Source organism: Dendrobates tinctorius, unplaced genomic scaffold (assembly GCF_039654945.1).
Source record: "Dendrobates tinctorius isolate UK_male_01 unplaced genomic scaffold, ASM3965494v1 ptg000158l, whole genome shotgun sequence".
Classification (NCBI taxonomy): Eukaryota; Metazoa; Chordata; class Amphibia; order Anura; family Dendrobatidae; genus Dendrobates; species Dendrobates tinctorius.
The window spans coordinates 3,355,805-3,414,060 of NW_027361825.1; the positions used below are offsets into that span (position 1 = coordinate 3,355,805).

Genomic DNA, 58,256 nt, shown 5'->3' on the forward strand with positions numbered 1-58,256 from the left:
ACCCTGGCCTGTGGTCTGATGAGACCAATATAACTTTATTTGGTTCAGATGGTGTCAAGTGTGTGTGGAGACAACCAGGTGAGGAGTACAAAGACAACTGTGTCCTGCCTACAGTCAAGCATGGTGGTGGGAGTGTCATGGTTTGGGGCTGCATGAGTGTTGCCGACTGGGAAGCTACAGTTCATTGAGGGAACCATGAATACCAACATGTACTGTGACATACTGGAACAGAGCATAATCCCCTTCCTTCTTAGACTGGACTGCAGGGCAGTATTAGAACATGATAATGAACCCAAACACCTCCAAGACCACTACTGCCTTGTAAAGAAACTGCAGGTAGAGGTGCTGAACTGGCCGAGCATGTCTCGGACCTAAACTATCACTTCACATACAGTGAAGCCTCTTGAGACCACCACCCAGACGCGTTGGAAAACAGTCTTCTATAGGGACTGCTCTCAAAGAAGAGACCGCTGTACGTAAGGTGGAGGTGGTTTAAATTGAAGACTAGGAATTTCCCAAGACGAGTCCACTTCCATACGCTTATCATTTATGGTACTGGATGGCAAAGACTTGTCCTCTGATGGACACTATGAAGGTGTTGCCTAATGAAGATGGTCCAACTTTAGGCTGACAGCCGATGTTCACCACGGGTCGTACTTCTCTCACCCTCGTCTAGATATACATTGGGCTGCAGAGCCAGAAGCACCAGGGGGCTCTGTGTTAGGGTATAAAATGGTAGGTTTGGATTTGGGAACCCTCTATGTGATGTCTCCTTGGCTCAAAAGGCCATGACAACAAGGCAAAACATCCTTAGCTAACCTCTTTAACAACTGTCTTCCTCCTTCGAGGGATTGATCATGTCATTGGCCAAGAACATCTTCCATCAGAGTGACAGACCCCAGATGCCGTATACGGATACAATTTGTTATGAAGCTCACAGATTTGCTGATATGGCAGCACTAGGATTATCTCACGCCGTCAGCAGAGATACAACATACAGAAGATATCTCATTCCAAAGGTCGGACAGGAAACTGATTTTTTTCTATGACTTGTTTTCCATAGCTTAGAAAATGTCCTAATATAGTAATTTACAGTTTCCACAGATTTTACAAAAACTACAGCAAGCAGCCTAGTAAGAGATATATCAATGGAATCATGGTATCTGCCCCTACAACATGCTGCTCTCAGATGCAATAGCAAAAAAAAAACCCTATACGCTTAAAACTATCTCTTTATAAGCTGATCACAGCAGGGTTCTGCTGCGGAGACCTCTGATCATTAACAATAAGTGTCTGATTTACCAACAGTGCCCCCAAAGGGGGTATGAGGCATTACATAGTGCTCAGCTAAAACAGCTTGTATAATGCAGGTACTTTTGGTTCCTCCAAAGCTTTTTTTATAGCCATTTTGGGGCTAGTCTGTGAGGGTCCATAAGGTGCTCCTGTGACCCCTCTAACACCCCCCCATTACATAATAAGGTGTCTGAGAATTTATAGTCTTCAGCTTTAAGGTACTGAAATCACATATTGAACATGTTTGATTTATTATCAGCTGTTATCTTGGCCGTGAACGGCTCCCGGGTGACCAGAGATGACTGGAGCCTTAGTCATGCAATTCACTCATTGTCAACAAGGTTTATAAAAAGGATCAGCAAAGTTTATACTGCAGAGTGCAGAGTTCTGCTATCAAAGAATTATTATGATGTCACCACATTGAGTGTCCAATGTTCCCTCACATTCGGCTTGGGCACCTATTTGTATTGGCTGTTGATGGATGGATCACCTGAGGACACTGTGTGTAGCGTCGTCGGCTGTGGAGCACTGCCAGCATCAATCTAGTTTAAAAGGAAATCAGTAGGTGTTTTCAGAGGGTGGCTATGTGGGAGCTCCCCCTCTTCTCCTCCCACCATCTTCAGCAGTCTTGTCTATCTCATTTACAAAGTTGCTTCCATTCTTTTCTTTATAAAATGTGTGCCGAAGCGCAGTGGGGTAACTAGAGTCCAATGAGCCCTGGTGCAAAATTTGGATATGGGCCCCCAACTGAATGTTCGTCAGATGGATGAGCCCCATGTAGCGTTCCAGAACCTGTGAAGACTTACATTTTTGCGTCCCCCCCATTTAACAATGTCACACATTCTGTACTAATACCCCCCATCCTGGGCCCCTTCCAGGTATAATATCCTCAATGCTTGCCATTTTTCTAGCATAATGTCTCTCATCCTTCAGTTGCCCCTTCCAGTAATAATGTCCTCGATCATGGGCTCTTTCCACTAATAATGTCCCCTATCCTGGGTCCCTTCCTTTAATTATGTCTTCCATCCTGGCCCCTTTCTGTAATAATGTTCCCCCCATCCTGACCTTTTCTTATAATAATGTCCTCCATCCTGACCATTTCCTGTAATAATGTCCCCCATCCTGGCACCTTTCTGTAATAATGTCCTTCATCCTGGCCCCTTCCAGTAATAATGTCCTACTTCCTGGTCTCTTCCTGTAATATGCCCTTCATCCTGGCCCCTTCCAGTAATAATGTCCCACATCCTGGTCCCTTCTTGTAATAATGTCCTTCATCTTGTCCACTTCCAGTAATAATGTCCTTCATCCTGCCCCCTTCCAGTCATAATGTCCTACATCCTGGTCCCTTCCTGTAATAATGTCCTTCATCCTGGCCCCTTTCAATAATAATGTCCTTCATCCTGGCCTCTTCTTGTAATAATGTCCTTCACCCTGGTCCCCTCCTGTAATAATGTCCTACATCCCGGTCCCATCTTGTAATAATGTCCCCATCCTGGCCCCTTCCTGATATAATGTCCTCCATCCTGGTCCCTTTCTAATATACACTTAGAATACATACAGTGGGTACAGAAAGTATTCAGACCCTTTTAAATTTTTCACTCTTTGTTTCATTGCAGCCATTTGGTCAATTCAAAAAAGGTCATTTTATTTTCTCATAACTGTACACTCTGCACCCCATCTTGACTGAAAAAAACAGAAATGTAGAAATTTTTTAAACTTATTAAACAAGAAAAACTGAAATATCACATGGTCATAAGTATTCAGCCCCTTTTCTCAGTATTGAGTAGAAGCGCAGTTTTGAGCTAGTACAGCCATGAGTCTTCTTGGGAATGATGCAACAAGTTTTTCACACCTGGATTTGGGGATCCTCTGCCATTCTTCCTTGCAGATCCTCTCCAGTTCCGTCAGGTTGGATGGTGAATGTTGGTGGACAGCCATTTTCAGGTCTCTCCAGAGATGCTCAATTGGGTTTAGGTCAGGGCTCTGGCTGGGCCAGTCAAGAATGGTCACAGAGATGTTCAGAAGCCACTCCTTTGTTATTTTAGCTGTGTGCTTAGGGTCATTGTCTTGTTGGAAGGTGAACCTTTAGCCAAGTCTGAGGTCCAGAGCACTCTGAAAGAGGTTTTCATCCAGGATATCTCTGCATTTGACATATTCATGTTTCCTTCAATTGCAACCTCAAGGAAATGGACAGCATGTGACTTACACATGTCATCAAAATTGTTGGTACCCCTCGTTTAATGACAGAAAAATCAACAGTGGTCACAGAAATAAATTGAATCTGACATAAGTAATAATAAATCACAAATCTATGAAAATGAACAAATGAAAGTCAGACATTGCTTTTCAACCATGTTTCTGTGAGCAGGTATCAAGATGCAGTAGCGGACAGGAGGCAGAGCAAGGGTTAACGTGGGGTTTAATTTAACAGTTGATACTCCACGCAGGGAGAAAAGGAGGTAGGGTTGAATTAAGGAAGGAATTAGGAACTTGGGAAAAACAGGTGACAGTAAATAAGGTAAACAGTTCAAGAGTATTAGACTTATCAGTCCGACGACATCCGAAGTTAGATTCCTGGATGCAGGAGGTGGTGCCAAAACCGTGGCGCATAAGGGGGTCCAATGTAGTCCTGGAGAAGATGACATCCTGGATCCTGGCAACGGCAGTGATTCCTTGGGGTCCTGGCGGTGACGGTGAATCCTCGTTGTCCTGACGGGGGTCCTGGGTCCAGGAGACGAAGCGGAGGTGCAGTCACAGTCTCTAACACTACCGGAGTATGACGCTACTCGGCAGATGCAAGTGGGTGTATCAGGATACAGTTCACAGCGGGTCATCCTGCTTTCCGGTTTCAGTACGCGAGCGTTTATGTCTTAACAGAGAACTTTGTCACTCACGGTCTCCAGTGTCAGCGTACACTTCTCTGGTCTCTGTCGGCAGTCTCTGGGTGATGGTCTGAGGCCCCTAAGGCTTGAGTCTGCTCCGTCCCAATGCACGAAGGTCGGATCCCTGACTATATCCTCCTGCGCGCTGCACGTTCCCCCAAGTCTGACTGGTTTCCTGCGCACCGTGACTTTTTTAGCTTAGCCGGGCCCCCTTACTCAGAGTGCAGAGGTCGGTCCAGGGCCTTAAGCTTTCCCCCGTGCAACATAGGTGACAGCCCAGACAGCTCTGGATCCGTCACGGAAAAGGTGCGCCCGATCTGGTCCTTCTCCTTACACTTCTACAGAATTGAAAAAAAATAAATAAAACTCATGAAATAGCCCTGGACACAAATGATGGTACCCCTAAATATAATGTGACAAAAGGGACATGTTAAATCACTGTGTGCCCACTAATTAGCATCACATGTGTCTACAGACTTGGAATCAGTGAGTGGGCCTGTATAGAGGGCTACAGATACTCACTGTGCTGTTTGGTGACATGGTGTGTATCACACTCAACATGGTCCAGAGGAAGCGAAGGAGTTGTCTCAGGAGATTAGAAAGAAAATTATAGACAAACATGTTAAAGGTAAAAGTTATGAGACCATCTCCAGCAGCTTAATGTTCCTGTGACTACAGTTGCACATATTATTCAGAAATTGAAGCTCCATGGGACTGTAGCCAACCTCTCTGAACATGGCCGCAGGAGGAAAATTGATGAAAAATCAAAAAGACGGAAAACATGAATGGTAACAAAAGAGCCCAGAAAAACGTCTAAACAGATTAAAGGTGAACTTCAAGCTCAAGGAACATCAATGTCAGATCGCACCATCCGTCATTGTATGAGCCAAAGTGGACTTCATAGGAGATGACCAAGGAGGACACCATTGTTGGAAAAATCATAATAAATAGTGAAAAATTTAAAGGTTGTCTGAATACTTTCCGTACCCACTGTAGATATATAGATGTCAGTGACACACACACACATATATATATGTATATGTATATATATTACATAGAAGAAAAGCTGGCAATTCATCTTCCGTGTTCTGTAAAATCACAGCAGGAGTCAACAGGATAGAAGAGATGGATTACATACAGTAAATACATATAGAATAAATAGATATATAGATGTCAGTGACAAATACAATTAGTACAGTGTGTTTGCAGCTTACTGTACATGTATTTAGTTATTAAAAGATTATTTTTCTGAAAAAAATGGCGTGGGCTCCTGCATAATTTTGTTAACCAGTAGAGGAAAAGCCAACGGCTGGGAGCAGATGTTTATAGCCTGGGAAGGGTGTAATACCCATGGACCTTCTCAGGCTATTAATATCAGCTCACAGCTGTATAATTAGCCTTTACTGGCTATTAAAAAAAGGGACTCCCCCCAAAAAATGATGTGGGGTCCCCCTATAATTAATAACCACCAAAGGCTATGCAGACAGCTGCGGGCTGATATTAATAGCCTAGGAAGGGCTGCCATATACAGTGGGGAAAAAAAGTATTTAGTCAGTCAGCAATAGTGCAAGTTCCACCACTTAAAAAGATGAGAGGCGTCTGTAATTTACATCATAGGTAGACCTCAACTATGGGAGACAAACTGAGAAAAAAAAAATCCAGAAAATCACATTGTCTGTTTTTTTTCATTTTATTTGCATATTATGGTGGAAAATAAGTATTTGGTCAGAAACAAGCAATCAAGATTTCTGGCTCTCACAGACCTGTAACTTCTTCTTTAAGAGTCTCCTCTTTCCTCCACTCATTACCTGTAGTAATGGCACCTGTTTAAACTTGTTATCAGTATAAAAAGACACCTGTGCACACCCTCAAACAGTCTGACTCCAAACTCCACTATGGTGAAGAACAAAGAGCTGTCAAAGGACACCAGAAACAAAATTGTAGCCCTGCACCAGGCTGGGAAGACTGAATCTGCAATAGCCAACCAGCTTGGAGTGAAGAAATCAACTGTGGGAGCAATAATTAGAAAATGGAAGACATACAAGACCACTGATAATCTCCCTCGATCTGGTGCTCCACGCAAAATCCCACCCCGTGGGGTCAGAATGATCACAAGAACGGTGAGCAAAAATCCCAGAACCACGCGGGGGGACCTAGTGAATGAACTGCAGAGAGCTGGGACGAATGTAACAAGGCCTACCATAAGTAACACACTACGCCACCATGGACTCAGATCCTGCAGTGCCAGACGTGTCCCACTGCTTAAGCCTGTACATGTCCGGGCCCGTCTGAAGTTTGCTAGAGAGCATTTGGATGATCCAGAGGAGTTTTGGGAGAATGTCCTATGGTCTGATGAAACCAAACTGGAACTGTTTGGTAGAAACACAACTTGTCGTGTTTGGAGGAAAAAGAATACTGAGTTGCATCCATCAAACACCATACCTACTGTAAAGCATGGTGGTGGAAACATCATGCTTTGGGGCTGTTTCTCTGCAAAGGGGCCAGGACGACTGATCCGGGTACATGAAAGAATGAATGGGGCCATGTATCGTGAGATTTTGAGTGCAAACCTCCTTCCATCAGCAAGGGCATTGAAGATGAAACGTGGCTGGGTCTTTCAACATGACAATGATCCAAAGCACACCGCCAGGGCAACGAAGGAGTGGCTTCGTAAGAAGCATTTCAAGGTCCTGGAGTGGCCTAGCCAGTCTCCAGATCTCAACCCTATAGAAAACCTTTGGAGGGAGTTGAAAGTCTGTGTTGCCAAGCGAAAAGCCAAAAACATCACTGCTCTAGAGGAGATCTGCATGGAGGAATGCGCCAACATACCAACAACAGTGTGTGGCAACCTTGTGAAGACTTACAGAAAACGTTTGACCTCTGTCATTGCCAACAAAGGATATATCACAAAGTATTGAGATGAAATTTTGTTTCTGACCAAATACTTATTTTCCACCATAATATGCAAATAAAATGAAAAAAAAACAGACAATGTGATTTTCTGGATTTTTTTTTCTCAGTTTGTCTCCCATAGTTGAGGTCTACCTATGATGTAAATTACAGACGCCTCTTATCTTTTTAAGTGGTGGAACTTGCACTATTGCTGACTGACTAAATACTTTTTTCCCCACTGTAGATGTAGCAGAGCTAGACCCATTTTTCAGAAAAATAATCTTTTATTAATTAAATACATGTACAGTAAGCTGCACACACACTGTACAAATTGTATTTGTCACTGACATCTGTATATCTATCTATTCTATTTGTATTCACTGTGTGTATCTATCTATCTATCTCTCTATTATCTATCTATCTATCTATCTATCTATCTACCATCTATCTATCTATCTATATCATCTATTATCTATCATCTATCTAACTATCTATCTATTTATTATCTATCTATTATATATGTATTTATTATCTATCTGTCTATCAATCTATCAATCTATCTATTATCTATCTATTATAGTCCTACAAAGCTTCTAAGAGCATGATACCCCATGACAGACTTAACAATCACACTACATGAATTAAAAATTACAACTTTATTAATACAATACCATAAAAATCCAAAAAAGACAGTGTATATATAATAATAATATAATAATGTTTATTTTTGTATAGCGCTAACATATTCCGCAGCGCTTTTACAGTTTGCACACATTATCATCACTGTCCCCGATGGGGCTCACAATCTAAATTCCCTTTCAGTATGTCTTTGGAGTGTGGGAGGAAACCGGAGTGCCCGGAGGAAACCCACGCAAACACGGGGAGAACATACAAACTCCTTGCAGATGTTGTCCTTGGTGGGATTCGAACCCAGGACAACATCTGAGCCACCGTGCTGCCCCTATATATGAAGAAAGTCGGTGAATGACAAGATGGAATGGGCCCAACAGTGAAAAACACATATATAAATATATAGGTGCACCCCAGCACAGACTATGGTGAGCTAATTGTAAAAAACTATAAGAGCGCACCACAATGAGGACTGTAAGGAGTGGGCAAGATGATAAGCTTACAAGAGAGACAATTATGTACAAGAGAATAAGATTGTACACAGCTTATTAAGCCCTAATACACCCTACCACATTATACGTGGCCCAGGTAATCCAAAAAAAGCTATATCAGTCTAAAGTGCCACAAATAGTGCTTACCCATGTGGAATCCCTGCTGTGCGCGTCCACCACGAGCCCTGACGTGCGTTTCGCGTACTGAGCTTCCTCGGGACACAGCACATAATATTATGCACTCCCCATAGGCCTGTATAGTATAATGCACTCCCCATAGGCTTCCATACAGTATAATGCACTCCCCATAGGCAGATTCTATTTATTGTAATGCACTTGCATAAGCAGACTCTATATAATATAAAGCACCCCCATAGTCAGACTCTATATAGTATAAGGCACCCCACTAGACATACTCTATATAATATAATGCATCCTCATAGGCAGACTCTATGTAGTATAATGCACTTCTCATAGGCCTGTATAGTATAATGCACTCCCCATAGGCCTCCATACAGTATAATGCACTCTCCATAAGCAGACTCTATATAGTATAATGCACCGCACAGTCAAACTCTAAATAGTATAAATCAACACAAAAGACAAACACTATATAGTATAATGCACCCTCATTGGCAGACTCTATATAGTATAATGCACCACCATAGTCAGACTCCATAAAATATAATGCACTCTCCTTAGGAAGACGCTATAAAGTATAATGCACTCTCCATAGGCAGACTCTATATAGTATAATGCACTACTCATAGGCCTGTATAGTATAATGCACTTCCCATAGGCAGACTATATATTATAATGAACTCCCATAAGCAGACTCTATATAGTATAATGCATCCACATAGGCAGACTCTATATATTATACTGCACCACCATAGTCATACTCCATATAGTATAAAGTACCCGCATAGGCATACTATATATAGTATAATGCACCCCATTAGGCCACCGTAGTATGATGCACTTTCCATAGGCAGACTCTATATAGTATTATTCACCCCATAGGCAGACTATATAGTATAATGCACCACCATAGTCAGACACCATATAGACATTTAGTATAGACCTCTATATAGTATAATGCACCCCCATAGGCAGACTCTATATACTGTAGTATAATGAACCCCAATAGTCAGACTCCATATAGAATAAAGCACCCCCATAGACAAATAATGCACCCCCATAGACCTATATAGTATAATGCACTCCTCATAGGCCTCCATACAGTATAATACATGCTACATAGGCAAACTTTATATATTATAATGCACTCCCATAAACAGACTTTATATAGGTATAATGAACTCCCATAGGCAGACTCTATATAGTATAATGAAGCCCATAGACTACATATAGTATAAAACACCCCCATAGACATACTCTATATAGTATAGTGCACCCCCATAGTGATGCTTTATACAGTATATTGTACCACCATAGTCAGACTACAGATAGTACAAAACACCCCCGTAGCCAGACTCTATATAGTATAAAGCACCCCCATAGGCAGACTCTATATAGTATAATGCTCCCCCACAGGCAGAATCTATATAGTATAATGCCCCCCTTGTAAGACTATATACTGTATAATGCACCCCCTATTAAGACTCTATATAGTATAATGCACCCCCATAAAAAATACAAATAAAATGCAATCCTCACCTCTTCTCCTCATTCCCCCACTGCCTCGGTCTCTGATCTGAGCACCCACTCATCTCAGGACAGCGGGCGCCAAGTAGAGTGTAACTGTATGGACGCACTCCCATGTTAACGCCCTTACAGTTACAGTAGTGTAGCTCCGGATGGATCCTCCAGAGTGCGGGGCCCGGGGCAGCCACCTCCTCGGCAGCTGCGCTACTGAGTACAAGGTATTCAGTGCTCAGAGACACGACCAAGGAGAGGAGACTGAGCCCGACCACCACTGAGCAAGACACAGAAGTACAAGATGTTAAGAGCTCAGAGACATAGCTGAGGTGAGGAAGCTGAGCCCGATCACCACTGAGCAAGACACAGAAGTACAAGGTATACAGTGGTCAGAGACATGGCCATGGTGAACAGGCTGAGCCCGACCACCACTGAGCAAGACACAGAAGTACAAGGTGTTCAGAGACACAACTGAGGTGAGGAGGCCAAGCATAACCACCACTGAGCAATACACAGAAGTACAAGGGATTCAGTGCTCAGAGACATGGCCGAGGTGAGGAGGCTGAGCCCGACCACCACTGAGCGAGACACAGAAATACAAGGTGTTCAGTGCTCAGAGACACGGCTGAGGTGAGGAGGATGAGCTGACCATCACTGAGCAAGACACAGAAGTACAGTTGTTCAGAGCTCATGTAAGGGGAGGCCAGGACTATAGTCGTGGCCAGTGAAACTAAAGCATCAGTGTCCCGGCCTTCCCTCACATAAAACTGCAATCCACTGCTTGGCGTACCGGTGTCTCCAGGTTCAGGGCCCCTTGGGCACTTCCCAAGCGACGATGGCTCCTCTCCAAGGCAACTTCCAGTAACTGAGACACAGTCCATGGTAACTTGAACAGTTTCTTTACTGATACAGTCATATGTAAAAGTTTGGGCACCCCTATTAATGTTAACCTTTTTTCTTTATAACAATTTTGGTTTTTGCAACAGGTATTTCAGTTTCATATATCTAATAACTGATGGACTCAGTTATATTTCTGGATTCAAATGAGGTTTATTGTACTAACAGAAAATGTGCAATCTGCATTTAAACAAAATTTGACCGGTGCAAAAGTATGGGCACCCTTATCATTTTCTTGATTTGAACACTCCTAACTACTTTTTACTGACTTCCTGAAGCACTAAATTGGTTTTGTAACCTCATTGAGCTTTGAACTTCATAGCCAGGTGTATCAAATCATGAGAAAAGGTATTTAAGGTGGCCACTTGCAAGTAGTTCTCCTATTTGATTCTCCTATGAAGAGTGGCATCATGGGCTCCTCAAAACAACTCTCAAATGATCTGAAAACAAAGATTATTCAACATAGCTTTTCAGGGGAAGGATACAAAAAGTTGTCTGAGAGATTTAACCAGTCAGTTTCCACTGTGAGGAACATAGTAAGGAAATGGAAGAACACAGGTACAGTTTTTGTTAAGCCCAGAAGTGGCAGGCCAAGAAAAATATCAGAAAGGCAGAGAAGAAGAATGGTGAGAACAGTCAAGGACAATCCACAGACCACCTCCAAAGACCTGCAGCATCATCTTGCTGCAGATGGTGTCACTGTGCATCGGTCAACAATACAGCGCACTTTGCACAAGGAGAAACTGTATGGGAGAGTGATGCGAAAGAAGCCGTTTCTGCAAGCACGCCACAAACAGAGTCGCCTGAGGTATGCAAAAGCACATTTGGACAAGCCAGTTACATTTTGGAAGAAGGTCCTGTGAACTGATGAAACAAAGATTGAGTTGTTTGGTCATACAAAAAGGCGTTATGCATGCGCTGTATTGTTGACCGATGCACAGTGACACCATCTGCAGCAAGATGATGCTGCAGGTCTTTGGAGGTGGTCTGTGGATTGTCCTTGACTGTTCTCACCATTCTTCTTCTCTGCCTTTCTTATATTTTTCTTGGCCTGCCACTTCTGGGCTTAACAAGAACTGTACCTGTGTTCTTCCATTTCCTTACTATGTTCCTCACAGTGGAAACTGACTGGTTAAATCTCTGAGACAACTTTTTGTATCCTTCCCCTGAAAAGCTATGTTGAATAATCTTTGTTTTCAGATCATTTGAGAGTTGTTTTGAGGAGCCCATGATGCCACTCTTCATAGGAGAATCAAATAGGAGAACTACTTGCAAGTGGCCACTTTAAATACCTTTTCTCATGATTTGATACACCTGGCTATGAAGTTCAAAGCTCAATGAGGTTACAAAACCAATTTAGTGCTTCAGGAAGTCAGTAAAAAGTAGTTAGGAGTGTTCAACTCAAGAAAATGATAAGGGTGCCCATACTTTTGCACCGGTCAAATTTTGCTTAAATGCAGATTGCGCATTTTCTGTTAGTACAATAAACCTCATTTGAATCCAGAAATATAACTGAGTCCATCAGTTATTAGATATATGAAACTGAAATACCTGTTGCAAAAACCAAAATTGTTATAAAGAAAAAAGGTTAACATTAATAGGGGTGCCCAAACTTTTACATATGACTGTAACTTCACACAATATATCCACAGTTGGCACATCGTAGATAACACATTCGTCTTTACGTGCTTATTCAGCTCTCCCTAATTTGCTGACACTTCTGTTCAGCACATGCCTGGACCGGACCATCTTAGACTGCTTCCCAGCTTCCTCCTGGCCTAACCTCGCCATGATGACAATTCCTTCTGCCTGTTTCGCCCCAGACTTGAAATCATCCACCACCCGGTTTGGCTGCCTCTGGAAAAGCATCCAACCCATCTGTACCGCTCCCTGCGAAGCTTCAGCATCTCTCTGTTCCTCACTCCATCCCACTCCCACCCTAAAGGCGTCCGTGCAGGCTATGAGTCGCCACGTCTTCTCTCTACTGTTCTGGCCCACTATATTATTGATTATTGATGTCGAATGACCATGGATAACTTGGGCTATCGCTGCTTAACATTGCGTGGCTGCTGATCCGTCCTGGGCCTACAGCCCATGTGGACACTTTGGGCACCCTGACTCCGTCTGAACTAACTTCCTTCTTATCTAACCTTAACTCCCGGCAGCCTCTCCTACTTCAACTATGTCCTAATTTTATATCTTAATCTGGGAACTGTGTGTACTAGAATGCTCCCCCATCTAGTGGCCAACCAGAATATTACTCTTTCTCTCTTACTAGTACAGAAACAGCATATATTTCCAGGACTTGGTAATACATGAAAACATGTAGCAGTACCATACAATAATATTATACATTACATCACAGCAAACGATATCAGAACTTGTTAAGGGGAAAAACAAAGGGAAGCCCATTCCTTGATCCTCTTACATTCCTCCTTCCCTTCAACTTGGTCATCCCTGACCAAGTGCATACTAAAACTTTACTTATATAACCGGTGAAAAGCACTAAATAAAACATATACAAATATAGACATGTACACTTAAATATGACTTGACTCCATGTAAGCTGGGTCCATTGAACAATGCAATGCAGTCCGTGTTGCGCCAAAAAAAGGGGTCCTGGTTCACAGTCCTCCAATTCTTGAAGAGGTGTTCCCCTTCCCTTGAAGGGAGCATGGTCCACTGCAACAGGACAAAAGGTGATTTCTAAACATAGACAGTCTTTAGTTCCTTAATGAAAAGGAAGTCTCTGCTTTGAGTACCCGTTAACTCTTAGCAACAAGAACAAACACAGTGCACATTACGCCGTCTGGCCACATTTCACCTTCCTGTTGTGGTGGTTTAGGGCTCCTTGCCCGCAGGAACGCAGAACAGTCCCATAATTTTTCCAATATAGGGCAACATGTGCAACACTTTTCCTTTTACAATAGTTCAGTTCAATCAGTTCAGCTGCGGGTTCCTCGTGCCACTCTGAATGTGGCTGAGCTCGGTCCGGGCCCTCTGTTGGATGGTGAAAATGAGGGATGCCCAGGGCCATGAGGGAGTGGGAGATAGGCTGGGCCTCAGAGGTTCGGAGTTGGGATGCAGACCCCCCTGCCGCGATGCATGAGCGAACAACGGCCTCTGAGACAGAGCCCTTGACAAGGACCATTCCTCCGGGGTTAGGGACTGAGGTGCACTCACCCGCTCAGACACAGGTACATAGGCCACAGCCATCCCAGGAATGCTGGATCCTTCTGCGGGGACGCCTGCGCGGTCTGCTGGTAGACAGAGCTCCAGCTCGTTCTCGATTTCCGGTAGCGGTTCCTCTGGGGCAGATGACAGTTTCGGTCTTCGCTGAGCTAACAACCAAGGTTCCGGACGACAGGGTTCCTCTGCTTGGCGCCATGCCGCTGGTTCCGAAAGATGTTCCAACTCCAGTGAACGTAAAGAGGACTGCTCGGCTTGCAATGTCTCGCCTGTGGGACGATGTGAACTCTGCCAGCTGCCGACTCTGCACCGAAGAACTCTCAGGGCGCTGGTAAGTGGGGTACTTTGTGATTTCTTCCCACTGTCTGGCGGTCCGGTTCTTGCTTCTAGGCCCACCTATTTCCAGGTCGGGATGCCTCTGACTCCTTCCCTTTGATTTTAGTCTGTGGAGGATGGCAGTGTTTTCTCCTCTTCATCTGCACCCACCAGGGGCGGACTGGGGAATACTGACAGGCAAGTTTTGGCGCCAGGGGACGGCTGCAACACTCACGAAGGACGCAGGTCTTGTTGTTTGCTTCTTCTCCACCATCTCCTACCAATTCCACAGTCGCTATCTAGGTCACAGTAATGGTGTCAGACTTTTTCATCAAATACGCCAAGTCCAACTCAGTAGTCAAGTCCGGTGTTGTCACAGAATCTTTAGTAGTCAAATCCAGTGTTTCGTCCACAAAATCTTCTCCAGATCCAGCGACCACTTGCTCCTTTTTCTGGTCATTTTCCAGGGGCACAGCAGTCGCACAAACATCATCATCAGCTCTTTTCTTCGCGGGTTCTCCACATTGCGAGGTAGTCGCATCCTGTTGACTACGACAAATGTAAGGGGAGGCAAGGACTATAGTCATGGCCAGAGACACTAAAGCATCAGTGTCCCGGCCTTCCCTCACATAAAACGGCAGTCCACTGCTTGGCCTACCTGCATCTCCAGGTTCGGTTTCCCCTGGGCACTTCCCAAGTGGTGATGGCCCCTCTCCGAGGCGACTCCCAGTAACTGAGACACAGTCCATGGTAACTTGAATGGTTTCTTTACTGATAACTTCACACAATATATCCACAGTTGGCACATCGAAGATAACACATTCGTTTTTACTTGCTTCCTCAGCTCTCCCTACTTTGCTAACACTTCTGTACGGCACATGCCTGGACCGGACCATCTTATACTGCTTTCCAGCTTCCTCCTGGCCTAACCTTGCCATGATGACAATTCCTTCTGCCTGCTTCGCCCCAGTTTGGCTGTCTCTGAAAAAGCATCCAACCCGTCTGTACCGCTCCCTGCGAAGCTTCCTCATTTTTCTGTTCCTCACTCCACCCAACTCCCGCCATAAGAGAGTCCGCCCGGGCTATGTGTCACCACATCTTCTCTCTACTGTTCAGACCCACTGTATTGATGTCCAATGGCCATGGATAAATTGGACTATCGCTGCTTAACGTTGCGTGGCTGCCGAGCCGTCCTGGGCCTATAGTCCATGTGGACACTTCGGGCACCCTGGCCCCGTCTGAACTAACTTCCTTCTCATCTAACCTTAACTCCTAGCAGCCCCTCCTACTTTAACTCTCTCCTAATTTTATATTTTAATCTAGGAACTGTGTACTAGAATGCTCCCCCAACTACAATATCACTCTTTCCCTATTGCTAGTACTGAAACAGCATATATTTACAGAACTCGGTAATACATGAAAACATGTAGCAGTACCATACAATAATATTAACTATATATTACATTACAGCAAACGATATTAGAACCTGTTAAGGGGGAGGAACAAAGGGAAACACATTCCTTCATCTCCTTACACTCAGAAACATGGCTTAGGTGAGGAGACTGAGACTGATCACCACTGAGCAAGACACAGAAGTACAAGGTGTTCAGTGTTCAGAGACACTGCCAAGGTGAGGAGGCTGTGCCTGACCACCAAGAGACAAAGTGACCTAGCCATTAACCCCCAAAGTTATAATGCTGAAGGGTAACAGGATGAGTAGAGTGTCCTGGGTGGGAGTTCTAGAACTTTGGCATTACCAGCCATACTTGTTCCTCAAAGGGAAAAGAGGACACGGAACCACAGAACAAGTGTAGGACAATTGTTAATCAGGGATGTAGTGTTGAAAAGCTGGGTTGTGGTGACGTAGGGAGAAACAGCGGACATAGAGAGACCTGAAGTATACAACTGAGGAAGGAAACTGTTTGGGAAATGCTTTGGGTTGTAAATGAACATGCGGCCTGCACAGGCATAAGATCGCCACAGCACAAGTCCACAAATCCGTGAACCCCACTGTAATGATAAGTAAGATATGGCTTCGCTGGAACATTCCAGAATCTCCCATTGTTACACTACAGATTATACTTCTACTTGTCACACACTGCAGATGCAACCCCCCTTCCTCCCCCACCCCCTCGGCTCACACAAAACCAGTCTAACCTGAATCCCCAGTGTGAGCTCCTTCCTGCCTCACGGCGGGGGGTCTCTTTGTCTCTGAACCATGTGCTCAGCTACCCTCATACAAAATAATGGAAATCTAATCATTCGGCCATAAAACAGAGCGCGTTTATGATAAAGATATGAAAATTACATGTTTGCAAAATGCATCGACCCAGTATTCTGGCCCATAATTTTCACAGTTCTAGCACCCCCAGAAACTGAGAAATGGATTCCTCCTAAACGGTGTGACATAATTACTGCATGTTTGGTTTTGAATTATTGTATTCGACCAACTAAAAAGAATGATACCATGTGCGTGTTTATACGAGGTACCCTCTACGAGATATAGTGATTAAAAGTTTTGTAGTCAGAATTGTAACTTAGAGCAAGGGGGGAGGAGCGACCCCAGACGGCCCCTTTTATGATGTCACAAACCCAAACCTATCAATTCCTATGGAAATAATGTATGGACTTCCATGCGCTGCTTGACAAAATACAGGATCCCAATTAAGGTGAAAGATTAATCATTTATTCCCAACGTGTTTCAAAGTAAAGGTTACTTCTTCCTCAGGGGATGACAGACATCCCCTGAGGAAGAAGTAACCTTTACTTTGAAACGCGTTGGGAATAAATGATTAATCTTTCACCTTAATTGGGATCCTGTATTTTGTCAAGCAGCGCATGGAAGTCCATAAATTATTTCCATAAGAATTGATGTTTTGGCGGTCACTCGGTTTGACCTTTGGACGTGCAGCAGCTGACTAGGAATCCTATGTGCTTGATCTCCCCTGCATATAGGTGAATGAATTTCTTTTACTTTTTTGATATTAACCCAGATAAGACCCTATTGCGCTTTTCTGTTCCTTTAGTATATTGCATTGAAACCCAAACCTATAAGGTACTCCCCCTTGAAATTAGTCAGTCGAGCTGGAGGTTTTCATGCCTAAAGGACCCCCAGATGCAGGGCGATGTGTGGCTCCGCCTCCTCCCTGCATGGCTAGCCTAAAGACCATCTAAGCAATTGTAAGTGTTGATTTATGTTAATCCCTTTTATTTTATATTTGCATTGTACATACCTAATGTCTCAACTTTGTAACATTTTTACCTGTGTAATCACTGCCTGCCTTTTTTGGGAATAAATTCTAAAACTTATTAGTCTGTCTTCATGCTCTAAAAATGAACACGTGCCTTTAAGATAATTACGCTACTGATTAGGTTGGCTTCGAACCCCTCTATTAAGTATATAACTTAAGCAGAGAAATCTGGAGTTGGTGGCAGCGTGGTGTGTTTTGGTTGGTTGGGCTAGCTGGCAGTGACGGAAGGGTTTTATAAGCTGATTGGGTGGCTGCGGCCAAAGCATTGATAATTCCCTCACTGCAGCGGTCTAATCGTCCGTGCACAACAAGCAGCCCATCCGGCGACTAATTATCCTAGGTGTAGTTCCCTGACTGACCTGAGGATAAGGGGGGCACCGAAGAGCTGAGAGTTCCAAAGGGGAACTGAAAAGTGGGATATACATAAATCCCCGCAGTTCGTGGCAGATTGTTAGCAGTGGTGGGACATCCAAATTAACCCCCCTGCGATAAATTGTTTTTATCACATGGTGCTAGCGGTGGGATAACTAAGATAAGCCCCCCTTGTGCCTTAGATAGCCGTGTGTCGGCAGTGCGTCGCATCCCACGTCTGTGACATACCGGTGTCAGTGGCGAGATCATGACACCCACTTTCATGTAATGTGCCGGGGAGCAAGAGACGAGCGCCTCGACCACAGCTGCCATGCCACGTTACAGATGGTTGAGCCTGTGGCTATATCAGTAATAGGTCTAAACCTCCATTTCCACTCAGACACCAGCGAGACAGCGGTGGGCACTGCTGTGGGCGAGTATTATTAAAGATGGGCTTGTTGGACATTTTCAGGTTGACAATGGACTCAAACTCATCTCCAAAACCTCCTGTCAGTTTTTAGAAGACAGTTTCTTCCAGCATTGGAGCAGGAAAAAGTCTGTGTCTTCCAAGAAATCCTTGATGCCTGTACAGGACAAGACTCCATCAGAGTCTGCACTGCTTGGGGCCAGGAAAGACCTTGAAGCTGAAGAATAATGACCTGGCTCATCCTCACCGGACCTGAATCCTACTAAGAACTTGTGGCCCTTCTTACATGGGAGATTCACAGAGAAGGAGATCACCTCTCTGATTAGTGTCTAGGGGTTGTTGCTGGTGCTGCCCAAAAAAAGTTGATCGTCAATAGATTCCATGGATGGAGAAGGGCCGCCATACTACTATATTGGTTGCTGAATTTTTTACTGTAAATGTCAGAAATGCATTTTCAACTTTTTGTGCTGATTGGTTATTCAGATTGTTGGAATATGTTTGGTGCAACAACTCCATTCCTGTCTATGAGTGTTTAGTTGCTAACTTTATGCTGTTCATAAAGTTAGAACAAAAACAAACTCCCAGAGGCTCACACAGGGAGAGCTGTAACTGTATTTCCTGTTTTTTGAGAGAAGCAGCCTGCTGTAGATGATGCACAGATAGAGACACTCAAATGTTTCATTCCTGATCTATTAGGGTATGTTTCCACAGTCAGTATTCCTTCAGTGTTTGCTGTGGATTGGACGCTGTGCTCAGCCGCAGCTTCCAATCCGCAGCGTCCAGATGTTACAGCATAGTGGAGGGGACTTTATGAAATCTCATCTCCACTATACGTGCATGGCCACATCTGACGGCCCTGTGTAACCGGACATGCGGCTTTATAGACCGCAGCATGTCTATTTATTTTGCGGAGACTCTCCGTCTCCGCAAGATAAATAACCTAGTCCATCTATAGGATGCGGTGATTCCACCTGAATTCAATGAACACAGGCGGAATCACCACGCGTACAAAAGGGGGCAGCGCTTTGGGCAGAGCCGGGTTTCCGCTGCATGCAAAGCGCTGCATATCTGGACCGTGGACACATACCCTTAAGCTTATCATATATTGTTCCTGTTTGTTCCTGAATAAAGAAGCTTTGTTGTCACACGCTTGGAGAGTATCCTGAATAATCCGCTGCCAACACAGATATTCTCATAAGACAATAGCGCTTGGTGAATGTTTTTACCAGCAATATGCGCTCCTGAAGGATGATGATGGAACTTGATATTTAGATTCAAGGATGATTTTTATTTTTAATTCAAGCTAGAACACAACCGGTTTCGACTTCTTAGAGTCTTCCTCAGGTATAATGTCAAGTATATAAATGGATCTATCTGAACACATTTTATAGCAGATCTCCCTGCATGTGCATATGGTTTTGGGTGGGGGTAGTGAGGGCTGAAATGTCTGTTTTTCAGACACACCCAGATACTCAGATATGCAGGATTTTGCACTCTGAGGAGTCTAACAAAACCCATATATCAAATGAATGATATACAAAAAAAATTTCACATAAAAAAAGACAATGAAAAAATATATAAAAATATTTCAAACAAAATTTTCACACTAAAAGTTTTTTCTTTTCTGAAAACATTATAAATATAATAAAACTATATATAAAATTTCTTTAAAATGTTACTAAACATACTGCAGTATGATTTGATACAAAAATATAAAATATAAAATGCTACAAACATGTACATTATAGCAAAATTTAAAAAATTTTAAACTCTTACTTTTTTTTCTCTTCATATTATAACTGTTTCCAAAAACCAAATGGAATTTTTCGATATCTCATTCATATATGTATAAATCTTGTATGCAATTTCATACCTGTCGATTTATTTAATTTGTATATCATATACCCACTATAACATCATTTAATCCATCCTGGTGTAATGTACCCAGATGGAAAATCCAATACGATTCTTTCTGGTTTAGCTTTTGTATCTTATTAGTACAATTCTCAGGTATTTGCTCCAGCGGGGTCGCGGAAATATTAGATGTTTTATTATGCTTCAAGCATAAGTGTCGGGATAAACTCTTTAAAAAAAAAAACATTTTTAGTATTGTGTCTGTGGCCATTCATACGGGATCGTAAGGGCTGAGTGGTCCGACCCACATATTGCAGGCCACAGGCACAGGTGATAATATATATAACAAAATCACTATCACACGTTAATTTTTGCGTGATTGCTATGGTTTCACCCGTACTATACGCCGTAATGTATTGAGTCATATGACTGATAATTTTACAGGTACAATATTTTCGGAAACCACATCGATAGATACCAAGATTGAAAGCATCCGTTTTGTTTCTAGATTAGCTCTGTATGCTGCCATGATTAATCGTTTTGGATATTTCTTATCCGTAAACCTATCAATGAGAATTTTCGATTGTTCCACATAATCTTCCTTATTTGTATTGTTTCTCCAAATTTCGACGGAGTTGGCTATAAGGAATGTTTTGCTTCCATTTTTGATGGTGTGCACTTCGATAATCTAGGAAACCATTGGTGTCAGTTTTCTTGAAATATGCTTTAGTGCTATTTTTTTATTTTTATGGGATATTTCTAGATCAAGAAAATTTATTTTTTCCTTATTAACCTTTGCAGAAAAAGTAATACCCCAGTCATTCCTGTTTATTGCCACAATGAATTCTTGAGCTTCAACTTAAGTGCCTTTCCAAAATACAATTAAATCGTCAAAAAAACGACGATAATATAGTATGTTGTTACAGTAGTGTTGCTGACACAGGGGTGATGAGGACTCGAAGCACCCCATGAAAAGATTTGCAAAACTTGGGGCTAACCGAGTCCCCATCGCGGTGCCAAGCCGCTGTATATACAATTGCCCCTGGAAAGTAAAAAGGTTATGTTCTAATAAGAATTTTAAACCCCTTATTAAAAATTGTCACTGTTGTTCTGGCATATCTACTATCCCATTCAAGCACTGTGAAACTGAAATGATTCCCAATATATGATCAATATTGGAGTAAAGAGCGTCTACATCTAAAGTTATAAACATGTACTTTTCTTCCCAAATAAAATTTTCACATTCTTTTATTAATTCACTGGAGTCTAGGAGAAAAGAAAGTAATTTTCTGACTAGATCCTGTAAATACAGGTCGATATATTGCGATAGCTGACTGGTAAATGACCCGATACCCAAAATGATTGGTCTTCCGGGAGGTTTCACAGATCTTTGCAGCAAACTGAATGGAAAGACACCAAATAGGTGAGTGTATTCACACTGAGTATATACCTTTGGAAACTAATTACTACACTTAGAAGCTTGCGCTTCCCATTTTTATCCCTATAATCCCCTCTTGTTTCATAAGACAAAAGCGGACTGTGACTTTATTACATTTTCAAGTTTTAATAACCTTTTCGACTGATGACGCCTCTGAAAATGTTCAATAATAAATCAATCATCAGAAATACAAATTGCCTAATAATTCTGCACACAGTGTCCATATAGAAACAGAAATATAGAAAAATGTAACCTTTATTTCACCTGTAGACATAAAACAGGCTCATAAAACAGTAAAAGTCACTTGTCTCATTGTTATCTTCAAGTTCTCTGGCCGTGAAAGTTACTCTGTGGTTTCACATCCAAAAGTCAAAAAGGAAACTCCCCCCACTATCATATCATTCCGGTTATATAATGCGATCAATACGATCCCGTGCGTTTGGAGAAGTTATTTCAGTTTACTATCGACTGTAAAAGCGAAGTGACTAAAGATCAAGTGCTCACTAATGTCGACATTTCTAAGAAATTAAAGGGAACCTATCAGGGGATCTATGGTGGCCGAGCAACGAGTTGCACGAATCGGAGCTCGGCTTACGTTACAAGCAGAAATGCTACGGGGATCGTCATCGTCATTGTGTGGAGACTGCAGGCACGTAGGATGCAGTAACGGACTGTACACAGACCGAGGGTGAAAGGGGTTTATTATACAGTAGAAACTTCACACATGGAGAAAACGGAGGGATAATATTCCCTAATACAGCAAAAAGCTAATGGGGATAACTTAAGGAACAGGGACAAGTAAAGCCGACAATAAAATAAAATATAACTTATCACTCAGGCGCCAGTCACGGTTGTACTTCTGTCTGTGACTGGTGCTGCCTATATTGCGTCGCAGTGAGGGTCTGTCACAATCCTGAGGTAAATGATGTAGTACCTTTTGACAATGGCGGTATCCTCCCCCGGTCCTGACAATGGTGGCGAATCCTCGGGATCATGATGCGGGTCTTGGGTCCAGCAGATGAGGTGATGAAGAGGGATACGTCCTTATCCTCAGCGATGAGTGTCCCAACACTACGGAGATTTTTAGCACTGCCCAAATACAGTTTACAATGGGCAGCCCGGTTCACTGTGCCGAATCGACACACACCTAAGTCTTATTCACAGAGCTTGTCTCTCACGGTCAGTACTGTCAGCGGGGGCGGCTGTGGCAGCGTTGTCGGCTGTGGCAGCAGTCTCAGCAAGGGCAGTGATGTCGGCTGGAACAGCGGTGTCTGAATGGTACTCAGTCGACGGTCTCCTGTCAAAGCGCTCTGCCGTCCCAGGCTCTCAGCTGATTTTACCTCACAGGTGTCCCGCGCGCCCGAAGTTCTTGGAAATGGGCTCTGCAACTGGAGCTCATCTTTTGCAGTCACCTGCCACGTGTGGAGGTAGCTCAGCTTCTGAGCCCCGTACACACGCAATCATGTACATGTATGTGATATTGCATTTAGGGGTTAAAAGGGCCAGCGACAATTAGCAGGAACATAACAGTTGTTAGTGCCATCATTCTGTTACTATGCAAGGTCATGTTCTTGGCAGCACGTCCTTTGTTTACCCGGGGCAACGTGCTGGAGATTCTTACACTGATGTAATCCCCGTGTAAAGGGTTTGGCTTATTTTTTGGCTTATTGAATACATGTTTAGATGAGTCAATTATAGGTTCGTGTAAATGTGACATTAAACACATTATCTGACATTAATCTGGGTAATTATTATACTTTTTACAACTTATTATGCAACACAGCTGTAATTCTGCACCCTGTAACGCACGCCCTGCCTGTCTTCAGCAATGACAAGTTGGAACCTTGCCCAGGACCTATATAAACACATAGAATACAGGGCAGCCCAAGCTGTAGTCACGGGAACTCGGGATGACATTGAATATCGCATCCACACTTCTCCTGGCCACTGGAGTCACTCTCCTTATTTATCTCATTAAATGGTGGGGTAGAGTCAAACAGAAGGACCTCCCCCCAGGACCCACACCTCTGCCTGGCTTGGGGAATATCCATCAAATCAGCACCTCAGAACTACCACGGTCATTAGTCAAGGTAAGAGCTTACAATTTCTGACAGTCTGTGTTACTTGCTCTGTGGCTTGCGGTAATTTCTACACAATCAGTGTTTTATCAGCAGGAGATTATCACTGCAGGACTAGGAGTCATGTGCACAGCAGTCAGGCTAATCTGTGATCCCACCCCCACCACTGATTGGCAGATTGCTGACAATGTACAGTGTATCCAATCCAGGCCAATCAGTGATGTCGGCAGAGTTATACTCAACTTACGGTAACATTCTGTGCACTGCTACATTTGCAGCAGAGAAAACTGCATCTGGGTAAAACTTTCTTGCACTGGCAGGATGCATGTTTGTAATACACTCCTGTTATCATGGCCAAAGTGTTACATATATCATTTTGTTTTATTTTCTAGCTGAGTAAGACATATGGACCCGTCTATACCATCTACTTAGCAAACCTTCGGACCATAGTACTGATTGGGTACGATGCTGTGAAGGAAGCGTTGGTGGACTGCAGCGACGCGTTTAGTAATAGGGGAGATACCGGAATAGGAGAGTTTTTTTCTAAAAATTTTGGTAAGTTGTAAAGTAAATATTTAATCTGAAAATGTCAGTCATTGTACAGGAGGAGGAGAAGGTGAGTTGTGACATCACCTATTGTGAATGGGGGATCCTATGTTATGTAGTGTATATAGAGGTGTTATCAGTCTTTGTACAGGAGGAGGAGGTGAGCTGTGACATCATCTATTGTGAATAGGGATACTGTGTTATCTACTGTATATAGAGGGGTTGTCAGTCATTGTACAGGAGGAGGAGGAAGTGAGCTTTGACATCACCTATTGTGAATGGTGGATCCTGTGTTATCTACTGTATATAGAGGTGTAATCAGTCATTGTACAGGAGGAGGAGGAAGTGAGCTGTGACATCTTCTATTCTGAATGGTGGGTCCTGTGTTATCTACTATATATTGAGGTGTTATCAGTCATTGTACAGGAGGAGAGGGTGAGCAGGGATGTATTTTCCACTAGGCACTAGAGGGCATGTGCCTAGGGCGCCGGGCTGCAGGGGGCGGCACCAAGACAGGGAAGAAAATTTTTTATTCTATTATTTTTTTAACCTCCCCTCCGTTAGACAATCCAGGAAATCTGTTGTCTTTTCGGTGGGGGGATCGGGGTCAGGAGGGGACCGGAGAGCACCTCCATATTCACCTCGATGCAGGGAGCTGACTAACCCAGGAAGTAGTGGTGCCGCAACTTCCGGGGTCAGAGGGGTCCCTGTGTAAAGGGAGGCCAGGACTATAGTCGTGGCCAGAGACACTAAAGCATATGTGTCCCGGCCTTCCCTCACAGAAAACTGCAATACACTGCTCGGTGTACCTGCGTCTCCAGGTTCGGGTTCCCCTGGGCACTTCCCAAACGGTGATGGCCCTTCTCCAAGGCAACTCGCATTGATTGAGACACAGTCCATAGTAACTTGAACGGTTTCTTTACTGATAACTTCACACAATATATCCACAGTTGACATATCATAGGATACACATTCATCTTTACTTGCTTCCTTAGCTCTCCCTACTTTGCTGACACTTCTGTATGGCACATGTCCGGACTGGACCTTCTTAGACTGCTTCCCAGCTTCTTCCTGGCCTAACCTCACCATGATGACAATTCCTTCAGCCTGTGTCACCACAGGCCCCAGACTTGAAATCATCTGTTACCCAGTTTGGCTGACTCTGGAAAAGCATCTGACCCATTTGTTCCGCTTCCTGCGAAGCTTCAGCATCTTTCTGTTCCTCACTCGATCCGACTCCCGCCCTTAGAGCCTCCGCCAAGGCTATGAGTCGCCACATCTTCTCTCTACTGTACTGGCCCACTGTATTGATGTTCAGTGGCAGTGGATAACGTGGGCTGTTGCTGCTTAACATTACGTGGCTGTCGGGCCGTCCTGGTCCTATAGCCCATGTGGACACGTCGGGCACCCTGGCCCCATCTGAACTAACTTCCCTTCTTCCCTTCTACTCTAACCTTAACTCCCGGCAGCCCCTCCTACACTTAACAATGTCCTTACTTACTGTTCTGTATACTAGATTGCCCCCTCTAGTGTCCAAACAAGAGCACTACATTTTCCCTATACTATAAATGGCAAAGATAAAATACAGTAAACATTAACACAACTATGTGCAAGTAAAAGCAATAATATAGCAAAATATAAAGATAAAACTTTGGTAATACCCAGAAGGGGTAGCAGTACCATTTCATACATGTAAACATGTAGCAGTACCAGTTAGCAATGACTAATAAATACAACAATGAACATTTTTACTTAACCCTTTTACACTCCCCCTTTCCTTAAATTTGGTCATCCCTGACCAAACACTTTTCAAAACTTTAATATTTACAACACATACTCCACACAGGGAAATTATATGAGGTAGTCACATCCGGTATGCACAGAAGTACATGTCCTACATATGGGACAGCAGTCCTGCGGGTAAGTTCCCCCCTTTCCTTGAGGGAAGTACAGTCTTTCTTCCAGTAGTCTCCAGCCAAGAAGACAGTTTCCGCTTTTCTAGCAGAATGGGCGCAACAGGTGCAACAAAAACAATAAGAGTCCATGGGCTCCAAATATAACGCCTAGCTCGCAGTCCTCCAGGCCAAAACAAACAACTATATAAGAACTAAAAGAACTGTTCTCATGACCAGTTTTGGCCAGACAACTCCCCCATCCCTTTGAGGGGTAAACATTTGGGCTTTTCCTCTACCCTGAAGGACGCAGAACAGTCCTTTGGCGCGTTCCATAAATGGCGCAACATGCGCAACACACATCTATTTAAAAGGACAAACATTTTCAACAGCGTGCTTTCCGTGTCTTCTTTGTTGGTTCCCATGCCCTGGTACGGGTCGAAGAGGACCCTGCAGCCGCAGAATCCACTGTCCATCCCGGCATAGCAGTAGCAGCGCAAGACTGCAACGCAAGTGTGGCGCCCCTGAGGGTTCAGTTGCCACAGAGGTACTGCACCTCCTCCTGAGGTGTGGTGCCCCACCATCCAGGTAAGTTGGAGGCTCCTGCCCACACTCCAACACTTGCACCCATCATCACAAAGTAGTGTAGCAAAGCAACATTGCAGCTCCCTGCTTGGAGTGTGTTAGCGTGATAGCGACTCCTGGAGTGGACCCTCTGGGTCGTGGCACCCTCCCAGAGAGAGCTAGCCTAGTGAGGACCACCCCCTATACAGGGAGTGTCAGGAGCAAGCCCCAGGGGATACGATACCACGACTGCTGGCACCAGGCGGCTGACTCACACGAGACACAAGAGTGTGTGCCTGAAAGGTGCAGGATACTAGGGAACACAAGAAAATACACGGGAGTGCGATAAATACGGGATAGTGCAAGACGGGTACACGTGGGCACAAATGGCGTATAGCGAGTAATACGTCCGGAGGTAAACAAAGCAGGACGGGTGCAAGGAGCACGACAGAGTACTGAATGGAGCAGCAGTCGTGCCAGGAGATGTAGCAGAGCACAAGAACAGAGTGAGTGCCAGGAGGCACGACTGAGCAAGGAACAGAGGACAGGATACTAGAGTGTACCAGGAGGCACAACTGAGCATGGAGCAGCGTGAAAGTACAGAGCGAATGCTAGAAGCACAATAGAATACCAGACAGAGCAGAGGACCTGAGAACAGCACACAGCCAGGCTGGGACAAAGCAGACCCAGCCAGGAAGCACAACAATAATCAGGCACCTCCCCTAGGGGGAGGTCGCCTGATATAGCACATGACTCCTACTGTTTCCAGGTCAGGACCTAGCCAGAAAGCATATGACCACTACAGGTTCCAGGTCAGGTCCTCTATTACCATAGAGAGGACCGACCCCTATACAGCACTGACAGGAGCGCACAAGTGCAAACGTGACATGGCGGAAGAACCCCGGGGACGAGAGCTGCGCGTGCGCACCCGACGGGAGCCCCCGAGGGACCGCCGTACCGGAGGGAGAGATGTCGGGACCGAAGTCCCGCCTCCTGGGCGCAGCGTAATAGTGTGTAGCAGACCACCTTTGGTGGCTCCCTGCTTGGAACACGAAACGTGCTGGGGGGCGGGTGGAGTTAGAATACATAAAAGAGCGGGAAGGTTTAGGATTTGAGTAAGCAGTCAGTCAGTGAGTGAGTGAGAGGAGATCCCTGAGAGAGGGATGGAGGAAGGAAGTGCTGCAGCACATCACAGTGACCTGGGTCTGCTGACACAGGAAAGGAAAGAAAGAGACAGACATTGAAGAGAAACCTGATCTTCCATAAGAAGGAAATACTAGTACGGAACGTAGGAGTAAAAGGGAACAGAGGACGTGGGTTAGAAGAGAACCCTGCCTAGAAGTTCTAAGCGCAAGGCCAGGGCCCGGTCCTCGAGGTTGTATGGACACTAAGGGTCCTGCAGCAGACACCGGTGGAGTAGTGGGCTGTAAATGCACTACTCCCATCTAAGACTTGCGGGCACAACAACAACATTGATAGTGAGCCGGGACTTAGGAGTATGGAGTCCCCGAAGCAGGCTACAGCTGTCTGCCGTACAAGTATAGTTCTTGGGAACATCTGACAGGAGGAACTCCAGTGTAACTCAGTACTGGGAGTACTTCACTCAAAGGCGCTATAGAGGAGACGTTCAGAAAGGCACATGTTGGCGGAGTGTTGGAAGGGAGCATTCCATCTTGCTTGGAGGTTGACTGAGCCCCTAACCCGGAGAACACAGCACGGAGGCAGGCACCTGTACGCACTACAGACTGTGAGTAAAGCTGTGGAGCTACAGGCCCTTATGTCCTCTACTCATTCCGGCGCCAACATCCTCAACACTGCTACATTTCTGCACCATCCACGTCTCCCAACTATTACAGTTGTGGCCAAAAGTATTGACACCCCTGCAATTCTGTCAGATAATACTCAGCTTCTTCCTGAAAATGATTGCAAACACAAATTCTTTGGTATTATTATCTTCATTTAATTTGTCTTAAATGAAAAAACACAAAAGAGAATGAAGCAAAAAGCAAAACATTGATCATTTCACACAAAACTCCAAAAATGGGCCAGACAAAAGTATTGGCACCCTCAGCCTAATACTTGGTTGCACAACCTTTAGCCAAAATAACTGCGACCAACCGCTTCCGGTAACCATCAATGAGTTTCTTACAATGCTCTGCTGGAATTTTAGACCATTCTTCTTTGGCAAACTGCTCCAGGTCCCTGATATTTGAAGGGTGCCTTCTCCAAACTGCCATTTTTAGATCTCTCCACAGGTGTTCTATGGGATTCAGGTCTGGACTCATTGCTGGCCACCTTAGAAGTCTCCAGTGCTTTCTCTCAAACCATTTTCTAGTGCTTTTTGAAGTGTGTTTTGGGTCATTGTCTTGCTGGAAGATCCATGACCTCTGAGGGAGACCCAGCTTTCTCACACTGGGCCCTACATTATGCTGCAAAATTTGTTGGTAGTCTTCTGACTTCATAATGCCATGCACACAGTCAAGCAGTCCAGTGCCAGAGGCAGCAAAGCAACCCCAAAACATCAGGGAACCTCCGCCATGTTTGACTGTAGGGACCGTGTTCTTTTCTATGAATGCCTCTTTTTTTCTCCTGTAAACTCTATGTTGATGCCTTTGACCAAAAAGCTCTACTTTTGTCTCATCTGACCAGAGAACATTCTTCCAAAACGTTTTAGGCTTTTTCAGGTAAGTTTTGGCAAACTCCAGCCTGGCTTTTTTATGTCTCGGGGTAAGAAGTGGGGTCTTCCTGGGTCTCCTACCATACAGTCCCTTTTCATTCAGACACCAACGGATAGTACGGGTTGACACTGTTGTACCCTCGGACTGCAGGGCAGCTTGAACTTGTTTGGATGTTAGTCGAGGTTCTCTATCCAACATCCGCACAATCTTGCGTTGAAATCTCTTGTCAATTTTTCTTTTATGTCCACATCTAGGGAGGTTAGCCACAGTGCCATGGGCTTTAAACTTCTTGATGACACTGCGCACGGTAGACACAGGAACATCCAGGTCTTTGGAGATGCACTTGTAGCCTTGAGATTGCTCATGCTTCCTCACAATTTGGTTTCTCAAGTCCTCAGACAGTTCTTTGGTCTTCTTTCTTTTCTCCATGCTCAATGTGGTACACACAAGGACACAGGACAGAGGTTGAGTCAACTTTAATCCATGTCAACTGGCTGCAAGTGTGATTTAGTTATTGCCAACACCTGTTAGGTGCCACAGGTATGTTACAGGTGCTGTTAATTACACAAATTAGAGAAGCATCACATGATTTTTCGAACAGTGCCAATACTTTTGTCCACCCTCTTTTTTACGTTTGGTGTGGAATTATATCCAATTTGGCTTTAGGACAATTATTTTTGTGTTTTTCCATTTAAGACAAATTAAATGAAGATAATAATACCAAAGAATTTGTGTTTGCAATCATTTTCAGGAAGAAACTGAGTATTATCTGGCAGAATTGCAGGGGTGTCAATACTTATGGCCACAACTGTATCTCCTTTTTACACTGCCCTGGGACTACAGCTCCACCTGTGGGGAGCTTCAACATCTTTGCTGCACCGCACCACCCATCCCAGAGGATCTGCATGAAGCGTCGGCTTAACACCTCAATTGCCGAACACCACAGGTGGCATCATGAACTATTCATCTAATCCATTGCATTTCCACCATTCAATCTCCCCTATTACTTGGGCGCCCAGGGCCACGGACCGGGTCACTGCTGCTGTGACACATCCCACTGACACCGGCCCGGTACTGAGTACCCCACGGCCCTGGGAGGGCGACCCACAAACAAGAGCGGGTTTTCTTCCATTTTGGCGGAACAGGGAATGTCCACCCCTACCCTAACATCAGCCTCGGTTTTGATCGTCCGTACCTGGTGACTGAGCATCAGGTTTAATCGACCACTCTCCATTTCGCATGAGGACGGGACTGGCCATGCTCTGCGGACCCGAGGTGTACTCACCACCTTCCTGTAGAGCATCCTGCACACCCTGGTTCCGTAGCTGCTAACTTCTGCTGCATCAGCGGCTGAGCGATCCGGCTCCCAGAGGCACAGTATCATACCGATCTTTCCTTCTGGCACGAGTCCCTATGGGGCGTTCTCCACTTCCTGCCCTCTACTTCTCGACACCCAGCAACTCAGTTCTGGTTGCTGAATGGAAGACTCCGGGCCTCTCCACGATGGCTCCGGTGGCTGAAGAAACTCGGACTCCGCCGGGGAAAGTTCCGCTCTCCACTGACATTCCATTCCCCGCTTCTCCATTCCGTTTCCCTTCTTCGGGCAGAGACACACTGCCGTATTTTTCGTCTGAGAATCGCATCGTAAAACTCGCACTGGCTGTCTGCTCTCCTGACCTGAGTTTGACAACTGCATAGTAATCCATCACACTGTCATGCTCAGGTCAGGAGAGGCGCCGGCCAGTCCGTGCTATGCGATTATCGCATGAGAAATTCGGCAGTGTGACTCCAGCCTTCAGCAGTTATCGACATACTCGGTCATACATGGCTCGTCCCTTCAGTTTCCACCCGATTCCAGGGAGGACCGCCTTCAGCCTCTCCACCCATTTGTTGTTAGTTAGTGGAGGGAGGCGGGTTCTTCTCTTCTTCATCCGCACCCACCAGGGGCGGATCGGGGCATACTGACAGGCAGGTTTTGGTGCCAGGGGATGACAGCAATGCCCACGAAGAACGCGGTTCTTGTTCTCTGCTTCCTCTTCACCATCTCCTGCCAATTTCACAGCCAACATCTTGGTCACAGTAATAGTGCCAGACGTTCTCATCAAATAAGCCAAGTCCAACTTAGTAGTCAAGTCCGGTGTTGTCACAAAATCTGTAGTAGGCAAATCCAGTGTTTCATCCACAAAAGCTTCTCCAGATCCAGCGACCAGTTGCTCCTTTTTCAGGTCATTTTCCAGGGGCACAACAGTCGCACACACATCATCATCATCTTTTTCCTGCGGGTTCTCTGCATGGCGAGGTAGTCGCATCCTGCCGACTACGCCAAATGTAAGGGGAGGCCAGGACTATCGTTGTGGCCAGAGACCCTAAAGCATCTGTGTCCCGGCCTTCCCTCACAGAAAACTGAAATCCACTGCTCGGTGTACCTGCGTCTCCAGGTTTGGGTCCCCCTGGGCACTTCCCAAGTGGCGATGGCCCCTCTCCGGGGCAAATCCCAGTAACTGAGACACAGTTCATGGTAACTTGAATGGGTTCTTTACTGATAGCTTCACACAATAAATCCACAGTTGGCACATCAAAGATAACACATTCGTCTTTACTTGCTTCCTTAGCTCTCCCTACTTTGCTGATGCTTCTGTACGGCACACGTCTGGACCGGACCGTCTTAGACTGCTTCCCAGCCGCTTCTTGGCCTAAAAACGCCATGATGACAATTCCTTCTGCCTGTTTCGCCCCAGACTTGAAATCATCTGTCACCTGGTTTGGCTGCATCTGACCTGTCTGTTCTGCTACCTGAGAAGCTTCAGCATCTTTCTGTTCCTCACTCCATCCGACTCCCGCCCTAAGAGCATCCGCAAAGGCTATGAGTCACCACATCTTCTCTCTACTGTATTGATGTCCAGTGGCCGTGGATAACATGGGCTGTCACTGCTTAACGTTACGTGGCTGTCGGGCCATCCTGGGCCTATTGCCCATGTGGACACGTCGGGCACCCCGGCCCCGTCTAAACTAACTTCCCTTCTACTCTAACCTTAACTCCTGGCAGACCCTCTTACACTTAACCCTGTCCTTACTAACTGTTCTGTATACTAGAGTGCCCCCCTCTAGTGTCCAAACAAGAGCACTATGCTTTCCCTATACTATAAATGGCAAACATGAAATACAGTAAACATTACCACAACTATGTGCAAGTAAAAGCAATAATACAATAGAACATAAAGACAAAACAATGGTAATACCCAGAAAGGGTAGCAGTACCATTTCATACATGCGGTAATACATGTAAACATGTAGCAGTACGAGTTAGCAAAGAGTAATAAATACAACAATGAACATTTTTACTTAACCCCTGTCAGCGCCGGGATTTTTTCTCTAATCACCAACCTCGGGTAAAGCTCATTTAGAGCTTCTCTTACCTAGGATCCTAGGAATGGAGACGAAAGAAAAAGACACAGGAGGCTTGTCTTTCCAGTTAATCTCTCCTCTTTATTAAGATGGGTACTTCTTTTATAGGATCATAAAAGAGGAAATAGACAAATATAGACAATTTCCGTAATATTATGTAACCATTGCGAAATGGTGGATGGTTGGCAAAAACAACAGTTATATAACAGATATGACAAAATGATATATTATGTGTTTAATTGGGGATGATGGGAATATGGCACTTCCTTGATATCAATTTAACAATCCATGGAACTGCATCCGGTAATACTAACAGGCCAAAATACTTGGCCTTGACATTTTAGACATTATTCTAAGAAAAGAGAGAATTTTGGAACTGACCACTTGGCAGAATTTCTAACCACGTAGACAGATGATAACAATTAAAATAGTGTCATGGGTTAGAAGTTGTTTTTCAGTTATTTTTCTGGTCTATAGAAACTAAGATTAACCATTTCTTTGACAACTCCCCTCTTTTTATCATTCTGTCTACCTACCTCTATCTATCCTTGCCTTTATCCAAGGCCTGCAAGATAACCCTACTTCACAAAATACACGGCTTGCCCTATGTATATCATGGGATACCAGTCCTGCTGCGTATCCATTCAGGTTATACCTGGAAATCAGACCTTCTTTCCCTATCTCTGTTCCACTTATTGCCCTATCTCAGAGGAATACAGATTTTATTGAGGGAAGTTAGGTCTATTGTGTGAGTAACGTGTTAACGAGACATAGTAAATTCATAATTATAATAATATATTGTAACATATATTTTGATATATTAATATGTATATATATATTTTATATTGGTAATTGTTAATCATTTAATCATTTGAAGTCCATAATGCATGTAATCTTCATCGTTGTAGTTCTTCCTGAAGTTCTTCTCTTTATCTTTGTTCAAACCAGTGGTTTTCCACAATGCATACAATCAGCCACGTCCACTGACGTTTGCTTGTTGCAGAATATACATCTACGCTGAACAGTGGTTATAAAGGTTGTCATCACTTGTGTCTGATTGATTTCTGAATTGGCCTCAATTTTAGCACTACCTTTACCTGGAAAACATTTACAATTAGAACCAAGAATTTTCTTTATGAGCAAAACAAATAGTCTTATCATTACAGCAATAACCAATATCACAAAAACTGCTTGAATTAAAAAATGAATTATTCCTGATATCCATCCACCTATCCCCTTAAACAGATTTAAAGGATTTAACCATGCGAGCCATTCAGGAAAGGGCAAATCTTCTAAGGCATTAACCTTTCGTATTCCTTCCTTGATCAGCCTGGCTTGTTCTATATCATGAGTAACTCTCATCAATCCAGATGGATCGATATAGTGACAGCATGCGGGTCCCACTACCTGACAGAATCCCCCTTGAGATGCCGTAAGATAGTCAAGCACCATAGAATGTTGATTAGTTATAACTATGAGCTGTCTCATATAGGCAGATTCTACATTAATGGCATCAAATAGATACTCTGTCACATTATCAAAAATATCACCCAATTCTTCTATCATCTGAGCATTTCTTAAAGTTCCGAACATAACTCCCAAAGGACCAGTAAGAACCATCCCTGTCTTAAGGTACCATGGGGTATGCATTAGATGCTTAGGTGGCTGGGGTGAGGGTGCACTGCGTTTCGCTATCATGTGACCAGGAACATTTTTATAAGGAAAGTCATTCTCATTCCATACCCAGGTGGCTGGCTCTAATTTAGCTAGTGTACATGCACCTTCAGCTCCTTTTGGAATCCATCTATATGCATTACTTCCACAGACTACATAAACTCCTTTTGGTAATTCAAACTGAAATTCATTAAGGAAAGCTATCGCTATTGAAACCAACCGGGTAGTGTCAGTATAAAGGCACCAGGAATCATCTAAATCTGTAGTAACTGCCCTATAATATCGTAATGGTTGGCATTCCGGTTCTGTATTGAGGCTTATAGACATTTCAGCTGCTCCATCTCCATACTGGCCTTCTCTGGTTTCTTCATCTACATGAACCGCCTCTCTTGCCGTGCACTGTGTTGTATTGCCATAAAGGAATGAATGATTCCTTGTCCAATTAGTATCATGTAGGAATCGTTCCAAACACACCTGGTCACTGCAAATTTGTTTATCTCCCAGAGAAAAGGGAGTTTTTACTGCAAAGCTAAGTTTTAGCTCCTGATCGGGCACTTTCCCTATATAATTTTTATCAGTAGCCTTGTTTCCCCAGTTTCCATCATATTCCTTAAATTCGAATAGATTGATCTGCCGCTTATCTACAGGTTCCTGTCTCCTAGTGAGATTTATTTGAAACCATGGCTGCCTTGTCCAACCTGTAATAGGCAAGGCAGCAGAAGTCTGACTCTGTTGTTCAGCCAGATTAAGGGCCCGCATTTCCCAACACCCTCCCCTGAACAGCTCCTCCTCTGTTAGTGGAGTTACAAAATATGGCATAGTTTTTGCAGCAATGGGGGCATGAGAACAAATCCAACAATTGGATAAATTTCGGACCTGGGCAATATAGCTATGGTACTGGACAAATTTATACCTGTATCTGAGGTGCTGCAGTGTCTGTGCATGTGAGGAAGATGAGATCATCTCTCACTGCAGACATCACAGCAGAGGAGGAGGAGGAGGAAGACAACATGGGTGGAGGACACAGGAGCAGGTAAGCTCTCATAGAGCTGAAGATAGGGGGAGGCTGGTGACATGGGAGGCTGTGCTGTATACTGGTGAGAGGAGGCTGGTGACAGGGGAGGCTGCTGCTGTATACTGATGAGAGGCGGCTGGTGACAGGGGAGGCTGTGCTGTATACTGGTGAGAGGAGGCTGGTGACAAGGGAGGCTGCTGCTGTATACTGGTGAACAGGGGAGGCTGGTGACAGGGGAGGCTGCTGTGTACTGAACAGGGGAGGCTGTTGACAGGGGAGGCTGCTGCTGTTTACTGGTGAACAAGGGAGGCTGGTGACAGGGGGGGCTGCTGCTGAATACTGTGAACAAGGGAGGCTGGTGACAGGGGAGGCTGCTGCTGTATACTGTTGAACAGGGGAGTCTGGTGACAGGGGAGGCTGCTGCTGTATACTGGTGAATAGGGGAGGCTGGTGACAGGGGAGGCTGCTGCTGTATACTGGTGAATAGGGGAGGATTGTGACAAGGGAGGCTGCTGCTGTATACTGGTGAATAGGGGAGGCTGGTGACAGGGGAGGCTGCTGCTGTATACTGGTGAATAGGGGAGGATTGTGACAAGGGAGGCTGCTGCTGTATACTGGTGAACAGGGGAGGCTGGTGACAGGGGGGCTGCTGCTGTTTACTGGTGAACAGGGGAGGCTGGTGACAGAGGAGGGTGTACTGTATACTGGAGAATAGGGGAGGCTGGTGACAGTGAAGGCTGTGCTGTATACTGGTGAACAGGGAAGGCTGGTGACAGGGGAGGCTGTGTCGTATACTGGTGAACAGGGGAGGCTGTGCTGCTGTATACTCATGAACAGGCGAGGCTGGTGCTGCTTATACTGGTGAACAGGGGAGGCTGGAGCTGCTGTATACTGGGGAACAGGGGAAGCTGGTGCTGCTGCATACTGGTGAACAGACGAGGCTGTTGCTGCTGTATACTGGGGAACAGGGGAGGATAGCGCTACTGTTGTATAGGGTGAACAGGGGAGGCTGGTGCTATGCAGGCTGGGGATTTGGGGGAGGCTGATGCTTTACAATGGGGATTAAGGGGCATATTCCTGTAGAATAGTTTTTATTGGCGCTATAAAGTAAAATCTACATTATTTAATATGCAAATGAAGGTGTTTCGCAGCAGTTTTGTATTTGAATACTAAAGCTTGTCTTTCTAGTCAGCGCTCCGTTAGTAAAAGTGAGTGCTGTCTAAAATCAGCTTACAAGTCTGCGCTTACTCACTGAGGCTAGTTTCACACTTGTAGTTTTTTCAAGTCAGGCAAAATCAGGTTTTTCAGCCAAATCCTGATCCTTTCAGGATCCAGTTTTTTGTCAATTCACTTTAATGGTGTCAGGAAGCAATCTGAAGTAACTGGATTCTACCTGACACCATTAAAGTGAATGGGCAAAAACTGGATCCTGAAAGGATCAGGATTTGGATGAAAAACCTGATTTGAAAAAAAACGCAAGTGTGAAACAAACGACACTGGATGAGTGCAGCAGCGCGTTCCAAGTGTCGGTGTGGGTGCACACAATGTGGCTGCAGGCTCGCTCTGACACCTGCTACCTGTCTGCTCTTGACTTCCCTTTGAACACCTTCAGTAAAGAGGAGGGGTGAATGAGCAGACAGCATGTCTCTATACCACTAGGCCTCTCCTCACTGAAGCAATGGTTAGGTCACCTATCTTAATCTCTTGGTGACTTTGAAAAGCTGAAGTTGTTAAAAACGCTCAAAAGTCTGAATCTGTGCGCAGCATGTGCAGATGTTCATTTTTTTGTGTTTAATTAGCGCTTTTTAAAGCATTTAAGGCTAGTTTCACATTAGCGTTTGGAGGCGCAGCGGACGCTCGCCGTGAAGCTCCGCTCCCTGCCGCGCCTCCTCCGGTCAGCTCCACCTATGGGCGCAAGCCATTGCATGCGGCCTGTGTACCCTATCTTTAGCATTGGGTACACAGGCCGTACGCAGGTATGCTTCTGCCGCCGCATGTGTCCTTTTGACGGTGCAGCGACCTGTGCCATACGCATCGTGTTGCATTTTGGTGGGATCGCCGCACCATCAAAAGGACGCATGCGGCGGCAAAAGTATACCTGCGTACGGCCTGTGTACCCAATGCCAAAGATAGGGTACGCAGGCCACATGCAGTGGCATGCGCCCATAGGCGGAGCTGACTGGAGGAGGTGTGGCAGGGGCCGGAGCTTCACGGCGAGCGTCCGCTGCGCCTCCAAACGCTTATGTGAAACTAGCCTTACAGAGCAGATCTGCCTTAAATAGATGTCGTGTGCACACACTCAGTGTGTGACATCAGTAACGGGCGCGACCACGAGAAGTGCCTAGGACAGCATGAAGGCCAATGGAGGTGGCCTTGTGTGAATGGTGGATCCTGTGTTATCTACTGTATATAGAGGTGTTATTATCTGCTGTGAATGGTGAACCCTGTGTCATCAGCTGTACATAGAGGTGTTACCTTTCATTGTAACCCTGTCTGTGATGATAATGAGACTGTTGAAAATTCTTCTGTAACAAATAGCAAGAAGTATAAGTCTAAATGAGGTTTTCTGGTAAGTATGAAAATTGCAAGATTTCATTTTTTTATGCAGATTGTGATATGAAAATAAACAAACAAATAAACAATGTATTTCACACAAAAACGTGATTTATTCTATCGGTCTTTTTCTGTTGATAAATTCCCTGGTAATAGATGAAGAGACTGATAATAGATGGATCATGTCGTTGTGGATTACTGTATGATGCTACATCCGGACCGCACAGCTCTGCAAGTATACAGGCCATAGCTGGACGATGCGGGGCCTATCTTTAGTCCCTCCTTGTCACGCTCATAAGAGATGTGGACGCTTTGTGACGGTATCGGACACACCAAACACAAATTACTGTATAGTTATGAAATTTCAGAACTAACTTTATAAATCCTTACCTTACTTGCTCTCGCTGCTAAATTGGTGTTCACTGTAGAAAACTGTTAGCAGCGGATTAATCTGCTTAACATCCAGAGTCAGCAACACAGAATGTAGATTTATTCATATCCAGGTTGAACAGCTTACAGCATGAAATGTGATCAGTCTGGTATCTGCTGTGGCTTGCAGCATGGGAGCATTACAACAACAAGAAGGGAAGAGAAGGAGGGGGCATCCTGTCTGTTTTTTGTTTTTTTTTACTGAACTTTGTTAACAATCTCACAATATGCACAATATATCAAACAGTACAGTAGTAGTTGTTGCAATACATACAGATCAATATGCATTATTCCAACACCCCCACTCAACAACTACTTATCCTCTTAGTCCCAGTGTGGTCCTCAATTCTTGGAACCTGGCTCATGGCAATGGCTTTGTCATAATGTCAGCTGCCATCTTATCAGTTTCACAATAGATGAACTGAATTATGCCACGATCTATCAAATCACGTAAATGATGATGTCTGACGTCAATGTGCTTGGTTCTAGCACTGATCTTTTCACTGCATGCAAATTTAATGCATCCTTGGTTGTCCTCATAAATCACCGTCAGCTGAGTTGACGGTGTGCCAAGATCATCCATCAATTGTCTTAGCCAAATGACCTCCTGGCTTGCATAGGGTGCGGACACATACTCCGCTTCTGTAGATGACAAGGCAACAGACACTTGTTTCCTACTAGACCAGGAGATTAAACTTTCTCCAACTTTAAACAAGTATCTGCTTGTGGATTTACGATCATGCGAATCACCAGCCCAATCTGCATCTACATAGCCGGTGAGTTCTAGATCTCCCGTTGCAGACAGCTTTAAATTTACATCTTGCGTTTCTTTTAAATATCTGAGAAGTCTCTTAACAGCATTCCAGTCTCTTTGGCGTGGTTTTTCCACATATCTGCAAAAGATTCCAACTGTTGTTGTGATATCCGGTCGAGTCATAGTTGATATGTATAGAAGTGCCCCCACTGCCTGACGATATTTCTCATTGTTTGGCAACAGGTCATCTTCTCCTTCCAGCTTCAGGTAGGATGGTTCCATTGGGGTTGATATACTGTACCTTTGGCTTCTGACATTCCAAACTGATTCAGAATCGAATTAATTTTTGCACTTTGGTTTAGAAGAAAACTTCCATCTTCCTCTCTCTGGATTTGGATTCCTAGATAATATGTCACATTTCCAAGGTCTTTCGTTTCAAAATGCTGGTTCAGAATTTCAGCCATTTTTCCAATTTCTGCGTCTTCCTGATGAACTACAGTCACATCGTCCACATATAAGAGAATATACATCCACTTTCCATCTGTATATTTTATGTATAAGCATGGATCCGCTTGACCTCTTTTAAAACCTTCTTCCAACAAGACCTTATTCATCTTGGTGTTCCATGCTCTTGCTGATTGCTTAAGACCATAAAGGGATTTTTGTAGTTTGCAAACAAGATTCTCTTCACCCCCTTTTACATAACCTTCAGGTTGAGTCATGTATAAGTCCTCCTCAATGTCACCATTTAAAAAGGCAGTTTTTATATCCAAATGTCTGACATTCATCTTTTGTACAGCAGCTACAGCTAACAAAGCTCTGAACGTGGTCTGTTTAGCGACTGGAGCAAACGTAGCATCGTAATCTTCGCCATACTTTTGAGAATATCCTTTTGCCACCAACCTTGCTTTAAATCTGTGGACTTTACCTTCAGAGTCATATTTGGTTTTGAAGACCCACTTGCACTTGATTGCCTTTTTGCCCTGTGGCAGCTTGGTGAGTTTCCAAGTTTGAAGTTGATGAAGCGATTTGATTTCCTCATTAGCAGCATTGATCCACTTTGTTCTTTCATGGACAGGTAGTTCTTGCATTTCATCCCATGACTGCGGCTCTGATTCAGGTAGTGTCTTGACTATGTAGGATAGACGTTTAGCTGGTACGCCTCTGTTTGATCTTGAAGATCTCCTGATTTCAGATTCACCTGATTTTTCTGTTCCTTCAGTGGTTGAAGAATCCAGCCAGACCTCTACATCCTCCTTGTTATTGTCTTATAATTGTGATTTCAGCTGGACTACTGGCGTGATGTCACAAAACTTGGGGGACACAAAGTTCTCATCAATCACTACATCTCTACTTATTGTGACCTTGTTTGTTTCTGGGTGTAGAATCCTATAACCTTTCTGGGTTCCACTGTAGCCTACCAGGATCCCTTCCTTAGCGTGAGATTCCCACTTAGTTCGCCTTTCTTTGGGAACATGTGCAAGCGCTTTACTTCAGAATATTCTTATATGATGTAGTTTTGGCTTTCTGCTGTGCCATTGCTCAAACGGAATTTTCTCTGTAGCTTTACCTGGTAGTCTGTTCTGAAGATAGCAAGCTGTCATGATTGCTTCACCCCAATATGTTGTGGCAGATTTGCATCAAACAACATACTTCTTCCACTTTCACAGAGTGTTCGGTTCCTTCTTTCCGCGACACCATTTTGCTCAGGATTGTACGGTACAGTGGTCTGAAATAGGATTCCATTTTTCTTTAAAATGCTCTGTGTCTCATTACTTGTGTATTCAGTCCCATTATCTGCACGTAGAATCTTTGGCATTCTCCCAAATTTATTATATACCTCAGCTAGATATACTTCAAGTTTCTCTGGAACTTCTTTCTTGCTGTGAAGCAGATGGACAACTGTATATCTTGAATGAGCATTAATAAATGTGAGAAAATATCTCTTCTTCCCAGGAGTCTGAGTGCTCATTGGACCAAAGACATCTGTATGTATTAAATCTAGTGTCTGTTCTGTTCTTGTAGTACTTCTCTTAGGAAAAGCTTTTCTAGACATTTTCCCTTTGATGCAGCTAGTACATTTCATTATCTGGTTACATAGATCAATTGTAATGTCCTCAGCTAGTTGCTTTTGAACTAACTTCCTTGTTGCTTCTGGGTCTCTGTGTGCTAGGCGCCTATGCCATACATGAATGCAGTTATTGTGCATTTCTTCCTGAGCAGTATACACACACTCTTTGCATTTAAGCTGGTAAAGTTCATTTGTGATTTTTCCTTCTGCTAGTGTGTGGCCCTCTTTTGAGATGATGCAGCTATCATGCTTAAATGTAACTTCATTTCCTTGTTTTGTGAGTTTCTTCACAGATAGTAAATTACTCTAGACTAGGCACATAGAGCACATCTTTTACTGGGATCTTCTTGCTTTGTGTTGGTGAGATTTGACAATCAATATAACCATCTCCTATACCTTGTGAAGTCATGTACTGACCATTAGCCATAATCACTTTCTCTGACTTACTTTGGTTAAGCTTAGAAAAGAAGTCCCTGTTATTAGTCATGTGACTAGTTGCTCCAGAGTCTATACACCATGCATGCTTTGATGTATTTACACTGACAGTAAATGCAGTTTCAGTATTCACAGAATCATTTTCTGCAGACACAGCACTTTTAACCCTTTGAAGACTGCTTTGTTTTTTCAGCTGATTCATTCTAGCTTTCCAGACTCTGCAGTCGGCTTTCAAATGTCCTGATTTCTTGCAAACAAAAAATTCACGTGTTTCTTTTAGGTGCTTTCTGTTATCATTTAGATTTTGTGTCTGTAGAGCAGATTCTGCATCGCATGTCCTGCTGTTTACACCTTCCGCTTTCCGCTAATATTCATCCATGAGCTTCCCTCTGACATACTCCAATGTAAGCTCATCATCTGGGCGCGCATCTAGTGCAGTTACAAGCGTGTCATAGTTTTCTGGAAGACCACTAAGCAGTAATGCGGCTACATGAAAGTCCTTCAAATCTTCCCCAATGCTTCTCAGGCGTTCTACAATCTCTAGAATGCTAGTTATGTAGTCCTGCATATCCTGGCCATTCTGTAGTTTAGACTGGTACAATTTTCTCATGAGATAAAGTTTATTGCTTAAATTTATCCTCTCATTTACCTTTTGCAGCTGCTCCCACATTTCTCTTGCAGTTTCACTTTTACACACATGCACAATCTGATCATCATCTATACTGAGTGATATGGTACTTTGTGCTTTCTAATCCATCTCTATCCACTCCTGTGATACTGGGTCAGGTTTAGGCTCCTGTGTGTGTTTCCACGTACCTTCTCTTATCTGCAGCATTTTCACTTTGAATTTCCAGGATTGATAATTCTGGTTAGTGAGACTTGGTACTGTAAACTTCATGGAGTTGCTGCTGCTGGTGGCCATCTTTGCTGTCTTCCATTTTTCCTTTTCTTTTCTCTGTGCTCTGGGGATCTGGGACTCTAGGACTCTGGGCCCATAATCTGTTAGCAGCGGATTAATCAGCGTAACATCCAGAGTCAGCAAGACAGAATGCAGATTTATTCATATCCAGGTTGAACAGCTTACAGCATGGAATGTGATCAGTCTGGTATATGCTGTGGCTTGCAGCATGGGAGCATTACAACAACAAGAAGGGAAGAGAAGGAGGGGGCATCCTGTCTGTTTTTTTTTTTTGTCACTGAACTTTGTTAACAATCTCACAATATGCACAATATATAAAACAGTCCATAGTAGTTGTTGCAATACATACAGATCAATATGCATTATTCCAACAAAAGCAAAGACTTTATTAAATAAAGGTAAAAAAAATACAAAACTAGAGATAGAAGCTTTTAATGTATTTGTCAGTACAGCCACTTTCCTCCGTGTTCAGTTCCGCATGTAGAAGTGCCATTTTTGGAAAACAATCCCTATATTTTTCTAAACCTAGACACCCCCTTTTAACCCTTTGCTTGAACTTACAGGGGTCATAGCCAGCAATGGAGAAAGATGGAAGATCCTTCGTCGATTTTCATTGACAACTATGAGAAATTTTGGGATGGGAAAAAGAAGCATCGAAGAAAGAATCCAAGAAGAAGCGCGATGTCTCACCGAGAAATTCATGAAGGAGAAAGGTTGGCGCAATGTAAAAAAATATGTTCTCAGGTCGGTGATACATATCTGATGGCCGTCACATAATGGATCGGTCATGTTCATATTTAGCATGCCTGATCCTTCTTTTCAAAATGCAGACGACTGTATCTCTGACCCTATACACGATAAATCAATGGCTGCATGCAGAAATCCCTGCACTTACAGCCTCGACTGCTTGCATAAATGCTGCTTTAGTGTCTGCCATTACTACCTCTTTCAGTAGGACATAACTGCTCGAACCATAAAGAACCCTTTCCTCTTTATCTGCCAGAATCACATTTCCTCCACACGTAACGAATGTCACCTTTGTCCTTTTCATTGACCACACATATTTTGCCAATTTCTGTAGTATATTGTAAAGTTAAAGCAATGACTCTTTATATTCACTTGCAGACGCTCCTATTAACCCTTTATATGTGATGCGACAAGCCGTTTCCAACGTTATTTGCTCCGTCGTGTTCGGTGAAAGATTCGACTATGAAGATCAAAAATTCATGACCCTTTTGTCGTATATTAATGATATTTTCCAGCTGATAAACAGCCGCTGGGGGCAGGTAAATATTACAGGGAGTGCAGAGGTAACAGTCCCGCCAATTCCTGGCAAGTTAGTAAGAAGTAGGGGACAGATGGAAAAAAGCATAACAGACAGCAGGATCTGACAACACAGGGTTTTTTTGTAGTCTGTAGCCATGGAGACAAAAAAGGTTCTGAATACAAAAGGTAACTTTAAAATTCTGGGCCTAAAGCAATTAAAAATATCACTGTGTCATTTTAAAGGTTATCAGGCTTAAAGGAGATCTGTCAGCACATTTTTGAGAGCAACATAATATGGGGCCGAGACTCTGATTCCAGCAATGTATCACTTACTAGGCTGTGTTTTGTTATTTCAGTGTTTTTTTTATCAGCAGGAGATTATCAATACAGGACTAGGTGTCTGGTGCCTCCTGGTCCAGCCACGCCCCCAACACTTATTGGCAGCTTTCTGCCTACGCACAATTTACACAGAAAGCAGCCAATCAGTGGTGTGGGAGGGGTTATACAGGGCTCAGCATTTAGAGAACTGCTAGATCTGCAGCAGAGAAAACAGGGATTCTATCACAGCTACTGAACCATGTAAGCTGGAATTAGGGTCTCTGCCCCTACATTATGCTGATCTCAGATTACATAGCAAAAATGTGCTGACAAGTTCCTTTTAAATTAAATATGGGTGGGATGAAAATAACAAAATCTGGCCAACTCACCGGCTGTCATCCCTGTGTTTCTAGCAAAGGCCGAATCAGTGGTCTGTAATGGAAGTGATAATGTCACCATTCACTGAGACCACTGAGGCCTACGATTGGCTGGAAAGTGGTTATTTCTCTTAGGATGCGCCTTTCCAGTTATCTGACCGCTGCAGTAGATCACAGTTTACATGTACTGAAGCAATGCAAAAAAAAAAACAATTTATGAAGATGAAAAATGAATTTAAATATGACACAGAATCAACAAAGTAATAGTAATGTTGTTTTTCTATTTCTTCTTTCCTAAATTAGCTCTTTAACATGTTGCCCACCATGATGCCGCACATTCCTGGTCCTCATCAGAAGATCTTCAGCTGTGTAGACAGCCTGAAACAATTTATCAGTGAGATGATAAAGAGACATCGAGCCTCCCTGGACGAGACCTGCCCCCGGGACTTCATAGACTGCTTCCTCATCAAGATGGAGGAGGTGAGATATTATCAGCCCTCCGAGGGTCGCTCCTTGTATGTAGAGAACATCCGTAATCACTAAGATAAGTGGCTGACATCAAACCTTTCAGTTTGTTGCACTTCGCTTTGACTCCTATTTGTGCGTTTCTGACCATTTTTGATATTTGAAAAAAAAAAATTTTTTTTAGGAAAAAAAGAGCCAAGGCACAGAATTTCATGATGAGAATCTACAGGCGACGATATTAGACTTATTCTTTGCTGGAACAGAGACGACTAGTTTGACGCTGCGATACGGTTTTCTTATACTAATGAAATATCCTGAAGTACAAGGTGATCATTTAAATGCCTGTTTCTATTATTTAACCTTTCAAAAACTTTACGTGTTGATCCGGACGCGCAATGTAATAGCGGCTGTAAAGCGGAATAAAACGTTTTAATCGTTTTATTTTTTTTTTAATTCTGCCTTTCCATTGCGGAAATATAAGCAATCAAAGTGTTTGGCAACTAATGAGTTAAGTTTTGTTAAGTCCAAGTGGATGTAGTCACATAACTCATACAGGAAGTACACGGCCCCAGTGAAAGCTCTCTGTTATCACCCACTTAGACTTGCCAAAAGTTAACTCATTAGGTGCCAAAAACTTTGACTGCTAATATCTCTGCGACAGAGAGGCGAAAAAATCAATAAAATATCCAAAACGTTTTATTCCGCTCTTCAGCCACTATTACATCATGTGTCTAGTTTAACATGAAAACTGTCCTCTTTAATATACTCCCCATGGAGGTCTGTAGCTGCAGAAGGCGCATTAGTAGCAGTCTGTGTTGGTGCAAAGTCCTGCTACATCGATCCTAAAAGTAGGACATGATAGATTGGTGGCCTTGTCCTTGTTGCAACTTTTTTTTAATGTCATTGATCCTTTTTTGCTGATTATAGAGAATATAGTTATTATAAATATCTCTAAATTACAGCAAGTGATGGAGCAATGTATCAATTCTTTTTCACATGAATTCTATTGGAATCCTTCTATCTGCCTATTAGATTTGAGTAAAAATTTTTGCACAGATGAAAGTAGTCCGTGGTCCCTGGATCAAAGCCCTTTATCCTACTTCCACCTTTTAGAATCTTTACCTTCTTTGAAGATGGATTACTTCTGTCTTTTTGGTCCCGAGGTGGCAACATTTTCACCAGAAGTGGTTTTTGGTTATAAAATGATACTAGGCTAAACAAATATCTTTCCCTCCTCATTTAAGCACGCCATCATACATCCATTACTTAAAAAAAAACCCTCAACCAAAACTGCGCTGCTAACTATAGACCTGTCCCTAATCTTCCCTTCATCTCTAAATGCCTGGTCCACTCCCATCTCATCCGCTATCTCTCAGATAACTCTCTTCTCGACCCACTATAATCCGGTTTTCGCTCTTTACACTCTACTGAAACTGCCCTCATTAAAGTCTCTAATGATCTTCTAACAGCTAGATCAAATGGTCATTACTCCATGCTAATTCTCTTGGATCTCTCTGCAGCATTCAACACTGTGGATCATCAGCTCCTCCTCACTATGCTCCGCTCTATCGGCCTCAAGGACACCGTTCTCTCCTGGTTCTCCTTCTACCTCTCTGACCGCTCCTTCACTGTATCTTTTGCTGGCTCCTCCTCCTCTCATCTTCCTCTTACTGTTGGGGTTCCTCAAGGATCGGTTCTAGGCCTCCTCCTCTTCTCCTTGTACACTGCCGCTATTTGTCAAGTAATCAGTAGATTTGGTTTTTGGTTTTCTATGCTGATGACAACCAATTATACACTTCTTCTCCTGACATCACGCCAGCCTTTCTAGAAAACACCGGCGATTGTCTAAACGCTGTGTCTAACATCATGTCCTCACTATATCTGAAACTGAACCTGTCAAAGAGTGAACTCCATGTGTTTCTTCCCTCTACTAACCTACCTATGCCCGACATTGCCATTTCCGTGTGTGCTTCCACCATTACTCCCCAGCAACATGCCCGCTGTCTTGGGGTCATACTTGATTCCGAACTTTCATTCACCCCCCCCACATCCGGTCACTGGCTCGCTCTTGTTATCTGCACATCAAAAATATTTCTAGAATTCGACCCTTTCTTACTTACGACAAAAACTCTTACTGTTTCTCTTATTCATACTCGTCTGGACTAAACTTATTACCGTTACCAACAAAGCCCTTCATGGCTCAGCACCACCCTACATCTCCTCCCTCGTCTCAGTCTACCACCCTACCCGTGACCTTCGTTTTGCTAATGACCTGAGGTTAACATCCTCAATAATCAGAACTTCCCACTCCCGTCTCCAAGACTTTTCATGTGCTGCACCAATTCTTTGGAATGCAGTACCCAGGTTAATACGATTAATCCCCAATCCCCACAGTTTTAAGCGTGCCCTAAAAATGCATTTCCTCAGACTGGCCCCCCCACCTCAACGCATTAACCTAACTATCGCTGTGTTTCCCATTCCAAATTTTTACCATAACCAGGTTCCTCGCATCATGTTCTCACATGCTTTATGCATTTAATAGCCCTCTGTGTCTGTACTGTTACATACTTAGGCTGATAACCACTTCATGCAGCATTACATGAACAACTGATTTCTTACATTATGTCTGGTCTGAACAATGAAAGCAATTGTTACCACCCACATCTCGTGTCTCCCTTTTTCCTCATAGATTGTAAGCTTGCGAGCAGGGCCTCCATTCCTCTTGGTATCTGTGTTGATCTATGTGATTATTGTTATGCTGTAATGTCTATTGTCTGAGCAAGTCTCCTCTATAATGTAAAGTGCTGCGGAATATGTTGGCGCTATACCGGGTGGGCTATTTAATGTATACACCTAAATAAAATAGGAATGGTTGTTGATATCAACTTCCTGTTTGTGGCACATTAGTATATGGGAGGGGTGAAACTTTTCAAGATGAATGGTGACCATGGCGGCCATTTTGGATCCAACATTATTTTTTTTCAATGGAAAGAGGGTCATGTGACACATCAAACTTATTGAGAATTTCACAAGAAAAACAATTGTATGCTTGGTTTTAACGTAACTTTATTCTTTCATGAGTTATTTACAAGTTTATGACCACTTATAAAATGTGTTCAAAGTGCTGCCTATTGTGTTGAATTGTCAATGCAACCCTCTTCTCCTTCTCTTGACACACTGATAGCAACACCGCAGAAGAAATACTAGCACGGGCTTCCAGTATTCATTGTTTCAGATGCTGCACATCTCATATCTTCACAGCATAAACAATTGCCTTCAGATGACCCCAAAGATAAAAGTCTAAGGGGGTCAGATCAGGAGACCTTGGTGGCCATTCAACTGGCCCACGATGGCCAATCCACTTTCCAGGAAACAGTTCATGTAGGAATGCTCGGACCTGACACCCATAATTGATGGTATGGTGTGGTATATGGGGTACAAAGATAGTGGGGCCATTCTTCATCAATGGAAACCTCAATGCCACTGGATATCTGAAATTGCTACATGATGATGTGTTGCCCTCTTTATGCACTGAAGATGGCACGTTCCCTGAGTTTTTCCAGCAAGATGGTGCACCACCACATTATGGGTGTCAGGTCCGAGCATTCCTACAAGGAATCTGACCCCCTTAAGCTGGAGTCACACATAGTAATCTCACTTTTGTGATGTAACAGCGATCTCACCAGCGAGATCGCTGTGTGTGACAGCGATCAGCGAGCGGCCCTCCTGCCGGTATCGCTGATTGCTGTAAGAAACCTTTGGACATTTTTTTGGTCGCTGGGCTCCCGCTGGCCAGCATGCATCGCAGCGTGACAGGCAGGAGACCAGCGATCAGCTGTAAAAAATAGAATTAAAATAAAAAATGAGCGCGAGACTTCGCGCTCCCACGAGACCGTGACTCTCGCGGTCATTCTCGCAAAGGATTACTGGGACCGGAGCGTGGAGAGAGGAAGGCTGCGCGGGACGTCGGAAGGTGAGAATAACAATATTTTTTATTTTAATTCTATTTTTTCAGGGATGGCAAGCGATGCCGGGCGCTCGGCATCGCTGTGCTGATCGCTGGTGAAGCTGTCTGTGTGACAGCTCACTAGCGATCACATAGCAACTTACCAGCGATCTTGACACCTTGATATCGGTGTCGGTATCGCTGGTAATTCGCTATGTGTGACTCCAGCTTTAGACTAGCATTTCTTCGGCGGTGTTGCTATCAGTGTGTCAAGAGTGGGAGAAGAGGGTTGCATTGACAATCCAACACAATGGGCAGCACTTTGAACACATTTTGTAAGTGGTTATAAACTTGTAAATAAAGTTTGATGTGTCACATGACCCTCTTCCCATTGGAAAAAATAAAATTGGATCCAAAATGGCCGACTTCAAAATGGCCGCCATAGCCACCACCCATCTTGAAAAGTTTCCCCCCTCCCATATGCTAATGTGCCACCAACAATTCCCATTTTATTTAGGTATATCCATATAAATGGCCCACCCTGTAGAAATAAAATTAATATTAATATGCTAATTATGCAAATTGTCTCTTCAGAGAGGAAGAGAACTAGAACTCTAGTGCCACCTATTGGAAGTAGCAATCCTAAAAGTCAATGTCGACCCTTTAACAAGCCTTGTTACATGACTTAGGATAAAAGCCAAGCCAGAATCTCAATTTGCAGACACTGAGTTTCGGGGTACAGTGTCTGCAAATTGAGATTTTGGCTTGGCTTTTATCCTAAGTCATGTAACAAGGCTCGTTAAAGGGTCGACATTGACTTTTAGGATTGCTACTTCCAATAGGTGGCACTAGAGTTCTAGTCCTCTTCCTCTCTGAAGAGACAATTTGCATAGTTAGCATATTTCCCAGAGGAGCATTGCGGCTTTAAGTCGCCTCATCTCGACATGCTTAGCATGTCATTCTCCACAAGGAGTAATGATACTTCTTGAATATTATTAATATGTCCTTTGTTCCATTTTGTAAATTTCAGAAAAGATCCACAAAGAGATTGATAATGTAATAGGCAAAGATCGCTGTCCGTCAATAGAAGACAAGAGTAAAATGCCGTATACAGAAGCCGTAATCCACGAGATCCAGAGGTTTGCTGACATCGTCCCCACAGGAGTGCCCCATGCGGTCAGCAAGGACACCACCTTCAGAGGATATCACATCCCTAAGGTACGGTATGGTCGCCTTATCTCGTCTTATCCACCACACTAGACAATTTTTGGACCTTGGGAAGATGTGAGGTTTAGCAGCACCTGCGCCTCTGCCAATATTCTGTCTGATTCGGCAAGCTTGACTTTCTCAGCTCTTCACCCCTATCTTTTCAGTTTATGAACCAAGCCTGACATTTAGCTCTTTGTCTTTTAACTATTACCCTACTCTTATTTACATAGTAACTAGCGGTTGTATCTCTGATATCCTACCTAAAAAACAGTTGTGCCGCTCTTTCTCAATGTCTTGGTTCAATTCTTTATATCAACTATCAACTGGATCTCACTCCTACAGTGGGTACTGAAAGTATTCAGACCCCTTTAAATTTTTCACTCTTTGCAGCCATTTGATAAATTCAAAAAAGTTCATTTTTTTCTCATTAATGTACACTCTGCACCCCATCTTGACTGAAAAAAACAGAAATGTAGAAATTTTTGCAAATGTATTAAAAAAGAAAAACTTAAATATCACATGGTCATAAGTATTCAGACCCTTTGCTCAGAAGTGCATGGTTTTCTCCACACATACCGCTTAGAATTATCACCAAAAAGTTATATCTTCATCTCATCAGACCAAAGAATCCTAGGAGTCCTTCATGTGTTTTTTTTAGCAAACTCTATGTGGGCTTTCATATGTCTGGCACTGAGGAGAGGCTTCCATCAGGCTACTCTGCCATAAAGGTGTAGGGAAGTGGACTGACCTATGGCCCTGTCTGCAGCAGGAAGGTGAAGGCAAAATGTGCAGTAAAAGTACTTGATGTAAACTGGTGAATATGTATGTGGGGAGACAGCTAGAGACAGGGAAAGATGGTAAAGTACTGGGTTTTGACCACTAGGGGGAGACCAAGAACAGCAGGAAAAGGAGACGGTGCAGTACTAAGGTTTGGCCACAAGATAGAGGCAGAGAGCAGTGAGAAAAGAGCTTAACAGCAGCTTAAGGCTAGGAAACCACATAGTCAAGGAGGGCGGAGTTACGGGGACTCGAGAGGGGAATTCCCGAGGAGGGGAATAAATAGGCAGAGAGAGTTCCAGAAGCAAGCCAGTCCAGGAGGAGGAGTTCGGCAGAGAAGGAGACTGAAGGAGAAGGAGACGGAAAGAGGAAGAGCTCCAGGAGGGACTGGAAAGAGAGATGGTCAGGGGGATGGCCCTGACAGGATAGCTGCAGACAGAGGAAGACCGGGGGTACCAGAGGACGGACTCAGACAGGTGAAGCGCTGTGGTGATAGGTCTAGGGCAGCCACAGCGATAGAACCGTGAGGGATGTCATTGTAAAGGAGAGAGAAGAAAGTGAAAGGTACCCGAGCCTGTGCGTAGAAGCTGTAGTGCTGCTGTTGTGTTGCTGGGGTCGTCAGGACGGTCAATAAAGAGGACCTGTTGAACGCACATCGGTTTCTGTCTCCAGTCTGTTTGCGGCGAAAAAGGGACCACCCCGCAGTTGGCACATGTATCTACAATTGGCATAGTCGGCAGGATCATCACCGCCTAATCCACCAACGCCAGCGGTGACACTGCTCCGAAGATTCCAAGGACTCAAGCTGAACAGGTTGAAGATTTACGCTTGTGGATGACAAAATCGGACTGTGTTTGGGATTGTTGGCTTTATCAGAAGAATCCTGAACGGAAAAGGACTTTGCAGAATGGCGATGGCATATGAGCGCCTGAAAGAATCGCAGTAGTTTGCTGCCAAATTGGATGATCAGGGGCTATGTTGAACCCGCCCCTGGGGGGAGCGGTGTACATCCACTGAAAACCGAGGAGATTGAGGCCCGTCTAGAGACTTGCCCCTGGGAGCCACTGTCGGTATCACGAACACCTACCCGGGAAGAGGAACGACCCCGGACCCTGCCGGAGCGGCCTCTGGTGGATCCACTAAGGACTCTCCCCGCGGAATCATTGGGTCTGGAGGCTGGCCCTGCAGGACGGCGGGGTGAAGAACATCGGCTGCTGGAGGAGCTGCGGGATGGCCTGTTGGGAGCCGCAGCGCCGGGGAAGATGAGCGTTCCCCCGGCCCAGCCGGTGGCACCGCAGGCAGTTCCCACCCCCATGCCCCGTGCCCGAGACAGGCCCAAGGGCCCCGACATCGGCCCTCAGCCTGTCTGCCCCCGCAGGGCCGACCAACGCCCACGTCATCGACTCCGAGCTGCCCCGCCCGGCAGTGCCCCGTCTCGCGGACCTGTCTGCAGCAGGAAGGTGAAGGCAAAATGTGAAGTAAAAGTACTTGACGTAAACTGGTGTATATGTATGTAGGGAGACAGCTAGAGACAGGGAAAGATGGTAAAGTATGGGGTTTTGACCACTAGGGGGAGACCAAGAACAGCAGGAAAAGGAGACAGTGCAATACTAAGGTTTGGCCACAAGATGGAGGCAGAGAGCAGTGATAAAAGGGCTTAACAGCAGCTTAAGGCTAGGAAACCGCATAGTCATGGAGGGCGGCGTTGCGGGGACTCGAGAACGGGAATTCCCAGGGTGGGGAATAAATAGGCAGAGAGAGTTAAAGAAGGAAGCCAGTCCAGGAGGAGGCGTTCGGCAGAGGAGACTGAAGGAGACGGAAAGAGGAAGAGCTCTAGGAGGGAATAGAGAGACGGTCAGAGGGGTGGCCCTGACAGGATAGCCGCAGGACAGAGGAAGTTCGGGGGTACCAGAGGAACCAATTGGCCCATGTACCTACAAAGGTCCGTCTGGTGGAGAGCTGCAGTGATAGTTGACTTTGTGGAACTTTCTCCCATCTTCCTACTGCATCTGTGGAGCTCAGCCACAGTGATTTTGGGGTTTTTCTTTAGCTCTTCTCCCACGATTGCTCAATTTGGCTGGACGGCCAGGTCTAGGAAGACTTCTGGTGGTGCCAAGCTTCTTCCATTTAAGGATTCTGGAGGACACAGTGCTCTTAGGAACCTTGAGTACTGCAGAAATTCTTTGTAACCTTGGTCAGACCTGTGCCTTGCCACAATTATGTCTCTGAGCTCCTTGGTCAGTTCCTTTGACCTCATGATTCCCATTTGGTCTGACATGCACTGTGAGATGTGGGGTCTTATATAGACAAGTCAAGTCCTATCAGTTTAATTAAACACAGCTGGACTCCAATGGAGTAGAACCATCTCAAGGAGGATCACAAGAAATGGACAGCATGTGACCTAAATAGGAGTGTTGGAGCAAAAGGTCTGACTACTTATGACCATGTGATCTTTCAGTTTTCTTTTTTATTAAATTTGCAGAAATTTCTACATTTGTTTTTTTTCAGTCAAGATGGGGTGCAGAGTGTACATTAATGAGAAAAAAAAAACTTTTTGAATTTACTAAATGGCTCCAATGAAACAGTGAAAAATTTAAAGGGGTTTGAATACTATCCGTACCCACTGTATCAACTAGATCTCTCTCCTTTCAACTGCAAACTACATCTTACTTTTAACATCAGTTTTCTCTATCTACATATTTTATATATTACTTTTTCAGGGAAGCTTCGTGTTCCCAGTCTTGACTTCTGTCCTAAAAGACCCCAAACATTTTAAAAACCCTGAGGAGTTTGATCCTGGACACTTCCTTAATGAGAAAGGCGGCTTTAAGAAAAGTGATGGATTTATGCCCTTCTCTACAGGTAATATATTATTACATTACTATGGCAAATAATGATCTGTAAACTATGACTGAAAATGAACCAGGGTTTATAATATGACAATATGCAGTTTTTTTATGGCTGGTGGATATGGGCTGCGATTAGGAAGACCGAAAACACCACTTGATAGGATTTGGGAATCCGCTGTTTTATTTTGTTCTTACAAATATAATACAATAGATGTAAGAACCATCACATAAAACAAGGATGAGACAGATGGAATTTTCCCGGTCAGTCCTTTCATTTCCAGGGGAGATTAGCCTCTGCCAGTGATGTTTGGCAGCTGCTTTCTTCGCTTTTTCCATTGAAAACACCTGAATGCTCTGCTGAGCCTGGCGCTCATGTGTATGGTGGAGTGGAGGGACGTAGCCTTCTGCTGTCGGCTATTTTTTCACCAGCTTAAAGGCCTATTACATTAAAACCTGTCAATATTAACCATCGAATATGTATGGAGGACCTTGTCTCTCCTTGAGCAAGATTTCTGGGGTGCTGTACACCACAACTCATGAATTAGACCAGCTGTGGTCTCACATCCTCTTTCCGCCCCAGATCTGCCCACTTTGGCGAAGCTAGGAGAAACTGATGTGAAAATGCCAAAAGTTGCAAATTGTTTCTGCAACTCCCAAATTGCACAAAAATGTTGCAACTTTTTAAAGCAATTTGCACCAGAAAACATTGGTTGGTGTTTAAGTTTTGCTTCACTCCTTATCTTGTACACTCATTTGGTTTTCTCAGGCAAACGCATGTGTTTGGGAGAAGGCCTGGCTCGCATGGAGCTCTTCCTCTTCCTAACCACAATACTGCAGAAATTCACCCTGGAGCCGACCGTAGACAGAAGGAATCTGAACATAAGACCCGAGCCCAACACCAATGCTTCCAGACCTCAGAACTACCAGATGAATGTCGTCCCTCGTTTCTGAACAGAATACAAACTTCTTGCAAAAAGGAAACCTAGAAGTTCCAGAACTTACAATATAAGGGCGGGGGTCAGACTTGCGAGAAACTCGGACGAGTCTCGCATGTCAATACCCGGCTGCCGGCACTCGGATCGGAGTGTTCAGCTGCATGTATTTCTATACAGCCGCACACTCCAGTTCTGAGTGCCGGCGGCAGTACCGGGTATTAAGATGCAAAACTCGTCCGAGTTTCTCGCATGTGTGATCCCGGCCTAAGACGACTCCTCTAATGTGGGAAGAATATTAACTGATAAAACAATACATAGACTCGCATGCCACGATAACAATGTACAGAATAGAATCATAATTTTATACATCCATAATTATTCTATGTTAATAAAAATACTGGAATGTGACGTGTCTGTTTTCCTTGATGCAATACAAATGTTTTTTTTTCTTGATTATTTATTTTATTGAGGCTCGTGTTATCTCTGTGCATTTTATCTGGAATAAAAGAACACCCCACAACATATCTGAGTCTCCACCATTGCCTCCCATGGTTGCAGCACGGATGTCACATCGAAAGCGCTGCAAGGGATCAGTGAGCTCAGCAGCTCTCAGAGTGGTTGCAGCGCTGTTGATGTGACGTCTGCAGCGCTGTTGATGTCATGTCTGCACTGAATGTCCAAGGACAGCAGCGGAGACAGAGCCGGACCAAGGAAGGGCGACCAAAGCACAGTTTATTTATTAGCTAAACAAACTACAGTTTTGGAAAGGTAATGTAAAACCCCTTTAATCTTATTTGTATGGCCAAAACCAGAAATTTTGTTGCATGTAATGTTAGTCTGAAGCCATCCGTTTAAAAAAGCAACCACAGACCTACTTGGCGTTAGCCACTACAGCTATCAGGTCCCAGAGGAACTTTGGCCTTCACCCTTTAACCTCTACAGAGATCTAGACAGGGCCCCATGGGTTGTACCCATGGAGTATCTGCTGGCCACAGGCGTGACGCGAAAGCAACAGTAGTCAAGGTAGCTGATCAGGAACTGGAGGTACAAAATCAGGAGTCAAAATCATAGCAAAATAACTGGGGTCACGTGCCAAGAAGTCAAAGTAAGATCAGACAAGCCGAGATCTGAATCATTAGGAAAATCACAGAGTTAGATGGAGTCAGAGTCACAACAGGAGAATATTACCAGAGTTAAATAATAAATTTAATATCAATAAACCAAAGGCGGCATTACCACTGTGACATGTAGATCAGACTGTCAGTCATTACATGTCTTACATGGGTAACACCCCTCTAGAGGCAGATTGTCCGGGAGATCTACGTCCGGCCCATAGATCTTAATAGCTCATTTACACATTGAGAAAAACATGGGTTTCTCTGGAATAAGACATCGGCTCGCAGATATCAAGGTATCATGTTATCCATTTTTTTATGACCTATATGCTCATATAGACGCTCAGAAGGGTTAATCCAACTGACAGATTCCATTTAAGCCCCACACTTCGCTCATAGCGGGAGAGGGCCAGTCTAGCGACATACTATCAACAAAGACTGGTGTATCGTAGCCCACATATATCCATCTTACCAAATTCACATGAAGATCACAACTTTATGAAAGGTTTGAAACATCTCCTTACTGAAAAATCATTATGCGTGACTAAATATGTTAAGATATGAAAAGGAATTCCTCTCAAGATTTGCCATGGCTCATAGTCCTACAAAAACTGACAGTGCCTCTACCTCCACAGGCCACAGAGCCAGCAACACACCTTGGCATTACAATAGTGTTTTCCATCTACTCTGGGCCCATGTCATATAAGTACAAAGTCTGACTGTTTAGCTCTTATGGCAGAGGTGGACTGAGCAGAATGACTCCAGCTGATGGTGTCGCTGTCAGAGGCTACATCATCTTGCACCAATTGAGATGAATGATGTGACTGATATTGCATTACACCCTTTGCTTCCTCCCATCGAACATTTGCTTAAGGCAACAGGAAGCCAAATGTGATGTGTGTTTGCATCATAGAATTTTAAAAGTTGGAAGGGACCTCAAGGGTCATTGTGTCCAATCCCCTGCTCAATGCAAGAATCACTAAACCGTCTCAAGACAGATGTTGGTCCATCCTGTTTGAAGACTTCCATTGGAGAACTCACCACAACTTGCGGCAGATTGTTCCATTCACTGATCACCCTCACTGTCAAAAAGTTTTTTCTAATATCTAATCTGTATCTTCTCCCTTTCAGTTTCATTCCATTGCTTCTTGTTTCCATGTGCAAATGAGAATGATGATCCCTCTACACTGTGACAGCCCTTCAGATATTTGTATACAGCTATTAGGTCTCCTCTGCCTTTTTTCCAAGCTAAACATTCCCAAATCCTTTAGCCATTCCTCATAGGACATACTTTGCAGTCCGCTCACCATCCTGGTAGCTCTTCTTTGAACTTGCTCCAGTCTTTTTTAAAGTGTGGTGCCCAGACCTGGACACAATATTCCAGATGAGGCCTGACCAAAGAGTAGTAGAGGGGGATAATTACGTCATGTGATCTAGACTCTTTGCTTCAATTAATACATCCTAGAACTGTTTGCTTTCTTTGCAGCTGCATCACACTGTTGACTCATGTGCAGTCTGTGATCTATTAGTATACCCAAGTCTTTTTCACACATGCTGTTGCTTAGTTCTATTCCTCCCATTCTGTAGATGTAATTTTTGTTTTTCTTGCCCAGCTGTAGAATCATGCATTTCTCCCTGTTAAATACCATTTTAATAGTCGCTGTCCATTTTTTCAAGCTTATCTAGATCCTTCTGAATCCTTTCTCCTTTCTCTGTCTTCTCTAGTGTTAAGGTACTGTCACACTTAGCGATGTACCAGCGATCCCGACCAGCGATATGGCGCGGTCAGGATCGCTGGTACATCGCTAAGTGGTCGCTAGTGAGCTGCCACACAGGCAGATCTCACTAGCGACATCGCTGGGGACGGGGGTCGCTACTTACCTGTCACACCAGGCGATCCTGCGTCCTCCCGCCCGGCTCCACGCGTCGCTCGTCGTCACAGCAGGAAGCGCCGCAGGAAGCTGACAACGAGAAACAGCGCGAGAACGTCCTGGACTATCAGCGATAACCAGCGGGGGAGCCGGTCGTAGGTAAGTATCAGACACAGCGATATCGCTAGCAATATCGCTATAACGTCACTAGTTATAGCGATATTGCTAGCGATATCTCTTAGTGTGACATGCCCTTTAGCTACCCCTCCTAGCTTTGCATTGTCTGCAAATTTGATTAGTTTACCTTCAGTTCCCTTATCTAGATTATCTATTCTATTATTTCTAAACACTGTTTTTCGGTGATTCCTTTGTATCCCCGTTCATACTGCACCCACACACACAAATAATACACCATTTGAAAGGTAAACTTGCCCCCTTCAGCAAGAAAATAGCCAAACAAACCAGACATCCACGATTTGATCACAAAATACAGTTTAAACATTAATTTTCATAAACCTGCAGTAAGGAAAAATGACCTGCAGG

General features: G+C 44.1%; 1 protein-coding gene across 1 annotated transcript; it reads left to right on the forward strand.

Annotated features, from left to right (window-relative positions):
• Positions 1-23,476: 23,476 nt before the first annotated feature.
• Positions 23,477-55,135, forward strand: LOC141051768 (cytochrome P450 2C8-like). The gene is made up of 9 exons (XM_073548791.1): positions 23,477-23,662; positions 24,043-24,205; positions 43,149-43,298; positions 43,711-43,871; positions 44,850-45,026; positions 45,196-45,337; positions 49,988-50,175; positions 53,664-53,805; positions 54,559-55,135. The coding sequence occupies exons 1-9, from the start codon at positions 23,483-23,485 to the stop codon at positions 54,741-54,743; spliced, it is 1,488 nt and encodes a 495-aa protein (XP_073404892.1). The 5' UTR covers positions 23,477-23,482; the 3' UTR covers positions 54,744-55,135.
• The last annotated feature ends 3,121 nt before the right edge of the window (positions 55,136-58,256 follow it).

Excerpts from the sequence above, each read along its gene's own strand:
- LOC141051768 (XM_073548791.1), top strand. The coding sequence starts at position 23,483 with ATGACATTGAATATCGCATCCACACTTCTCCTGGCCACTGGAGTCACT. Across the intron at positions 24,206-43,148 it reads GTTTTTTTCTAAAAATTTTG|GGGTCATAGCCAGCAATGGA; the intron begins GTAAGTTGTAAA and ends TTGAACTTACAG. Across the intron at positions 50,176-53,663 it reads GAGGATATCACATCCCTAAG|GGAAGCTTCGTGTTCCCAGT; the intron begins GTACGGTATGGT and ends TTACTTTTTCAG.